The sequence below is a fragment of the Citrus sinensis genome, chromosome 5 (assembly GCF_022201045.2).
Source record: "Citrus sinensis cultivar Valencia sweet orange chromosome 5, DVS_A1.0, whole genome shotgun sequence".
NCBI lineage: Eukaryota > Viridiplantae > Streptophyta > Magnoliopsida > Sapindales > Rutaceae > Citrus > Citrus sinensis.
This window is the reverse complement of record NC_068560.1, coordinates 27993740-28065726: the sequence shown is the minus strand read 5'-3', so window position 1 is coordinate 28065726 and position 71987 is coordinate 27993740. Positions and strand designations below refer to the sequence as shown.

Genomic DNA, 71987 nt, shown 5'->3' with positions numbered 1-71987 from the left:
TTGAAGGAACCGATCAAGATATATGTATGCAACAATAAAGCAAGAAGGACTGCACCTGGAGTACTTGAATACGCGTTCAATATATTGTCTAATGCTCAAACTTGGTGCTTTTGAACAATGAAATATTGTGACAACTTCCTTCTTTTTTGATGCCTTCGATGAAGATTCATTTTTCTGGATTGATCTCTCAAGAACTGATGAAAGAATCGACAAGACTCGAGGAGTTGATGAACTTTTTTAACCTGGAGAATCAACTAAACCTAGTGATGAATAAGTTTCTGATTCAACTAGTTTGCCATTGAGTACCATAGCAGGGGAAAAAAATTTAAAAATGGGGAAAATAAAAAAAAGATCAAGAACTGTGCAATCTGTTTGCTGAGAATATTGTTGGGTTTGAACTCTATTCCTGGTGGGCCAGCTGGGCACAATCGTTCAAGCTTATAGGAGATAAGAGCAGGCTGAGCAGCAAATTAAAGACAAGTATTAGTATGTACCGAGGTATATATGCTGTAGCACGAGAAATTAATAGATAATATACAAATGAATTGATCATTAGTGCAGAGTGAGAGGCACACCATATTCTATTTATAATTTCTTTTATCCATTTATACTTTCTTTTTTGTTGTGTATCACATGACATATCCGAAACGTGGAGCCAAAAGGAAGTAGTTTAGGAGGAACTAGTTCCAAGCCTTCGCGAAATGGCGGATATTCTTTCAAGCATGGTGGGGTCTTTGCAAATATTATAACCTGTTGGGCATAATAAAGTTGGAATCTTGAATAGTGGCCATATTCTTTCCACATTGGTTGGGTCAGAAAGCGATTGCTCAATTGATGAAGGTGAGGTAAAATACCAACTAGGGTAGCGATGTAATGAAAAATACGTTAAAGAAAGGAAGAGAGAAAGAGCTCGCAAAATAGAAACAGTATAAAGATTTCAGGCAAACATATATATAATTAAACGACTGGCTTTACGGAAGCTCCAATGATATTTCATTTATTAGATTCTTTTCAGCTTAATGATGAAGTCGAAGGAAAAGAGGAAAAAGCAATAGAAGGTATATATTCCTTTCAAGCTCTTATCAACTCAAAACTTGTAGATTGTTTTCTAAAACAAAAGAAAAAGAATTGGAAATTAGGGGAAATTACATTTTTTAAATTTTATTTTAAAACTAATATTTTGTAAGATTGGTGACAAATTCAACTTTCATGGAGGTTCCAAGAGGTGAGGATCCGTGGTAATGAACTAATGATGCTGAAGTGAGAGGCTAGCTAAAGTGGCATATATAAGAGAGTTGGTCGGGTATTACAAATTTAATTATGCGATATGTCATCTGCAACATGCGGTCCCATGAGAAAACTTAGTAAAGTAGGATGTGTTACTAATGAGGTTGCCGGTAGAATTTGTCAAGCCAATTAGGTGTTTTCTTGAATAACAAGAAAGCTATTTCTTTTAAATTCAAATAATAATAGGATTGGATTTTATTTCTACTTTCAAAAAGATATAAACATACTCAGAAGAAATCAAGATTTGTTTTTTTTTGGGAAAAAAAAACTTAGAATAAATGAAGATAAGAAGATTTAAGGGTGAACTATTTGTTCTCAATTCCGCTAATGGGGTTTCTTGAAAGGGAACAGACAAAAAAAGAAAGTTAAACAAAGGCTATTACTGCCAATTACAGTGAGTTTTCTTAGACATAACATAACCTTTGAAAATTTTGAATCGGGGTTCTCTTAGTAAAATGGTTCATCAAATTAACAACGGCCTGCCAATAGCGCCACTCTTCAACTATTCAACATGGATGGTATACAGAAATTTAAGCCCATGGGCCGTAACTGTTGAACGCTTCATCTAAACTCCCAGCTTGGTGCCCGATCTTCTCAAGTCTCAAATAGTAATGACTTAAATTTTCACGCCCCACGTTTCTAATAAGTTATTTATTTTAAATACATGAAAGTATCATTTTTTTAAGTATTTTTCATAAAATATTTAAAAATAATAATGTGGCTATTAGAATTTAAATCAAGACTTTAAAAGTATCAAATAACACTCTTAAACTATAAGTTTTTTTGTTATATGAACAATGTATCTAATTTTTTTATTTAATTTTTTAAAAGAGGCTTAGGGTATAATTAAAATAAAAATTAATGGCCCAAAAAGGGCTTAGCTGGGTCTGACCCATGCGAGCAGACTGGCCTAGCATCTTAATTCATAACTTTCAAGGGATCAAGAAAGAGTCTTTCAGGATTTCTCATGCGGCTCCATATACCATCACCCCAAGGCAATTTGTTCTACTGTTCAGTTTTAGTTAGTTTTTCAAGCTTGACAGTGGAAACTGGGCATTTGGTTTGGGTTCGTCTGCTATAATACTTTTGGTAATCTCAGTATAAGAAGAGCTGGAATCTAACTAAGAAGTAGAAAAAAGTTTTATGTAATTGTCAGGAGTTTTGATATCTTGAATTTACAGATTAGATATCAAATTACTTTACTTTTCAGAGTAGAAATTACTAAAAAACTTTGATACGTATGTTAAATTTGCTGCAAAATTCTTATATAATTCTAGCTCATTAAACAATTTTATTTAATTTTTTATATTTTTACTTATATCTTTCAATTTCAGTTCTTCAGCTTTGGCTTCTTCCGCAAGTTAGATACCAAGAAATAAAAAGCTTGTGAATGAAACTAAGAAGTAGAATTTACAGATTAGATATCTAATTACTTCAAGCATTACATATTAAATTAGAATTGCTAATTATTTGATAAATGTATTACTAAGTTTGCTACAAAATACTTATCTACGATATCATCTGCTATGATGGTCATGAGTGTGTTACTTATTCTCTTCATTTCTTGATGTTCAATTACAATGTCATAAAACCACTTTGAATTTTCCTGTTCGAATGTCTATTAACTGAGATTGATTTTTTGGGCATGCAACCGAGATTTTTTAAACAATAATCTTTTAGCAGAGGAATTACGTGATGGCAGAGCAGAGCATAAATGTTGGGAAATCTTATCAGTTGAAATCAAAAGTTTGGAGTGGGTGGAGGCAGAGGTGGAGGTAGCAAAGTATGTAGCTTTGAGTCTCTTAAAAAGCTTAACCTCCTTCGAGAATGTCGTATGGACGTGCCTAGTGATGCGACAGATACGGTTTAGGCTTATAAAATGAAAATTCTCTTTAATTTGCAACTTCATTTTGAAGAAGGGAGAAGGGAGAATCATGAAGAGGATGATTGCGGATATATGAACACAGAGGCAGGAGGAACGTTGTCCCCAAAAATTGGATCATGTCATTGGGCAATTTAATGAAAGAGCTCATAATCTAAGAGTATGCCTGAACTGGAAGAGTGGGATTACGGGACTGCAATAATGGGAGAAATCATAATCACGCCATGTCTCTCTTCCTTGGAAATTGATATGTGCCCTAAATTAAAAACGATGCCCAATCACCATCTTCAGAAGACAGCACTGCAGGAGTTGAAGATTGGGAGCTGTCCTATTTTAAAAGAACGTTATGGACAGGAGACAGGAGTGGACTGGCCTAAGATACGTGAAATATGAACAAGGTATGTTAGCGTACATTATAGTATTAACATTCCACGCCTTTGAATTGTTGCTGATTATTACGACACAATGTGACAGGTTCCAGGGTCAGTGTCAAAATTAATCTCAGCGGATGCAGTGTGCCAGGCTTGCTCATTGCACTACTGTAAAAGTGCTAGTCGTGAAGTGGCCAAAGCTTCGATCAAGGATTGATTGCTGTTTGCTGAAGGTTTTAACATGTCTACAAATCCACACGCCTCGGATTGACCTTAACAGTTACGATAGGTGTTTGAGTCGCTTATTGTGAATTGGGTAATCTTATTAATTGAAATTAAGAGGTGACTCATATCAATAGCGGGGGCAAGATGGGAGATGTCCTATTTTAGAAGAGCATAAGGAGGAGACAGGAGAGGATTGGCCGAAGATATCCCACATTCCCAACGTCAAGATTACTGGGAAGTATGTCAAAGGAGGCCCTTGAGGAATTCTCAACAAGTCTGTAATTAATTTCTTCTGCTGCTCCGTTTTACACGGTTGTTATTAGTAATCCAATTAAGAAGTAGAAACAACATTTATATTGGTTTAACCATATAACCATTTTGCAGACACAAGCACAGGTTTATGTGATTGTGCATTGAATGTTGGTCTTGATCACTCTATAGAGTGTGTGTCAGTGGGTACTAAGCATGTACGGACCCATTAAATTGAACGTTGTAGAATTTTTTTACGCCCGGCCCATTTTTGAATCTACTTGATATACTCGAGCATTAGCTGGATATGATAATATAGATTTTCAAGGCATGTCAAAAAATTTTTTTGGGACTGGGTTAGTAAGAGAGGCTGCTTCAAAAGATCAAATTTTTGGCCTTCAATAGGACCGGCCGCAGTAATTGTTCTGGAGCAAGGTTTGAATGCTAAAGGTGTGAAGATTGGTAACATCATGTTACTAACATGTGTACAAGTGTATATGGCTTGGATTAATCCTAACAGATACGATAAGTTTGTGTTGCTTACTTTGTAGTCATTCAGGTGGGAGCAGCTGGTGCAGAGGAATCAAATTGGTTAGTTAATTACGTTTTCCCATTGTTCTCTAAACCTCGTATTCGGATGTTCAATTACAAAGTCAATGGAATTACGCTCAAAATAACCAAGGGCATACTAGTCAAACAATTTGAATGATCTGCTTACGTGCTGAAAATAATTGGGAATAAAAATCATAAATTGAAAAATTAAAAGGCTTTTTAACCAAAACATATTAGTAAGAAGGGAACCCAAAAAAAATAAAAATAAAAAATCCCGATCTGGTTAATAACCCATCCTATTTCCTTTCTGCCGTCTTCTTCCTTCATAATCAGATTTGCTGCATTTTGACAATTGAATCCAATGACGGACAAGATTTTTATTATTTTGAATAACACATTAGCAAAATTTTTATTCTTTTGAATAGTAAAATGTATTTGTATATATAAATGTTATTCTATATGTTTAATTTTACGAATGAAGTGAACTTATATTACAAATGGATTTGATTTTACTATAAATTTTCAATTAAATCTTACAAATGGATTTGATTTTACATTATATTTGTTAAACTGATCAAGTTTATAACAACTATATCCAAAGCCACGCGGTAAAGATATTGTACTCTGAAAAGCAACAAAATCACTAAAAATTCAACATTAATAAATATATACATTCAAATTGATTAATTTCATATAGTAAATGAATCGATTATGCATAGAAGGAAACATGACAAGACAGGACTGTGCGAGAGATCAGAGGATTAATGGAACGGTGCTAGAGACTAGAGATTTAATAATCATATTGGTTAGTTTAATAATGTTCAATTACATCAAAGTCATTATACCAAAATTACTGTGCAGGTCGATCTTTTTTTTCTTAAAAAAAGAAAATATGGCATGCCAAACTGATTTGTTGGGCTTGGGCTTGTAGTTATTGAGATTTTTAAAACAATATTTTTTTCAAGCAGGGAATTACCTAAGGGCAATGCAGAGCTTCTCAATTCTAAGTCCAAAACAATTACTTGATAAGATTATTAGTTAATTAAGGGTTTGGCTATGTTGGAGTTGCTCTAAGGTGGAGCATCCCTTCATAAGTACATGATCAAAATTATAATGAGTTTTTTACTATTTATCATTTTGCGTATGTGACTGAGATTCGTGCTCTACCGTATATCTGCTCCAACACAGCCATAGTCGTTAATTAATTGCCACTGAATACTTACATCAATCATATCATCTGGAATGATGGGCATAAGTGTGTTCCTTTTTCTCTTCATTTCCTGATGTATCAATTACAAAGTCATTAAACCAATGTGTGATTTTTTTTTGTGTGTTTTAAATATGTCGAACAAAGACTACTGATTTGTTAATTGGGCATGCAGCTGAGATTTTTAAAACAATAATTAGAAGATATTGGCAGTTCTAAGTATCTTCTAAGAAAACTACAAAGTTACAATAAATGAAAGAGGTTTTTGTTGGGTGGGTTATGGGGAAAAAAATATTGGTGGATTTTCGAATATGGAAGCAAATAACAGTAAGAGAATTTGATAGGATTTGAGAGGGGTTTGCACACTTTCTTTTAAGGTTGTATTTGCCCTCACCAATCTTGGTTTGCTATAGAGTTTTAATGGCAAATTACCCCCAAGATATAACAAATTCTGAATACAATCTCTATCAAATAAGATTGTATTCCAAGAACACAAAAGAAATCTATAAAAATAACCTAATTTTAATCTAATGTATGTGTCTATTTTACTGAAGAAGATGTTTATTTGAAAGAATACAACCATTAGAAATGATACTTCTTCAAATACACTCTTTTGGTTTGAAATTTGCATCCATTCACAATAGAAATTTTCAAGCCTGCTAACCGTTTTTCCAGTTGACGCAAAAACACGCTCTCTGGAAGAAAACAGTTAGCGGTTTTCTCAATAACGGCGAGCCGTTTTATTCCAAAATGTCAAAATAAGTTATTTTTTGGAAATAAACGGTTAGTTTTTTTCTCCAAACGGTTAGCCGTTTTCTGTAGAATAGAAAACATGCTCTCTGAACGAAAACAGTTAGCCGCTTTCTCAGAAATCGACAAGCCGCTTTTTTTTTTTAGAATCCAAAACCTACTCTCTGGACGAAAACGACTAGCCGTTTTATCTAAAACGGTTAACCGTTTTCTTTTTAAATTTCAAACCACAAAATATTACAATCTCACTTACAAAAAATCATGAAGATCCATCTTTTAATGAGTATGTTCTAAGTTTGAAAATGTCTAAGTTTGAAAAATGATCGTTGGTTTTGTCCAAAAGAAAATTATTAATTTGAACTGCAGGCTACTTCCAGGAATCTTCATGCAGTGTTGCAATACCTTAAGTTATTATTGCTCTTTGTCAAAAAGAAAATAAAGTGTTCACATGTTGCAATTGTAAGGTAGTTTCGCAATAAAGTGTTCACGCGTTCAACCCGTCATTCTCGTATCATTTATGGAAGAAGCTTCCCTCTTGGGCTATAAATTCCATTACCTGTAACAACATATTTGTTTGCCGTGTTAAAAAAAAAAAGGTTTTGTCTTTTTTCTGCATTATAATTTTGACTTTTTATTTTTATTTTTTTATATGTATGAAACTTTATTACAAATTGATTTTTTTTTTAAAGTTTATATGAAATTTCGAAATGATTAGAAATAGAAGAATATGTAAACATCCAGCTCTAGATTGATCAATTTATACATAATAAGAAATAATTAATAATGATTTGTTGTTTATTATTGTTGCAAAATTAATACTAAAGATTATTTAATTTTTAACACTTCACAGTCAAACACTGTTTAACGTAATTGTAATTTCAGTAAGCAAGTTATCTGCAACCGATTAATGATGAAGGGTGAAAAGAATCTTGTTACCAAATTGAATCTGAGCAGAGAGTTGTCAAATCATTAAATTTTTACACATGGCGCACTCTTGATTAATTTATTTGTCACGTCATGGACTGTTACAGACATACACTGTAACACGTCATGGACTGTTTCAGACATAACTGTAACATAGCAAAGCCCATATATACAACAACTTTGTCAAGTCCATATACCGCGTGAATCGCGGACGGAGGACCTAACAATATTTCCAGTCCACACTGGTTAAAAAAACAAAAATAAAAAAAGAAAAGAAAGATAATAACAATAGGCATAACTTCTTTTGAAATGAAATATTTCTAAATTGGAATTTTGCGTGCAGTATAAGTATTTGAAGAATACGACAGCATTTTCACCACGTTATTAGCTCCTTCATTTCCTTCAGCATTAATTGCTTTTGCAAAATAGTAATTAGAAAAAGCACCCATCAAAAAAAAAAAAAAATTAGAAAAAGCACATGTGTCGAGATTTACTCGGTGGAGTAGTAGTCTTCATCCCTTAATTGGCCACCGTTGTCTGCCACTGCACATGAATAGTGAAAAGGCATGGCAATGATAAGGCTTTAACTTGGAAAAGGCCGCGGCCTGGTACGTGCGGTCTAGCACCATCATTTTAAAATATAGTTCCTTAATTGATTGTTTATGTTAGAATTATGAGAAAGTAGAAAACTAAATAATAAAATAACAAGTAATTTTTCTATTCTCCACTTTTCTTCTGTTGAAAAATTAGATCAAATCATTCTCTATTAGAATTAAATACTATTTAAAAACAAGTTATCCAAACAAATTTTAGATTGCTTCATTATTAAAAAACAAAAAACACCAAAACAAAAACAATACCAAACGTACCTTAAGATTCCAATATTATTATGTAACAATATATAAAATATTTTTGTATGTTTACTGTTGAGTTGTGTCTCATATTGGCTAGTAAAGGGGAGATGCTTGAGTTTATAAGGTGGTAGGTCACTCGAACTAAAAGGCTTGTCTTTTGGGTTGGATACGTAAAAATCTTATGTTAAATTCCCCCAACAAGTGGTATCAGAGCTTGGTCTTCAAACCAAATACGAGTATGGCTTCAACCAAGATCGATCTGGAGAAGTTTACTGGCAAAAATGATTTTAACATGTGGAAGGTCAAGATGGAAGCTTTACTGATAACACATGGATTAGGAGATGCAATTGAACCTGTCACCAAGAAGGAAGGGAAAGAAGTATCATCCTCAAAGACACCTGAAGTGGCTACCGAGATAGACAATAAGGCTAGAAGCACCATTATATTGAGCCTTGGTGACTCAGTGATAAGGGAGGTTGCCAAGGAGAAGACAGTTGTTGATCTATGGGCCAAACTCGAAAAGATTTATATGACAGTATCTGGCTAATAGATTGTATATCAAAAGGAGGATGTTCACTTTGAAAATGGTTGAGGGGTCCTCTCTTGATAATCATATCAATGAATTCAATCAAGTTTGTGACACTCTTGAAACCATTGATGAGGGGCTGGATGATAAAGGAAAGGCCTTGCTTCTGGTGAGTTCTCTACCCCAGTCTTATTCAAATTTTGTTGATGCCCTTATGTATGGAAGACAAACTTTATCCTTAGATGAGGTTAAGGCTGCTTTGAATACAAGAGGGCTACAAGAAAAATCTGGGAATATGATGAATGCTGAAGGGTTATCAGTTAAGGGAAAAATTAACAAGAATGATGGAAAGAAGAAAAAACAAAAGAAAGATAAGTCTAAATCTCAAAACTTGAAGTGCTTTCAATGTCACAAAGAAGGTTATCTCAAGAAAGATTGCCCAAAACTGAAGAACAAGAAAAATGAAAGAAATGGTGATGCAGTTACTATGGAAGAAGAAGGTTATGAATCTGTTGGTGTATGTGTGGCTACAGAGGATCTCTAGAGAGGCAAATTGATACTAGATTCTAGTTGCACCTTTCATATGTGCCCATTTAAAAGTTACTTCTCCGATTACCATAATTTAGATGAGGGAAAAGTAATTATGGGTAACAATGATGTATGTAAAGTCATAGGCATGGGGAATATAAGTCTTAGGCTTCATAATGGGACAATTTAGGAGCTTAGAGAGGTCAGATATGTTCCTGATTTAAAGAGTAACTTGATCTCACTAGGTTTGATTGATCAAAATGGGTTTAGTATTAAGCTTGAATCTGGTAGATTATTAATTGTGAAGGCACTAAGATAGTGATGAAAGGTTCTAAAAGGAATGGTGTATATGTCCTAGATGGTGAGGCAATTACAGGTATGACTGATGTGATTGTTGGCACTGGTGGGGAAAGCACTAGGCTGTGGCACCTGAGATTGGGGCATATGAGTGTTAAGGGATTAAAAGAGCTTGAAAAACAAGGAGTTCTGGGAAAAGATAAGATAGAAGAGTTAAATTTTTGTGAAGATTGTGTCTTTAGGAAGTCCACAAGAAACAATTTCAAAAATTCAACAAGCAAATCTATTAGCATCGTAGACTACATACACTCTGATCTCTAGGGACCTGTACAGACCAGTTCATTAGGTGGAAATAACTATTTTTTGTTAGTGATTGATGATTATTCGAGGAAGGTTTGGGTCTATGTACTGAAACACAAAGATCAAGTCTTTAGCAAATTTAAAGAATGGAAAACCATAGTTGAAAATCAAACTGGAAAAAAGGTAAAGAAATTGAGAACAGATAATAGACTTGAGTTCTGCAATCAGAAATTTGACAGCTACTGTGCAAATGAAAGGATAGCAAGGCACAAAACAGTGAGGTTAACACCTCAGCAAAATGGATTGACAGAAAGAATGAACAGAACCTTAATGGATAAGGTGAGGTGTATGCGGATGCAAGCACAACTTCTAAAAAGTCTCTGGTGAATTTGAATCCCTCTGCTGCTCTGGACTTTAATACTCCATTTGAAATGTGGCATGGGAAACCAGCAAGCTATGCCAATCTCAAAGTGTTTGGATGCCCTGCTTATGCACATGTTAATCAAGGGAAGCTAGCACCAAGGGCTCTTAAAGGTCAATTCCTAGGCTATCCTGATAGAGTTAAAGGATATAAACTATGGTGTACTGATCTAGAACCTCCAAGATGCGTAATAAGCATAAATGTGGTGTTTAATGAGAAAGTTGTTTTGGAGATTAGAAAGGATACTGGGGTTAAAACTCAGAGACCTCAAAAACAAGATAAAATCCAATTTGAGGTGGAGCATTCTGGTTCAAAGAAATCTAAGAAAGATGAAAATTCATATCAAGATAGTGAAGATCATGATGAATGTAATGACCTTCAACCACAATCTCAAAGGCAGACTCAAGTACAAGGTTATTAGCTAACAAAAGACAGAGAAATGAGACAAACCAGACCACCACAGAGATATGGATATGCTGATCTGATAGCATATGCACTAGCTACTTCCCATGACATTGATGCAGATGAACCCAAGAGTTATGCTTAAACAATTCAAAGCTCAAACAAATCAGAATGGCAGAAAGTTATGAATGAAGAGATAGCCTCTCTTAAGAAGAATAACACTTGGAAATTAGTTGAGAAGCCTGGTAACAGAAGGACAGTGGGTTGCAAGTGGATTTTCATAATCAAAGAAGGCCTAACAGCTAGTGAACCTAGGAGGTATAAGGCTAGGCTTGTGGCTAAGGGGTATACTCAAATGGAAGAAGATGACTTTAAAAAGGTGTTCTCCCCTATGGTCAGACATGCTTCCATAAGGGTGCTATTAGCATTGACTGCAGTCCATGACTTAGAGCTTGATCAACTCGATGTCAAGACTGCATTCTTATATGGAAGACTACATAAAGAAATTCTTATGACTCAACCTGAGGGCTATGTGGATTCTGAAAACCAAACCATGTTTGCTTGTTAAAAAGATCATTCTATGGGCTAAAGCAATCTCCAAGGTAATGGTATTTCAGGTTTGATAAGTTCATGTTGTCATATGGATACCTGAGATGTAGTTTTGATTGCTGTATATATTACAAGCTAATAAATTCAAGTCTCTACATATACATGTTACTATATGTAGATAACATGTTGGTTGCCTGTAAATCAAGAGAGAAAATTGAAGCTTTGAAGAATTTGTTGAGTTCTGAACTTGATATGAAAGATTTGGGGTCAGCAAAGAAGATTCTGGGTATGGAAATCAAGAGGAACAGAAGCAAAGGCATTATGTTCCTTTCTAAGGAAAAATATATGAGAAGGGTACTGAAAACCTTTGGAATGACCTCATGTAAACTTGTGATGACTCTATTTGGCAGCACATTTTAAGCTCTCCTGTCAACAATGTCCAAAAACAGAAGAAGAGAAGTTAGAAATGGCTAAAATCCCCTATGCTAATGCAATTGGTTGCATGATGTATGCTATGGTCCTAACTAGACCAGATATCTCATATGCTCTAAGTGTAGCAAGCAGATATATGGTGTCTCCTGGAAAAGAACATTGAAGGGCTATAAAATGGGTGATGAAATACCTAAGTGGAACCCTGAACCATGGGCTGGTTTATGGAAGATCAAAGAGCAAGTCTAATGGGATATGTGGATTTGTTGATTCTGACTTTGCAGGGGACTTAGATAGAATAAGGTCTCTCACAGGGTATTTGTACATGCTGGATGACTGCTTGATTAACTAAAAGGCACGTCTTCAACATGTTGTTGCATTATCAACAACAAAAGCTGAGTATACAGCAACTACTGAAGCAGTAAAGGAAGCCTTGTGGTTGAAAGGCTTGATATCTGAACTATGAGTGAATCAGAAGATTGTAGATGTATTTTGTGATAGCTCAAGTGCCATTTACTTGAGTAAAAACCCAGCTCACCATGAGAAAACAAAGCACATTGACATCAAGCTGCACTTAATAAGAAATGTAGTTTACTTGGGTGTGGTCAGAATGGTAAAGATACATACAGATAGAAACCCTGCTGACATGTTAACTAAAGTAGTCACTATAGCTAAGTTCAAGGTTTGCTTGGACATAGCTGGTCTTGGCTGCTATTAATTCATTATAGAATGGAGGGGATAATTAGGGGTGATTTGTTTCAAGGTGGAGAATTGTTGTTTGTGAAAGCAAATTCAGAAAAATAAAACAGCAGAAGACCTTGCGTTTAGAGCTGAAATCACTTAAAGCTCAACGATAGGAATACATGCGTTTTGAGGAGCAAAACAAACACTCTTCTGAACGACATATGAGCTTGCCATTTAACCTTAAGTGAAGCATGCGCGTATCACGTGCTTGGATCCAGCTCACAAGGTTCGTTAAAAGCTGTTAACACATGAGGAACTCACGTGAGTTACTGGGGAATTTCTGGGTTCGTTATGAGGCTGTTATCAAGTAGCTGATGTGGAAACAACAGATTGGAGTAGAGAGAGAGCTGTAGAGAGAGAGAGATGACTGGTATAAATAAGCAATCCAGATCTTTTGTGTAAACTAACAACATTACTCTGTAAATCATCTTGATAATCAAAATATATGATATTTGCCCTCCCATGGATGTAAGCTAGAGAAATCTAGCTGAACCACGTAAAATCTCTCTTGTTCTTTGTTTGTTCTACATCTTTTGGTTTCTTAAATTCAATTGGTTAATAGTATTAGTCTAGTTCCATTGATTCATCTTAGTCAAAGTTCTTCAGTCGTCAATCTTGGAGCATCTTGATTGTTTGGTTGGTGATCTTGGGCAGGATCTAAGGTTGCTTAATCTGTTTATAGCACATTAGGTCCAACAAATGGTATCAGAGCTAGACCCTAGCAGCCGGAATATGGTGGTGGAACAACTCAGGTGTGTCGGACGAAAGGACCGGAGTCCGGCGGTGGTTTCGTCCGGGGGAGGATTGTTGAGTTGTGTCACACATTGGCTAGTAAATGGGAGATATTTGGGTTTATATGGTGGTAGGTTACTTCACCTAAAATGCTAGTCTTTTGGGTTGAATACCTAGAAATCTTATGTTAAGTCCCCCAACATTTACAAACTTTATTTTTAAATTTTAGTGAATTTACTTCTCTCCATGAGAATAATTGAATAGTATCATATGTTACGTTATATTTGTTAAACTGGCCAAGTTTATAACAGCTATGTCCAAAGCCACGAGCTAAAGATATCATATTCTGGAAAGGAAACAAAATTACTAAAAATTCGACATTAATAAATATATATTAAAATTGATTAATTTCATGTAGTAAATGAATCAACTATGCATAGATTGTGTGATCGATCGGAGGATAACTGGAATGGTGCAAGAGAGACTAGAGAGTTATTAATCAAATTGTTTGGTTTAATTACGCTTTCTCACTGCTAGTGCTATCTACTCGTAATCAATTTCCTAATAATGTTTCAATTACAACAAAGTCGTTATGAAAAAAATTACTGTGTTGCTCGATCCTTTTTTGTTTTTTAAATGCGTCATGTCAAACTGATTTGTTGGGCATGTTGTTATTGAGATTTTTAAAACAATATTATTTTTTGAACAGGGGAATTACCGAAGGGCAGAGCAGAGCTTTTGAATTCGAGTCTAAAACAACTACTTGATAACAAGAATGTCAATTAATTGGTAATAAATACTGACATCTGTTATGTCATCCGCAATGATCGTCATTTCCTGATGTTCAATTACAAAGTCATCAAACGACTATGTATTCCTTATTATTTATTTTATAAACAATTACTGATTTGTTTTTTTTTTTTTTTTGTCTTATCCACGAGGTATCCTGGGGAGGGCCCCAACTGTGGGAGGCACCTTTAAGCCCGTACCACAACCCAGACTAGAAGTCCCCGCTCGAACCGGGAGGCACAGGTTCTCCCAACAAAGGCGACTTCCCTGCGACTCGAACTGGGGAGCAAACCCAGTCAAGCCACTTAAGGGGACTCCATTGCCAGTGGAGCCAACACTTTGTTGGTAATTACTGATTTGTTAATTGGGCATGCAGTTATTAGATTTTTAAAACAATAATTAGAAGATATCAGCAGTTTTAAGTATCTTCTAAGAAAAATTACAAAGTTACAGTATGGGGGAAAACAAAAATCTTCTAAGTTTGAAAATTATTGACGGTTTTCGTCTGCAAGCAACTTTCAGGAATCTTCAAGTTGTTATTGTGCTCCATCAAAAAGAAAATTAAGCGCTGATCGTTCAAACGTTCAAATCACTTGAAAATGAATTTGAGAATCACACGTTAAACTTTAGCCTTCTACGCGGAATAATTAGAAATATAGCTGTATGGGTCCATGAATTATTATATCTTTGATAATATTCACGTGTTGCAATTATATGGTAGTTCACAATGACAATCAACCCATCGTTCTCATATTTAGATGCCATGAATAGAACAAACAAAAGGTTTTGTCTTTTTTCTGCATTACAATTTTTACTTTTTATTTTCGTTTTGTAATATTTATGTCACTTTATTACAAATTGATTTTTTTAAAAAGTTTATATTAAATTTTGAAATGATTAGAAATAGAAAATTATGTGAATATTCAGCTCTAGATTGATCATTTTATACTTAATGAGAAATAACTGATGATGAATTGTCGTCTATTATTGTTGAAAAACTAGTAGAAAAGATTATTTGATTTTTCACACTTCACAATCAAAGTTAGAGATTAAACTCTAAACTCCCACTATCAGAAATCTGCTAAAATGACAAAATCTAAATAAAGTGGTTCGATATGAATCTTAGAATATTATGTGGCAGCGTTTTCATAGTTTAATTGTATGTTCATTCTCTCCTTCCAACTAATTATGCAAAACGAGTCAAATTTTGATGAAAAAAAAAAGAAGAAAATAAGAAAGAGATGGTCAAGGTATTTCTAAGCTAATAATACACGTATAATTATCTAACAACTTGTTCAATTATTTAAAAAGAAATCATAGAAAACTTTGTCAAGTTCATATACTGCGTGAATCGCCGATGTAGGACCTAACAAGATATTATTTCGTGTCCACAACTGTACGTCATTTTCACTCTTTGCTGGTATTTAAAAAAAAAAATTATATGTTCATTCTTTCCTTTCAAATTTAGAAAAAAAGTTTGCCGATGTAGGACCTAACAATATATAATTTCCTGCCCACAACTGTACGTCATTTTCACTCTTTGCTGGTAATTTTCACAAATCTAAATAAAGCGGTTCGATAAGAATCTTAGAATATTATGTGGCAGCGTTTTCATAGTTTAATTATATGTTCATTCTTTCCTTTCAACTAATTATGCAAATGAGTCAAATTTCAAAAAAAAAAAAAAAGAAAATCAGAAAGAGATGGTCAGGGTATTTCTAAGCTAATAAAACACGTATAATTCAGATCAAACAATCTAAAAATTATCAAGTTCATGGGTGATTGTGAAGCAAATGCTTCCAAATCTCAATATGACGACACGATCACAAATATTATCTAACAATTTTGTCAAGTTCACAAATATTACTATTAAAAAAAAAAATAGTAATAATAATAACAGTAGCTTCTTTCACAAGGGCTGAAATGAAATATTTCTAAATTGGAATTTTGCTTGCAGTACTATAAGAATTGAAAGAATACGGCTGCATTTTCACCACATTATCAGCTCCTTCATTTCTTTCAGCATTAGCTACTTACTTTTGCAACAATTCACCATCAATTTCTTCTCTCTCTCTTTTTTCTTTTTCACCATGGTTGATGCGATCCTTTCCCCTATCTTGGAGCAGCTGACTTCAATGGCTGTCGATGAGGCAAAGGAACAAGTGAGGCTGGAAACGGGCGTCGGAAAGGAAGCGGAGAAGCTGACCCGCAAACTCCGAACCATTCAAACTGTGCTCCATGATGCTGAAAAAAGGCAAATAAAGGAGGAAACAGTCAGACTCTGGCTCAATCAACTCAGAGACGCATGTTACGACATGGAAGATGTGTTGGGTGAGTGGAACACTGCAAGGCACAAACTGCAGATCGATGGAGTGGATGATCATGAGAATGATGCTCTCGTTCCTAAGAAGAAGGTATGTTCCTTCTTTCCTGCTGCCTCTTGCTTTGGCTGCAAACCTATTTTTTTACGTCGTCGCGTTGCTCTCAAGATGAAAGACATCAATGAAACTCTTGATGATATTGCCAAACAAAAAGCCGAGTTTGGTTTTGCTGTGAATGTTATTAACAGTAATGAGAGAGCGGATCAACGAGTACCAAGTATCTCCTTAATTGATGAGTCCGAGATATTTGGTAGAGAAACACAGAAGAACGATCTGGTTAATAAGCTGTTATGTGAGAGTAGTGAAGAGCAGAAAGGCCCCTGTGTCATCTCACTTGTTGGGATGGGAGGCATAGGCAAAACTACTCTTGCTCAATTAGCCTACAACAACGATGATGTTAAAAATCATTTTGAGAAAAGAATATGGGTCTGTGTGTCAGACCCGTTTGATGTGTTCAGAATCGCCAGAGCAATCATTGAGGCTCTAACAGGTTCTGCCCCTAACTTTGGTGAGTTTCAATCTCTCATGCAACATGTTCAAGGATGTGTTGAAGGCAAGAAATTTCTTCTTGTCTTAGACGACGTGTGGAATAAAGATGACTCTAAATGGGAACCATTCTACAATTGTTTAAAAATCGGTTTCCACGGAAGTAAAATTTTAATTACTACACGTGATGAAACAACTGCCCATATTATGAAATCAACTGACATTATCCCAATTGCTGTTTTGTTTGAAAAGGAATGCTGGTCAATATTTGAGTCAATAGCATTTTTCGGCAAGTCCATGGAGGGATGTGAGAATTTAAAAAAAATTGGTCGAGAAATTGTAGGAAAATGCAAGGGCTTACCTTTAGCTGTAAAGACCATCGGTAGTCTTTTAAGGTCTAAAAACACTGAAGAAGAATGGCAAAATATTTTAAAGAGTGAGATATGGGATCACGAAGTGGTTGAGAGAGGTCTATTGGCCCCTCTGTTGTTGAGTTACAATGAATTGCCCTCTAAGGTAAAACATTGTTTCTCATATTGTGCTGTTTTTCCGAAAGACCTTGAAATATGGAAGTATGAGTTAATTAAACTATGGATGGCTCAAGGTTACCTTAATGAGAAAGGAAACAAAGAGATGGAGGACATAGGTGAAGAGTATTTCAACATTTTAGCTAGTAGTTCATTTTTTCAAGAGTTCGAAACAGATGTTGATGGTAAAGTCTATAAGTGCAAAATGCACGATTTAGTGCACGACCTTGCCCAATTTATATGCAGGAATGCATGTTTAACAGTGAAAATTCCTGGTGGTGAAGAGTCAATTATGAGTTCCTTTGAGCAGAAAAAAGTTGTTCATTTAAGGTTAACTATAGACGAGGGGACTTCAGTCCCGATAGCCATTTGGAATAATGTTAAGAGAATGAGACGATTGCGTAGCCTCTTGGTTGAAGGTGGTGATTATTCATGGTCTAGCAAAGTTTTACCTCAATTATTTGATAAATTAACTTGTTTAAGGGTATTAACATTAGGGGCGCATATATGGGGTCATAATTTCATCAAAAAAATTCCAAAAAATATAGAAAAATTGTTACATCTGAAATACCTTAGTTTGTGCGGTCAAAGGGAGATAGAAAAATTACCCGAGACGTTGTGTGAGTTGTATAATTTAGAACGTTTAGATGTTAATAATTGTCGAAATCTTAGAGAATTACCTAGAGGGATTGGGAGGTTAAGAAAGCTGATGTATTTACACAATGCGCGGACTGCATCTTTAAGATACTTGCCGGTAGGGATTGGGGAATTAATCAGGCTTCGGGAAGTGAGAGAGTTTGTTGTGGGCGGACGGTATGACAGAGCATGTAGCCTTGGGTCTCTTAAAAAGCTTAACCTCCTTCGACAACAATGTAGTATACGTGGGCTGGGTGGTGTGTCAGATGCGGGGGAGGCTAGAAGGGCTGAACTTGAGAAAAAGAAATATCTCGTTGAGTTGGAACTTCAATTTGATCAAGCTGGGAGGAGGAAGAATGAGGAGGATGAAGATGAACGGCTTCTTGAAGCCTTGGGACCACCTCCTAATTTAAAGAGGTTAGAGATATATCAATACAGAGGGAGGAGGAATGTTGTTCCCATAAATTGGTTCATGTCGTTAACCAACTTAAGGGATTTATATCTCTGCAATTGCAGAAATTGTGAGCATTTGCCTCCTTTGGGAAAATTGAAATCCCTTGAATCTCTTCTTATTTTTGGAATGAAAAGTGTGAAAAGAGTGGGTAATGAATTTCTGGGAGTAGAAAGTGATACGGATGGCTCCTCAGTTATTGCCTTTCCCAAATTGAAAAAGCTTATGTTTAAAGTTATGAGCGAACTGGAAGAGTGGGATTTCGGGACTGCAATAAAGGGAGAAATCATAATCATGCCACGTCTTTCTTTCTTGGAAATTGGTTGTTGCCGTAAATTAAAAGCACTGCCCGATCACCTTCTTCAGAAGTCAACGCTCCAGAGATTGGAGATTTGGGGGGAATGTCCTGTTTTAAAAGACCGTTGCAGAAAGGAGACAGGAGAGGACTGGCCTAAGATACGCCACATTCCCGAAATCTCCATTGGCTGAAAGCGCGCGGCTGCAATTACAAATTACAATCACCCCCGGCCACGGGTAACTTCTTTCTTTCTAGATCTTCTATTTTACTTAAAAAAAATTAATTAGTTGTTATTTTTTTTAATCCAATTTAGAAATTAATTATTATAAGTGTGTCGTCAATTCCTTTGCTCTCTGCTTAATGAAATATTAAAGAAACTTTTCATTTTCAGCCAATTAATTAACAAAATATTAATTAAGAGCGGATCGAAAACAGACAGACGTGAGAGTGCATGAGATGAAATTAACTCTGGTTAGTAATTGCATATGCTTTCCTTCTCATTTGCTCTCTACTCTTCTTCATTAATTTGCTGATGCATGTCCAGTTATTTATATATATATATAAAATTATGATTAGATATAATTACGTCACCAAACCATTATAATTAGATATATTTGTCTAACTGATTAATTTGTTTTGTTGGGGAAAACAATATTTTCAGCCAAAAAAGGAATTACGTAAATGGCGTAGCAGAGAAGGAATTGGGGGACGGGCGCGGCGCGTGCTTTTTTAATCTGCTATGTATGTTTTCAGTATTCAGCAATTTGTTTGTTTTGTTTTGTTTTGTTTTTTGTGAGCCTCGTGTTTGTAAAGAGAATGAATAAGGAAAAGCACATGACAGAAAGAGCTCTTCTGGGGGTTGATTGGTTTAGAGTGTTAAGATTGGTGTTTCTTTTCGTTTTATTTGCATCTGAGAGCTTATTACTATTTGTACAATTTTTCATTACATAGTGGATTATCGGTATTACTACCCGTGGATGTAGGCATATTAATTAATATGTCGAACCACGTAAATTTTTTTGCCTTGTATGTGTTTATCACATTATTTAATTATCATAACCAAACTCTATAAAAAATGGTGAAATTAAAAATTTTAATTTTGCATGGGATCATAATTTAAAAATAACATACCTACAATGATCATAACATAAAATTTATATAAAAATAAGTCAAGTTTAGTTATTAGTTTGTTCGATAGCAAAATTTTTATCCAAAACAAAATAAATAAATACCCACAAACTATTAAACATACCAGTAAATGTAACATTCATTTAATAAAACAAATTTCAAATTACCTTGGCAAAACTTTTTTAAAATGATGTCATGAAGCTTAGAATATACATGCATCATGATAAGGTTCTGAGGACCGTACCTCGTATTGAAAAAATCACTGAAGTAAAGCTCTGGTGGCTGATCAAATTATGTTGATCAAATTATTATTATTATTATTATTATTTATAAAATGACTGACGGCATAATTCCAAAACTAGGGTGCATGTTCTACCAAACTTTCCCTGCTCTATTCCTTTCTCCATTAAAAACTTTTATTTATTTTTTTCAAAATTGTTTCCAATGCAAAATTTTTATTATTTTGAATAGTAGTATGCATTTGTATAAGTAACATTTATAAATTTTTTTCTATACGTTTATTTTATGAATGAAGCGAACTTATATTACAAATGGATTTGATTTTACTTTGAATTTTCTATTAAATATCAAATACCAAAAATACGTATTTATATGTTAACAAAAAAAAAAAAAGACACTCAATTTTTTTCTCATGTTTGATTTCCGGTACTTATAACAAAACAATAAATAGAATCTCATTCCTCTCTCTAATTATTCCATTTGTTTCTCCTTTTATTTCTCTATTCCTGTCCAATTTTCCAACCAAATATCATCTGAAAGGGTAGATGCTTACTCATGATCATATCACGGGGATCATTTAGCAAGATACCGTATATATATATATTGCAAATGGGCATCACATAAGAAAATAATTAATGATTTTCAGTCCTCAAAAAAAAAAAAAAAAGGCAAAATTATCTTGACACTTTATAAGTGGGGAAATTATGCACATTTTTAGAGAAGTAAAGAATTTATTTTAACCATGAACAGAATCAATTATTGACAAAACTAGAAGGAATGAAACTAAATTGTTATTTGGAACCGCTACAAAATTGGGTTTTTTGACAGAATAATTTTGTCACAGATCATGTTATTGACATAATTTTATTCCGTCCAAAAAGTCCTTGTAAGAATATAGATTAATGACAAAATATTTCTGTCAAGGAATTGTGTTACAACTCTTTATTTACATGGAATCTGACGTGGCAAATGACATGGCATCTCAATTTGTAAACATGGCATTTGAGATGGCAAATAAGTTTTATGCTTACATGACATTTTATGCTGAGTCATTTTTTTGAGCTTAATTTATGTCAAAAATTTAGGTAATATTATTATTATTATTATTAATCTTAAAATAATTAATTTGTTCTTTTCAATTACCAACAACCCTTATTTTTGTAGTTCCCTTACGATTATAAAATCATTTTTATCCATTAAATATTTTTAAAAACCACAATGCAATTTAAAAATATTTCAACTATTCTGTTATTAAATATTTGCTGATATCATAAAAAATTACATACATTTTGTCGCAAGTTAACGTAAAGAAAATTTCTTTTTGCCAGAACCATAAATCATTGGAGATTACAATCCTCTCCCGACGCCAATTACATCGCTTTAAAAGGAACAATTACATTTGCTCAAATTGAATCTAAAGACATGCTCAATACTAAAATCTCAACAGCTCACATAATCAGCAACAATGCTTGAACCTGAAGGCATAACCAAAATCTTAGCAAGTTGAATCCGCAGGCATGACAGAAAATTGCATCAACACTTCTCCAATATCTTAGCAAGTTGAATCTAATGCCATACGTCTTTTAAAAGTAAATATTACATAGTATTTAGGTTTAGGCCAATTAACCTATTCTAATTTCATCATGAGAATTAGATTTAATGAATGTTATAAAACATTGTCAAGCCTATACTACATGTTAAAAAAAAATCTATTGAAAATAACACATGGCATTATAACAAACACCTGGTGTACAAATTTTAAATTGTTATTTAAATTTTAACATTCATTAAATCTTGTAAAAATTGCAATCGCGACTCATTAAACAATCACAATAAGAAAGATTGCAACCAAAAAAAATAATCTTGTAAATACAGTCAATATCGAAGACAATTATGCAAACAAGCGAATATTATTATTCATATATCATAATTTTTAATAAAAGTAAACAGAGACCGTAAATTATAATGTAGAAAGCGTGATTAAATTTATAATAAACAAAGAACAAAGTAAAGTAAACGGCTTATTTCTGAGGACTAGATCAAGAAAAATAAATTTTTTACGTCACTTTGAGAGAGAGAGAGAGAGAGAGAGAGAGAGAGAGCCGAAGAGCCAAAGAGGAAGGCGAAATGCGAGAAAGAGAAGGCGAGAGGTGTGAGATTCCTTCCAGGCTTTCAATTTCAGAATGTTTTTGTGTTAATTTTCTTTCAGCGGCACATAAAATAAAAAGGGGAACGAAGAGAGGAATTTTGAATTATTTTGATTTGGCGCACTTTTTGGGCGCCCATTCTGCCACTATTTGATATTTTAATTGTAAAACGTCAGGTTTATACTTTAATTTTTTAAAACCTTTTTCATTATATTTTATAAATTTATAATTTATAAGCTTTCTTATTAGATTACATATTGAAAGTTAATTAAAATTTAAAACTCTAAATATATGTTCTGGATAGGTTAAACAAATATTAAATGTGTATTTCAATTTAAAATAAAATATATATTCTCTTTTTTTTTTAGCACTTATTGGGTTTTTTTCACTGAGCTTAGGCTGAGTCCAACCTGAAACACTCAATCTCAAACTCGAGCCAAGATTTTCGAAAGACCCACCGAACATTTTAGATGACAAATTCTTATTGGTTGAGCATGCCTTCTTAATATGATGAGGTGGCAAACTTGGCAATCTAAGATAATTAAAATTGTAAATTTTGTTTGATAGAATTTTATCATTGTAAATTTTGTTTGATAGAATTTTATCATTGACTTTTTAAAGACATATTCACATCAGTTAAGTCATTGAAATCTTTTAAAATTATGTCATTTTCCAATGCCTACGTGGAATTACAAATTTAAAAAGAAAGTTCATTGATAAAATTATGTCAAACAAAATTAAAATATTTAAAACACATTTTTGTAAAATATTAAAAAGTGAGATTTTACTTAAACCTTTTGATAGTATTCTGTCAAAAATCACTGAACTTACTATTTGTGACAGAATTTTGCAACTATTCTCTTATAGAAAGGCCTCTAAGGTTATGAAACGATTGTGTTTGCCACATCAGCAAAATAATATATTTGTCACAAAACTCTGACACATACATGACCACGTGAAAAAGCATTCTGTTAAAGAAATTCCGTTTTGTAGTAGGGAGATTAATCTTCGGCGCAATACATAATGTTGGAATATTTATCGGTCGTCATTTATTTCTTTCTATATTAATTTTGTTGGATTAGAAAGCAACCAATCAACTAATCTATATTAATTTTCAACTATCTATTAGTGTCTAAATTATACTCTCAATGACTTAGTTAAATAATTTTCCAGTACTTTTATTTAGTTAGCTAATAGATTTTGAATTTTAGGGGAGGTATGAGCTAAAAAAAATCGATTTAAATTTAATCTACTCTCCAATCTTTTAAAAAATGAACTTAAAGAAATACCTAGACTGTATATATCTATATATATATATAGAGAGAGAGAGAGAGAGAGAGAGACTAGAATATAAAAGAAACTTTTTATGTAGTGTTTAGCTTAAATAAGTATATTTTATTTACTTGTACTTTTTGTTATTATTTCAAAACCCTTATTCCTATGTAGTGTAAATTTTTGTGTAGTGTAAAATATTTTATTTATAATTTGACGGGTTTTGTTATCTTGCATAATAAGATAACAAATATAAAGTAAATAATTATTGTTTAATAAAAATCTAATGGCCGTGGAAATTTGTGAGAGAGTTGGAAATGGGTGACAAGTGTACCTTGTTATATAAGATTACAAGAGCATAATTTGACAACTTAGAAGTACATTTTAATCTTAATTAAAAAAAATGAAGTGCATTTAATAAATCTTGATGCGCGTGAAAATAAAATACCTACACATAAGAAAACAATTTGACAACGCTCAACGTGCTGCCATGCAATCTTAAAACAAAATGTCGACTCAAAACAAATCTTTCAACTTTCAACAAAGACGTGAAGCAAAATTCAATCAAATGGCTGCAGCTTCATCGTCATCTTCACCATCTGCGTCCAACAAACCCACAAATTTCAGTCAAAAGCTCTTCATGATCTCTCTTCTTCTCCTCTCCTTCTCGCTTTTCCTTGTCGCTTTGTCATTCAAACCTAAACAACAACCACATTTGGCTTACGAGCCAAATAATAAATATAATACTAACCACTTATTACACAGACCCAAATGGCTCGATATTATCGAAAAACACATCAAGGATCACAAAATTAAAGTTGGTTTAAAAAATTGAGGTACATTAATATTTATAAACGAGATTGTGGTTTCATCTCGTTTTGCTTATCACATAAATTTTTCTAATCCTAGCAAATAATCATTCAACGAGGTTTTTATTTTTTTTAATAAAATGACTAACGGTATAATTCCACAACTAGTGTGTGCATCTTCTACCAAACTTTCCCTGCTCAATTCCATTCTCCATTTATCACTTTTAGTCCTTAAAAAAAACAGATATGCAAAAGAATTTGTTCATATTACTATTTATTATGCACATTTTGAGAGAAGCAAAAGAATTTGTTCCGACCAAATGGCCAGATAAGTGTACACTTAACGAATGCACTGCAATCGCATTACGTTACAAGCACAAGTTATGTGATAATTATTCGGATATAATGTTACAGGTTTTCAAGGCATTTCAAAAAAATTTTTTGCAGCTAGGTAGGTGAGTGAGGTTGCTTCAAAGATCAAATTTTTGGCCTGCAGCACCGGACCACAGCAGTTGTCCTTGAGCTAAAGGTTTGAATGCTAAAGGTGTTAAAGATTGGTAACATCATGTTGCTAACATGTCTAACGATGTGTATGGCTTGGATTAAATCCTAACGGTTATGTTAAGTTTATGTTGATTTTTCATTTGGTAGTCATTCGGCTGATCAAATTATGTTTATGTTAGCTGTGGTACATTAGCATCTTCGTCGACTCTATTTACTGGCTTTGAGTGGCGATTCATGCTAGTTTCTTTAAAACCAATTACACCAATCACAAGACTACATTCATTTGGCTTTTAAGCTAGGTGATGAATTTTCAGGGCTCGCTCACTCAATCGGGAAGACCAATTTTGCCTTGGATTTGGTAGTTGGCCGTGGGTGTCTTTCTTTCCATTTGTCAAAACATTATCTTTTAAAGAGAAGAGTTGACACCTAGTAACTAGCCTTCTCAATACACATAAAATAGATACATAAAACCAAGGAAGGTTGAACAACAGAGTAGAGTAAAAGGTGTATGGAAATACACGAAGATCTAAGCAAGCAGATAGCAGGAGATTTATTGGCCTTTATAGACAGAAACTTCTAAGGTGGGCTTCAACCTTGCTTTCACACGTTAATTGTATTATTTGGATTTAAAATTCTTTGGTTAGTTAATTAGTTTTTCCCATTGCTCTGTACTCTTCATGTTCTGATGTTCAATTACAAATTCATGAAACCACTGATTTGCTGATTTCCTGTGTGGTTGATAATTTCACATGTCTAACTGATTGGTGGGCATGCATGCATATGCTACCGAGATTCTAAGGCGATATTTCTTAGCAGAGGAATTACGTATATACATGAGGGCAGTGTGGAGCAGGAATTGGTTTATTTTCATTTGTGCTTGTATTCTAGAGGGTTATTGTGAGGAGACCGGTGGTGTTCTTTATATATATACACTTGTTGGGGGAAAGCAATATTTTCAGGCGTATCAGAGCAGGAATTGAGATAGCCGCAAGCATGCATTGCGAATTTTAATCTGTATTCGTTTTTTGTTTTGTTCTTTTTTCTCTTTCAAATTCTTTTTGAGTCTTTGCAAAAATTGCCATCCCTTGAATATCTCTATATTTACAGACTGGAAAGTGCGAAAAGGGTGGACAATGAATGTTTGGGAACAGAGAGAGTGATGCTGATGATTCCATTGGCTCCTCAGCCTTTCCCAAATTGAAAGAGCTCATATTTGCAATGTACTGGAAGAGTGGAATTGCGAGACTGCAGTAAAGGGAGAAATCATGCCACATATTAGTGAAATGTGGACAAGGTATATATCTGTTAAAAGCACTGCTCCCTCACCTTTCTTCAGAAGACAAACACTGTGGAAATTTTGAATATTAGTGACTTTTCTCTTCTAGAAGAATGTTAAAGAAAGGAGACAGAAGAGAACTGGCCCAAAATATGCCACACTCCCACTCTCCCTGCATCAACACCGTGTAATTTATTTATCCTGCCCCCTTTTACTTTGTTGTTATATATTTTTAATCCAATTGAGAAATCGAAAAAACTAATATTTGTTGGCAATCCCTATCTTACATGCATGTAACATATTTGTTTAGCCATTTATGCAGGCCACAATTACAAGTTTATGCATTGAATGTTACTACTGTACAAGTACTAGATCATGATGAGGCCTAAGCATTGTAGGAGCCTAAGCTTTGTTATTGATTGCTGGACGTGTTGAATGAAAAAAGGGTAAAAAAAAAAAAACCAAGAGAAAAATGTATATATTGCATTGGATAGCTAGTCTGATATATTTATGTGGTGACAGAGACAGACACTGGTGCGCTTTACTGGGAACTCTAGTTAACTCTCTATTTCCTAATGATGGATTTTTAATGTTTAGAGCTAGAATTACAAAAGGAAAAGATTTCAACATTTTGGTTTAATCTTTGTTCGACCATTTTGGTTAACAGAGGATCAAGCTTTTACCTTAATTAACTCCAAAGAGAACCACGCTGAGTGGCTCCATATCAGGACCTGGGTAGGTCTGGTTATTTCTGCTACGGTGCTTTTGGTGAGCTAACTCAGAAATTGAGTAAATTGTGGATCAAATTTTATGTTATGTTAATTTCAGGAGTATGCAACTTTTTAATTTGTAATATCTCGAGTACTGATTAAATATCTAATTCCTGCAGCTTTATACACAAGTACGTTGATTAATTTTGCTACAAGATAGGTATCCACGACATCATCTACTATATATACATGATGGTCATAAGTGGGTTAATTCCTCTGATTTCTGCACTGGATGGAACCTTCCATTTTTGGCAAACTAATTCTCACTTGGAATGTCTAATTTCAAGCCAAGAACAGTATGTTTCTAGCTGGTGAAGTGTCTTGTGATATGGAAGACAGGAAGGGGCATGCAGTACTGAGATGAAACCAGAGGACAGGGTTCAGGAATGGTGCCAAAAAGGAAATCGAATTGGTTAGTTATGCTTTCTCATTGCTCGCTCCTAATCTTCTATTATAGATAATCATCAGTCCATTGTGTGGATGATTATTTTTGTAATGCGTCCAACTGAGACTGATTTATTGAGCACATTCAATTACTGAGATTTTTAAAGCAATATCTTTGAGCAGAGGAATTACGTTTCGGTAAGGGCATAGCAGAGCAGTAATTCAATTGAAATTAAGGGGTGACTCAAGACATTGGCAGGGGCAAGATTGGAGATGCCCTATTTTAGAAGAGCATTACAAGAAGGATACAGAGCCTTCAGGAATGCTAATGGGAAATAAACATGAGCAACTGGTAACTTCTTCTGCTGCTCCGTTTTACTCGTTTGTTATTTTGTAATCCAACTAAAGAGTAAATTTTTTTTTTACTTAATTAGTTTAACCATTTTGTAGGCACAAGCACATGAGTATACATTGAATGTTGGTCTTGATTACTTTATAGATTAATATGAACAAGCTAAGTGTCTGTGGGTACAAAACATGGATCCATTGAATATAGCGCTGTAGATTTTTTCTTTTTTTCTTTTTCCTAATTCCGGGCCCATTTCTGAATACTTGATAATTATTTGGATATAATGTTACAGATATTCAAGCCATGTCAAGAAATTTATTCGGAGCTAGTTGGTGAGAAAGGCTGCCTCAAAGATCGAATGTTTGAATGCTAAAGGTGTGAAGATTGGTAACATCACGTTACTTACATGTATACAAATAGATAACCCTCTGAAGTTATTAAATCTTGAATTTAAAGATTAGATATCTAATTACTTTACCTTTTAAAGTAGAAATTATTAATTACTTGATAAGTATGTTAAGTCTGCCAGAGATTACTTATATATGATACCATCTGCTGTGATGGAAATGAGTGTGTTAATTTCTCTTATTTCTGCACTGGAAGCGATTTTTTATTTTGAGCATACTGATAGTTTCTTCTGATGTATAAATTCAAGCCAAGATTGTCTTGCGGAATAAAAAACGTACGGGAAGAGAAAGAGTCCTGAGATGAAAGCGATCAGAAGAATCGAATTGGTTAGTTAATTACATTTTCCCATTGCTTTCCGCTCTTCATTTTTTGATAAATTTCAAAGTAGTGCAGGTATTTTTGGTAATTTCCCTATTTTAAAACTAACATCTTTTATGATTGGCTGTTACAAATTCAGCTTTCTTGGAGGTTCCAAGATATAAGCTTCTGTGATGACACAGGGCAAGCAAGCTGACGTGACAGGGTATCATAAGGGGCATCACAAATTGGCTTTGCCATTTGTCACGTGGAGCATATGATTCCAATCAGGTGCTTTCTTGAACAGCAAGAAAGCAGAGTTCTAAAAGAAGCTTGAAAGGCTTGTGCGACTCGAAGTAGACCTGGATGAGGAATAGTGTGAGAGCTCTCGTAACCCCTAGCAAAGAGAGTTTCCTCGTGAATTCCTTGGTCGATTAATAAAGCATGCACATAGCTAAGGCCTAAAGTGTTTGTCTCCTTGGATGTAGGCACTAGGCTTAGAGAAGCTAAACCATGTGAAATAATAGTGTTAATTATTTCTCCTCTTTTGTGTGTTCTTGACTTGTTTGCTCTGTGCGTTATTCTTCGTTAGTGTTCTTCGGCCATGTTCGGCTATAGGAAAAATTTCAAGTGCTCAAATGAGTTAAGCTAAATGTTAATAAACTATAACATCTATGCATGATTTAAATTCTTCCACTAAGAAAAGTTTGATCCATGTTTCTCTATCCTCATTGTTAGGAAATTGGTGGGTGAACCAGGACCGCAGCTAAAATAAAATTGGAAGAAATAAAGAATAAGCACAAAAGAAAATACCAGAAATTACGTGGTTCGGCTTTTAGCCTACGTCCACGGGCGAAGACAAAAAGAAATATTATACTAGTGAAAAGGAGTTACAAGTATTGTAGTATTTTAGCTCACTACCCAAAACCCCAATACACCCAAACTCTCAAATCACTAAGCACAATTCTTTGCTCTTGCAAGAATCACTTCTCACAACTCTCAACTCTCTCTACAAAATTGGATGCAAATGAATTAGGGAGCTCTCCTTTTTATAGCCAAAAATTGGTTATTAAAATAATTTTTTTTTTCATTTTTCTTTCATTTGGTATACCAACCACCATCTCCATTTTTTTCTTTCTCTCTTTTGTTTATTTCTTTGGGCGGCTGCCAAAACCATATTTATTTTTTTGGGCGGCTGCCAAAGCCAATTTGATTTTGGCTAGGCCACCACCGGCTTTGACATTTCTCCCACTTGGAGATTGGATTGAAAATCAATCAATCTCCACACCATCCTTTCTGCTTCGCCATAATCATGTTGCCTACGTTTCTGCTAGGCCACAAGAGGATCTACTCCAGATAAACTTGTCAGCATTGATTGACTTGGTTAAAACATCTGCTAGGTTCTCCTTCGTATGGATTTTCTGTAAATCCACACTTTCGTCTTCCACTACTTCTCGAACGAAGTGACACTGAACTCCTATGTGCTTTGTCTTGGAATGAAAGGCTAGATTCCTTGCAATGTGCAAGGCACTCTGATTGTCACAAAACACATAAATTTTCTCTTGTTTGTGCCCGAGCTCTTCCAATAACCTTTGCATCCAAATAGCTTCCTTGCAAGCTTGTGTAGCTGCCATGTACTCTGCTTCTGTTGTAGATAAAGCCACAACGGTCTGTAGTTTCGAAACCCAGCTTACAACTGCTCCCGCAAGTGTAAACACATAACCAGTAGTGGATTTTCTTTTATCAAGATCTCCTGCAAAATCTGAATCCACATATCCTCTTATAGTAAACTCTGATCCTCTATAACATAATACAACATCTGAGGTTCCTCTGATGTATCTCAGAATCCTCTTCACAGCTATCCAATGCTCTCCACCAGGATTCGCCATGTATCGACTGACTGCTCCCACTGCTTGTGCAATGTCCGGTCTAGTACATATCATAGTGAACATCAAACTTCCCACTGCTGATGCATACGGTACTCGAGACATCTCCTTCCTCTCTGCTTCATTTCTAGGACACATACTTGAGGATAATTTGAAATTAACAGGAAGTGGGGCAGAAATTGACTTACAATCTTGCATGTTGAAGCGCCGCAAGATTTTCTTCAAGTAGTTTTTCTGAGAAAGCCAAATCTTCCTGTTATTTCTGTCTCGGTGAATTTGCATCCCTAGAATCTTGTTTGCTGGTCCTAAGTCCTTCATTTCAAACTCCCTAGCCAACTGTGCCTTCAATTCTTGGACTCGATCTTTGTTGGGACCTGCTACCAACATGTCATCCACATATAACAGCAAAATGATGAAATCATTATCTTTAAACCTCTTGTAATATGCACAATGGTCTGAATTGAGTCTGTTGTATCCAAGGCTCATAATGAAGGAATCAAATCTCTTATACCAATGCCTTGGCGCCTGTTTGAGACCGTATAGAGATTTGTTCAACTTGCAAACCAAGTTCTCTTTTTCTGTTTATGCAAAACCTTCTGGTTGGAGCATATATATTTCTTCTTCAAGATCTCCATGAAGAAATGCAGTTTTCACATCTAACTGCTCTAGATGTAGGTCAAATGTGGTACACATTACCAAGACTATTTTGACTGTTGTGAGTCAAACCACTGGCGAAAATATCTCGTTGAAGTTAATACATTCTTTATGAGCATATCCTTTCACCACCAATCTCGCACGATACCTCTCCACTTGGTCATTGCCATCACGTTTGATCTTGAAGACCCATTTGTTTCCAATGGCTTTTCTTTCGTGTGGTAGTGGTACAAGTTCCCATGTCTTGTTCTTGTGTAAAGCTTCAATTTCTTCCTGCATTGCTGTCATCCACAAAGTAACATCTGATTTTTCTAAAGCTTCATGGAAAGTTGATGGCTCTTCATCCTCTGTTAGAAGACAGTATGCAACGTTGATCTTTGTGACATACTCCAAGTGCCACGTTGGTGGTCGTCTCTCACGAGTTGACCAACAAACTTCTGGAGTCTCGGACTCGACTGGTTCTTGTTCCTTGTGCTCTGGTGCTGCTTCAGAAGAATCTGAATCTTCTGGATTATTTTCGACATATACCGGCACAGTCTCTGACTTTTCTTTTTTAGTGCCATCATCCTCATCTCTCATTTGCAGTTGATCTTCTACAAAGATAACATCTCTGCTGATGACGATCTTGTGGGCAGTAGGGTCCCACAGACGATACCCTTTTACTCCATCAGCATACCCCAAGAAGATACATCTTCTAGATTTTGGATCCAGCTTTGTTCTTTCTTGGGCATTGTACATCACGTACACAGGACATCCAAATGCATGTAGGTAGGAATAATCAGCTGGCTTTACAGTCCACATCTCCATCGCTGTCTTCAGCCTAATAGCTGTATATGGCGATCGATTTCTATATAACAGGCAATTTTGGCTGCTTCTGCCCAAAATGAATTGGGTAGATCAGTAGTCCTCAACATAGCTCTTATTCTTTCTGTAAGAGTTCTGTTCATCCGCTCTGCCACTCCGTTTTGTTGAGGAGTGTATGCCACCGTGAACTGCCTCTGAATACCTTCTTGCTTACAGAAAGCAAGAAACTCGCCGTCTGTATACTCTCCACCATTATCTGTCCTCAAGCACTTGATCTTTTTACCAGATTCAAGTTCCACCCGCGCTTTGTATTCTTTAAACACTAGAAATACATCTGACTTTTTCTTAATTGGATACACCCAACATCTTTTGGAATAATCATCAATGAAAGTCACCATGTACTTTACACCTCCCATAGATATATCCGGTGATTCCCAAACATCAGAATGAATCAAGTCTAGAATGCATTTACTTCTAGCAATAGATCTACTGAATTTTAATCTATGCTGCTTACTTGTAACACAATGCTCACAAAATGGTAAACTTACTGATTTGAGCCCTGGAAGCAATTTTCGCTCAGAGAGAATCTTCAAACCTTGTTCTGACATGTAGCCAAGTTTGAGATGCCACATCATCGTTGACTCTTCTCCATTTGATGCGACACACGCATCAGCCTCCTGTAGTGTTTCTCCTTAAAGCATGAATAAATTAGCACCGATCTTTTCTGCCTTCATCAATACAAGCGCTCCTTTAACAATCTTCATAATTCCATTCTCCACATGAATTTTATACCCATGACTATCTATTTGTCCCAAAGACAATAGATATTTCTTCAGGCCATTGGCATGTCGTACCTCCCCAATTGTGCGAATTGTACCATCAAACATTTTTATTTTGATAGTACCAATACCAGCAATCTCCAAGGAATGATCATCTCCCATATATACAGATCCTCCTGAAATAGGTTCATATGTGTGGAACTATTCTCTCCGAGAGGTCATGTGCCAGGTAGCTCCTGAGTCTATAAGCCAGACATCAGATAGTCATTTTCTGCCTTCTGAAACAGTTGTTGCTTCGCTGTAGAGAATTTCACCATCATTTGAGTACTTGCTACACACCTCTGAGCATTTGATGACTCAGGTTCTTTACTCTCTCTTATCTTCTGATTACTCCAACACTTTTTTTTGACGTGCCCTTTCTTGCCACAGTTGTAACATTTAACATTCTTCTTACTTCTGGATTTTGATCTACCATGATTTTGACTCCCACTGGGGCCACGTTCCGTTGATCTCCCTCTCTTCACCGATAGCGTCTCCGCTTGCTGCGAACTTGCTTGTCTGTTTTCCTTATTTTTCTGCCTGGCTCTCCTCATTTAATACAGAGGCTGCAACATCGTCGAAAACTAGACTGTCCACTGGATTGTTGTTTGTCAGGTTGATGATGAGTTGATCATATGAATCTGGTAGACTTTAAAGTAGAAGTTCTGCACGTTCATTTTCCTCTATATTATGACCCAACGTTGTGAGTTGTGAAAATAGAGTCTTCAAGGTGTTGATGTGGTCAGTCACCATTGTAGATTCCGCCATTCAAAGAGTATAGAGTTTTCTCTTCAAGAAGATTTTGTTGTGTAGTGACTTGGCCTCGTATAATTTTATGAGAGTATCCCATATTTCCTTCGCTGTATTTTTCTCTACCACACTGGATAATACTCTATCTGCAAGTGCCAAGTGTAGATTAGAAATGCCTTTGCTTTCTATCTCGTTCCACTTGTCATCAGTTATCTCCATGGGCCTTTCTCCAATTGCTGCCAAGCAATTATTTTTCCTTAATACAGCTTTCATCTTCATTTTCCACAACGAAAAATTATTTCCCTTAAACTTCTCAATTTCATACTTTGCCGCCATTTTGTTGATAAATACCGCACACAAGTTAGTGTACCACCTTAAATAGTTGTGAGTATGTGTGAGAATGCACACCAGGAAAGTTCCCAAGAAAGACTAGAGGGGTCACAATGGTCCCACTTAAAACCCACACTCCTTAATCTCTTATCGCCTTTGTGACAGAACTTTCCTATACATGTACAAAAAACCACATAGTTGTTTTACTCACACCACTATTCCCTACTTTGCACCGCAGAATTCTTGGATCGCTCCCACCGTTTCACGTGAATAGTACCGTTTACGTGAATAGTACCGTATACGCGAACAGTGACGTATACATGAATAGTACCCCTTATGTGAATAGTACTTGACTCCAAAAAATACAACCAATAGCTTTGATACCACTTGTTAGGAAATTGGTGGGTGAAGCAGGACCGCAGCTAAAATAAAATTGGAAGAAATAAAGAATAAGCACAAAAGAAAATACCAGAAATTACGTGGTTCGGCTTTTAGCCTACATCCACTGGTGAAGACAGAAAGAAATATTATACTAGTGAAAAGGAGTTACAAGTATTGTAGTATTTTAACTCACTGCCCAAAACCCCAATACACCCAAACTCTCAAATCACTAAGCACACAAAATTCTTTGCTCTTGCAAGAATCACTTCTCACAACTCTCAACTCTCTCTACAAAATTGGATGCAAATGAATTAGGGAGCTCTCCTTTTTTTAGCCAAAAAATGGTTATTAAAATAATATATATTTTTTCATTTTTCTTTCATTTGATATACCAACCACCATCTCCATTTTTTTCTTTCTCTCTTTTGTTTATTTCTTTGGGCGGCTGCCAAAACCATATTTATTTCTTTAGGCGGCTGCCAAAGCCAATTTGATTTTGGCTAAGCCACCACTGGCTTTGACACTCATAACAAAGAGTGTAAAAACATTAAGTGTTGCACTATCACGAGCAATCTGAGTGGAGGCTTTAAGTTGTTCCATTGTTGTAAGACCACTTATCTTTTTCAATTCTTCACTCAATCCTACTTGTTTTTCATTGATTTCTAGTCCCATAGCTCAACTTACGACATTAGAAGAGTCTTTCATTTGTGCTATGATAAGAGTTGCTAGCTCTTTAAGTTTTCCAAAGTCTTTTGAATCTTCATTTCTTCTCCTTCTTCTCGATGGGCTTTTGATGTTTTTAGATGCTTCCGTGAAGCAAGTGAGAATGACACACAATGATCAACCTCACCTCTCACATTCTCAACATTCAAATTCTCTCATTGAGCTTTCTGTCCTCTCAAGTTCCTCTGCCACATCTGCAGGAGCTTCTGCATTTTTTCTAGTTGCATGGTCTTTACTATAAATCATACATAGGTCCTCAAAATGTGGGAATGCTTTATTCTTGAAGTTTGTTGCCTCTTTATGACTTTATAACAATAGATAAAATAGTAGAAAACAATAATAATAAACATCAGAACCAGCAAGTATAACAGAGCAACCAATGAGTAAAAAGTAAAAAAGAGCAAGTACAACAATAATAGCAAAAGCAACCAGTAAGTAAAATAGTAGTAATCAGTAAGTATAATAACAGTTTAATTATAGACTTGCAATATTAAGATAATAGCAGTTTAATTATAGACTTGCAATATTAAGCAAGCTTAATTGTATTCAATTAAGTAAAATAGCTGTAAAAACAACAAGAACCACAAGTAAAACAGTAAAAACAATAGTAACTAGCAAGCAAAAGAGCAAGTACAACAACGGTAAACAGCAAAAACAGCAAAAAAGGCAAAAAAAAGTACTAACTAGCAAGTATAACCGTAAAGATATCAAGTAAAACAACAAAAAAGGTAGTAACCAGCAAGTATGAGGTAAAAACAATAAAACAACAAAACACAAAAAAAAAAAAAGTTGTAACTAGCAAGTATAACAGTAAAAACAACAAAAAAAAAAAAAACGTAGTATTAAGCAAGTATAACAACAAAAAGAATAGTAAGCAACAAGTATAATATGGGCAAATAGCAAGTAAACGACAAGCAAAATAGCAAAAACAATAAAAAATATAGTAACCAACAAATATAACAACAAAAATAAAAAGTAAAACGACAGCAACCAGCAAGTATAACAGTAGCAAACAACAAGTAAATTGCAAAATAGCAAGTGAAACAATGGCTGAAAATAGCAATGATCTATAACAAACAAAAAAAAAAAAGCAAATAAAACAATAACATCTCACATACTAGAATATAAACATCCCACACAGCTTTATCTGCAGTTATAATTTTCTTTTTTGGATCCCAACCAAAGCCACTGCAATCCAGTCCAGTTAACATCTCATGTATAGTTCAGAATTGCAATTTTAAAGTCTTTATACGGATTCAATGCGTGGTTTTGCTTGTATACCACATCCAGGTAGTTTTGCTTTCGAAGTGGTCTCAAGAGCCCTTAAGTAGTCACTTTTAAAGTTATTGTCTGCATAAAATTTCCCATCATGATACAAGTCTAAAAGAGACTCCACGAGCTTAATATCTTCTTCTAAGGTCCAAAATCTTGATTTTAGAGGCTGTAATGCCATTTACCTGTTAAAACAAAACAAAACAGTAAAAATATAGTCAATTAGGTGTAAAACAATAGCAAACAAAATTTTTAATTTGCACAACCAGGGCATTAAGTAACCAACTTATTCACATGCATAGACATATAAAACTCAATGCATATACATAAAAATTGCACCAACATTAGACAAATTAAACCTAGATTAAGTTACAGGTGGTAATAAAATAAATCCTACACGTCACATTCAAAATAATATTGTCAATATAGTTTCAAAAGTCTCAATAGATACTAAAATACAACAAAAATTTCAGAAAAATAAAAATAAGTATTACATCCATTTTCCATGTCATCTATCTTGTTCTCCACTAATTATAAATCTGTTGAACAAAGTTTGCCTTCCATACATTCCACTCTTCCGAAGTTTCGATACTCGATATTGTTGCTCTCTACACTTTATTAATTGTCTAATAATGTTCAATTACATCAAAGTCATTATAACAAAATTACTGTGCGGGTCGATCCTTTTTTATTTTTAAAAGAAAATATGGCGTGTCAAACTGATTTGCTGGGCTTAGGCTTGTAGTTATTGAGATTTTTAAAACAATATTTTTTAAGCGGGGGAATTACCTAAGGGCAGAGCAGAGCTTCTTAATTCGGATCTAAAACAATTATTCCATAAGACTAGTAGTTAATTAATTGCCACTAAATACTTACATCTATTATATCATCTACAATGATGGTCATAAGTGTGTTCCTTTTTCTCTTCATTTCCTGATGTATCAATTACAATGTCATCAAACCAATGTGTGCTTTTTTTTTTTATGTTTTAAATATGTCGAACAAAAACTGCTGATTTGTTAAATGGGCAACTGAGATTTTTAAAACAATAATTAGAAGATATTGGCAGTTCTAAGTATCTTCTAAGAAAACTACGAAGATCTATCTTTTAATGAGTATCTTCCAGGTTTGAAAATTATTGTTGGTTGGTTTTGTCCAAAAGAAAAATATTAATTTGAACTGCAGGCTACTCCCAGGAATCTTCATGCAATATTGCAGTACCTGTAACTTATTATTGTGCTTTGTCAAAAAGAAAATAAAGTGTTCAAATGTTGCAATTGTAAGGTAATTTCGCAATAAAAGTGTTCACATGTTCAACCCGTCGTTCTCCTATCATTTATGGAAGAATCTTCCCTTTGGGGCTATGAATTCCATTACCTGTAACAACATATTTATATGCCGAGGAAAAAAAAAAATAAAAGTTTTGGTCTTTTTTGGGTATTACAATTTTGACTCTCCATTTTCATTTTTTTTATATTTATAACACTTTTATTGCAACTTGATTTTTTTTTAAAAATTTATATTAAATTTCGAAATGATTAGAAATAGAAGAATATGTAAATATCCAGCTCTAGATGGATCAATTTATACATAATAAGAAATAATTTATAAAAGTGTTCACATGTTCAGCTCTTGTCAAATGTCCTACTCAAAATGCCAAAAGTTTGAAAATTTTTTAGTTATTATTAATAATGAAGCTTTGAAAATAATGAGGCACCGCTGATTTTGAATTTGAATTGATACATTGTTGGGTGTTTATTTGGCGATGTGTTAATAAAGGAGGGAAAACAACGTTTTGGAGGCTTGTAGCACCTTATGACGGCCTCGATAGTTTTGTATCTATTAGCACCCATTTAAACTCCACATGAACCGAAAGTCTCCTATTAAAATTTTAAAAAGTAAATAAATCACACAACTTCTTACAACACCCATTTAATTCCACAAATAACCCTGTATGTAGGTAGGTGTGTACGTATGTATGGGTGTGTATGTATTCAAGAAACCGTATATAAACAAAAGTCTTCTTTTGCAAAACTGTTTCACAAATTTAATCCGAAGCTCTTGATCGGTATTGAAATCAATTTTCAATTTAGAATTCCTTCTACGTCTTTTTACTTTCAAGTGACTATATACATAGATATTGTCTTTCTCTCCCGTAGTTACTCTTTTTTTATGCGAAAATACAATTAAGTCATATGATTTAATGAATTATATATGTATATAGTATTGACTTAGTTTAGGATTTTAGAGTTTATTAAAGTTCGTAAAAGTTATTAAGTCATATACTTTAATATTATAATGCTATTACACTATTAGATCATATGACCTAATAACTTTTTCAAACTGTAATAAATTCAGAATTCTACATTTGGAACATTTATAAATTTAGATAGATGGATAGATAATAGAATGAATTCATAATGTTATTTGTTAACTCACGTGTATATATATATATAGCAAGTTACGTTAGCAAGTTAGCAAGTTACGTGTTATATGTTTCCTAGTTTGATAGGATTTCCTTTCCTTGTGAACTAGGGTTATGTACATATAAATATTGATCAATAAAGAGCAGACGCATGACCATGCAAGCGACTGCAGTTTTTGCATCGTAAATTTCTACATGGTATCAGAGCAAGTTGGAAGACCAAACTCAAACAAAAACAAAAGATAAAGAGGCTAGCGGAAGTGGATTGGGCAAGACAATGATGTCTCCTTACTTCCTCTCGGCCAATGATAACCCTGGAACTATCATTACTCAAGTGCAACTTCGAGGAACCAAGAAGAAATTCTATTTTGTTGATGGAACCGTGAAACAGCCTGCTGATGACTCCGCTGATTTGGAGGATTGGTGGATGGTGAATTCAATGTTGGTCTCCTGGATACAGAATACAATCGAACCAAACCTGCGATCAACTGTGACTTATACAGAAGTTGCTAAGTTGCTGTGGGATGATATCAAGGAAAGGTTCTCTGTTGGGAATGGACCACGTGTGCAGCAACTCAAATCTGAGTTAGCGAATTGCAAGCAGCGAGGTATGACTATTTTGAATTATTATGGCAAACTCAAGATGTGGGAAGAATTGAGTAACTACGAGCAATCGCCTACTTGTCTATGCGGCAATTGTACGTGTAATCTAGGTGCGGAATGGGATAAGAAACGAGATGAAGAAAAGTTGCATCAATTCTTGATGGGTCTTGATGAAGCCGTGTACGGTGGTGTGCGGTCTCATATTCTAAGCACCGAGCCGCTGCCAAAGTTGAACCGTGCCTATGCCATAGTCATTCAGGAGGAGCAGGTTCAGTCAATGACACGTGCTAAAGAAGAACGAAGTGAACCTATAGCATTTGCCGTTCAAGCCGCGCAAGGATCACATGAAAACCGTGATAAGACTTCTGTACTTTGTACCCATTGCAACAAGACTAGACATGAAGCATCTTCCTGTTTCCAGCTTATTGGGTATCCCGAATGGTGGGGTGAACGACCGAAAGCCACGAGGAATGCAGGTCGTGGTCGCAGCAATTCACGACAGAATGGTGGAAACAATGGGCGTGGTCGTGGAGGTCCTGCTCGAACCAACGCTGGTCAAGTCGCAACAGGGTCTAACAATCCGTCTGGAGAACTCACGGAATCAGCAGCAAGCGGTCTCAACAGTTTGAGCAGTGAGCAGTGGAACACATTGCTTAATCTTTTAAACAGTCAAAAAGATAGTAACTCACGGATCAGTGGTAAGCGTAATTCAATGGAGTGGATTCTTGATACTGGGGCCTCACATCACATGACGGGAAACAGAAAAATCTTATGCGACATTGTATCTGTTATTCCCTGCTCTATTCGGCTGCCTGATGGAAATGTGACAATAACAAATACAGAAGGAACAGTTGTGCTTGCGAGCCACCTGCGACTAAATAATGTTTTATTTGTGCCAAGTTTAACTTGCAATTTAATTTCTGTATCGCAACTGATTCGAGATGTCAATTGTTTTATCCAATTTTCTAATCAATTATGTGTGATACAGGACCGCATTACGAGGATGCTGATTGGAGCGGGTGAGCAGCGAGAGGGACTCTATTATTTTCGGGACATTGGTTCGGCCGTCGCTCTATCTAGTGTTGCCAACCGAGCTTGTGATTTATGGCATCGAAGGTTGGGGCATCCTTCCTCTAAAGTTGTTCAGCTGCTTCCATTTATTGATTCGGCTTCTTGTCTGTCTAGTTTTCAGAATTGTGATGTATGCTTTCGAGCAAAACAGTGTCGTGACAAATTTGTTTTAAGCAATAACAAAGCTTCAGATATTTTTGAATTGATTCATTGTGACTTGTGGGGACCTTATCGCACAGCTAGTTCTTGTGGTGCTCATTATTTCTTGACTATTGTTGATGATTTTTCTCGCGGTGTTTGGACATATCTACTAATCGCGAAGAATGAGGTTGGGCGTGTATTACGCAATTTTTTGAGTATGGTCTCTAGACAATTCCATAAACTTATTAAAATTATACGGACAGACAATGGGACAGAATTTATGCATTTATCTGATTTCTTTGCTAAGCATGGCATTCATCATCAAACATCCTGTGTGGGTACTTCTCAACAGAATGGTCGAGTTGAACGCAAGCATCGACACATTCTCAATGTTGCTCGCGCTCTGCGCTTTCAGGCTTTCTTACCCATTGAATTCTGGGGTGAATGTGTCTTAACTGCTTGCTACTTGATCAATCGAACACCTTCTGTTCTTCTTGACGGACGGACTCCTTATGAACGACTATTTGGCAAGGCACCATCTTATACAAATATTCGATCATTTGGTTGCCTCGCTTATGCCTACAACCGTGGTCATCGCGGTGATAAATTTGCTAGTCGAAGTCGTCGTTGTATATTCATGGGTTATCCCTTTGGTAAAAAGGGATGGTATTTATATGATTTGGAGAGTGCATCATTCTTTACTTCCCGGGATGTAACGTTCGTTGAGCATGACTTTCCCTACAAGGCTCTAACCAAACCAGCTGCTACTGTCATGCCTGCTCCTGAGCGTGATGAACCGGTTTTAGCTGAGGATTTATCACATGATATAAGCGCTCCTATTGTCTCACCAGATTCACAGGATACAGGGGATGTTCTTAAGACCATTAATACTCCATCACCAGTACCCGCCTCTTCTACTTTTGATGAGCATGCTTCCGATGACAGGGGGGGCATTGAAGCTATTGAGACATCATTGCAACAACAACCGGCGTTGGGGCGTCATCTTAGACAGCGGCAACAATCGATTAAGTTAAAAGATTACGTCTTACATACTATTCAGCATTTGAGTCCCTCTTCGCGGCCTTCTTCATGCTCACACGCTCAATCATTTCCTGCAGGTAGTCCTTATCCCATACTTGATTATATGAATTGTAATAATTTTTCTATTCGACATTGTGCTTTTCTAGCAGCGATTACTGCAGGAGTTGAGCCTGCCTCTTTTGCTGAAGCCGTGAGAGATCCTAAATGGCGTGAGGCCATGAAATCTGAATTACAGGCACTGGAAAATAATAACACATGGACTGTTGTGTCTCTACCACCTGGAAAGCTTGCTATAGGCTGTAAGTGGGTATACCGGATTAAGTACAATGCCGACGGTACAATTGAAAGATACAAAGCTCGCTTGGTGATCCTTGGGAACAAGCAAGTTGAAGGAATTGATTACACAGAGACATTTGCTCCTGTCGCAAAACTTGTTACAGTTCAAACTTTTTTGGCTGTTGCTGCGGCTAGGAATTGGGAGCTTCATCAGATGGATGTTCACAATGCTTTCTTACACGGTGAGCTTAATAAAGAAGTTTACATGCGCTTACCGCCTGGCTTCACCTCAAACGAATCTGGAATGGTTTGTCGTCTAAGAAAGTCATTATATGGATTAAAGCAAGCTCCTCATTGTTGGTTTGCAAAGTTGGCAGTAGCTTTGAAGACTTACGGCTTTGCTCAATCAAGCTCGGATTATTCCCTTTTTACCTTGCGTAGAGATAACATACATCTACTTGTGCTTGTGTATGTTGACGATATAATTGTTTCGGGAAACAACAACGAAGCTATTCGGGTATTCAAAATGTATTTGAGTGGTTGTTTTTATATGAAAGATCTGGGTCCATTGAAATATTTTTTGGGTATTGAAGTTGCAAGAAATCCGACAGGAATCTTCCTGTCTCAGCGGAAGTATGTGTTAGATATTATCTCTGAGGCTGGATTACTTGGTGCAAAACCAGCCCCATTTCCCTTGGAACCGAATCATCAGCTAGCTTTGGCCGAAGGCCTATATTTTTCTGATCCTGCAAAATATAGACGACTCGTCGGCAGATTAATTTATCTTTCCGCTACAAGGCCAGAGTTGTCTTATTCGGTTCATATGCTTTCTCAATTTATGCAGCAGCCACGGGAGCGACATTGGGACGCAGCTTTGCGGGTCATTCGCTATCTGAAAGGTAACCCTGGTCAAGGTGTGTTTTTAAGCTCAGATTGTGATTTGCAACTCTATGGGTGGTGTGATTCTGATTGGGCAAGCTGCCCCCTATCTCGGCGTTCTTTATCTGGGTGGTTTGTCATGCTTGGATCCTCTCCTATATCCTGGAAATCTAAGAAACAACACTGTTGCGCGATCCTCTCCTGAAGCTGAATATCGTGCCATGGCAACAGTTACATGTGAGCTCAAGTGGCTCAAAGGATTGTTGATGTCTCTCGGCGTTGATCACTCACGACCCATGCACCTGTATTGTGACAGCCAGGCTGCTCATCTAGCTGCCAATCCCGTGTTTCATGAGCGGACCAAGCACATCGAAGTTGACTGTCATTTTGTCCGCGATGAAATTCAACGAAGAAACATATGGCCTGCCTATGTGTCTACTCATATTCAGCTAGCTGATATCTTCACAAAGGCACTTGGCAGCAAAGAGTTCGAGTTTCTTCTTCGCAAGTTGGGCATTCGTGACTCCATGCTCCAACTTGAGGGGGGGTGTTAACTCACGTGTATATATATATATAGCAAGTTACGTTAGCAAGTTACGTGTTATATGTTTCCTAGTTTGATAGGATTTCATTTCCTTGTGAACTAGGGGTATGTACATATAAATATTGATCAATAAAGAGCAGACGCATGACCATGCAAGCGACTGCAGTTTTTGCATCGTAAATTTCTACATTATTTTATCTTTTCATAAAAATAGGTGACAAAATTTAAACTCTAAACTCCCACTATCAGACATCTGCTAAAATGACAAAATCTAAATAAAGTGGTTCGATATGAATCTTAAAATATTATTGTTTTCCTAGTTTATTAGTATGTTCATTCTTTCCTTTCAACTAATTATGCAAACGAGTCAAATTTTTAAAAAATATAAAATTACAATGAAGTGTTAAGAAAATAATTTTTGTGTTCACACGTTCAACCCCACTTTCTTCTATCATTTATAATACCAAACACGTCCTAAGATTATAATATTATTACGTAATAAAATATAAAATATTTTTATCTTTACGGACTCTTTTTAAATTTCAGTGAATTTACGTCTCTCCAAGAGAATAATTGAATATTTATATAATATCATAGGCTACATTGTATTTGTTAAACTAACCAAATTTATAACAGCTATGTCCAAAGCCGCGCGCTAAAAATATCATACTCTGGAAAGCAAATAAAATTATTAAAAAATTGACATTAATAAATATATATATTCAAATCGATTAATTAAATGAATAGATTATGCATTAGATTGTGTGATCGATCCGAGGACTAGTGGAATGTTGCAAGAGAGACTAGAGAGTTAATAATCAAATTGTTTAGCTTAATTAAGCTTTCTCATTGCTCTCTACTCTTCATTAATTTCCCAATTATATTTCAATTACAACAAAGTCGTTATAAAATGTGTTACTTTTTCTCTTCATATCCTGATGTTCAATTGCAAAATCATCAAACATTTTTTTTTAAATAAATATGTCGAACTGAGACTACTGATTTGTTAATTGGGCATGTAGTTATTGAGATTTTTCAAACAATAATTAGAAGATACAATCAAAGTAACTTGATTTTTCACACTTCACAATCAAAGTTAGAGATTAAACTTTGAACTCCCACGATCAAAATCTGCTAAAATGACAAAATCTAAGTAAAGTGGTTCGATATGAATCTTAGAATATTATGTGGCAGCGTTTTCATAGTTTAATTTTAAGTTCATTCTTTCCTTTCAACTAATTATGCAAACGAGTCAAATTTTGAAAAAAAATAAAAAAAGAAAGAGATGGTCAAGGTGTTTCTAAGCTAATAAAACACTTATAATTCAGATCAAACAATCTAAACATTATCGAGTTCACGGGTGATTGTAAAGCAAATGCTTCCAAATCTCAATATGACGACACGATCATACATATTATCTAACAACTTGTTCAATTATTTAAAAAGAGATCATAGAAAACTTTGTCTGTTTCTTCATATACCGCGTGAATCGCCGATGTAGGACCTAACAATTTATTATTTCCTGTCCACAACTGTACGTCATTTTCACTCTTTGCTGGTATTTAAAAAAAAGTAATAATAATAACAGTAGCTTCTTTCACAAGGGGCTGAAATGAAATATTTCTAAATTAGAATTTTGCTTGCAGTACTAAAAGAATTGAAAGAATACGGCAACATTTTCACCACATTATCAGCTCCTTCATTTCTTTCAGCATTAGCTACTTACTATTGCAACAACTCGCCATCAATTTCTTCTCTCTCTCATGTTTCTTTTTCACCATGGTTGATGCGATCATTTCCCCTATCTTGGAGCAGCTGACTTCAATGGCTGTTGAAGAGGCGAAGGAACAAGTGAGGCTAGTAACGGGTGTCGGAAAGGAAGTGAAGAAGCTGACCAGCAGTCTCCGCGTCATTGAAGCTGTGCTCCATGATGCAGAGAAAAGGCAAGTGAAGGAGGAACCTGTCAGACTCTGGCTCGATCAACTCAGAGACGCATGTTACGACATGGAAGACGTGTTGGGTGAGTGGAACACTGCAAGGCTCAAACTGCAAATCGACGGAGTGGATGATCACGAGAATGATGCTCTCGTTCCTAAGAAGAAGGTATGTTCCTTCTTTCCTACTGCATCTTGCTTTGCCTGCAAACCACTTGTCTTACGTCGTGACATTGCTCTGAAGATAAAAGAAATCAACGAAACTCTTGATGATATTGCCAAACAGAAAGACATGTTTGGTTTTGTTGTGAATGTTACTAATGAGAGAGCGGATCAACGAGTGCCAAGTATCTCCTCAATTGATGAGTCCGAGATATTTGGTAGAGAAGAAGAGAAGAACGAACTCGTTAATAGCTTGTTATGTGAGAGTAGTAAAGAACAGAAAGGCCTGTTGATATATAATTAGTAATCTAGTAAATTGAGCAAGAAGTTTGAAGGGTTATTTGGTTTGTTTTTCAACGTGAAGTAATGGGTAGAATTGATGTTTGCAATGTGGCTTTGGAAATGTAAAGCATGATTAATGTAATCTCCAGAGTTTTCTATAATGCATATAAATATAGAACTCTGGTTGTATGAAAAGTAAGAGAGAAACGGAAAAATGAATTAAGCAATAAAGTTTTAGAAATTTCCACCAAAATACTCTGTTCTTAAATAAAAATTTTTCTGCACTTCCGCTTGCACCCAACAAATTTGGTATCAGAGCTTTTCCAAAACACCCTCAAAATGACATCAAATACCCTACCCACATTATTTTCATATGCTCCCAGTCAAGTTCCAATATTTGAAGGGGTACATTATGAATATTGGAGTAATCAAATGGAAACCTTTTTCCTCTCTCAAAATTTATGGGATGTTGTTGAAGATGGATATGCTGAACCACCAGAATCTGCAAGTTCTTCAGAGTGGACTCCAGCACATCAACAGCAGTACAAAGAAAACATACAGAGAAATGCCACGGCACTTCGATATATCCAGCAAGGTGTTAGTAAGTCAATTTTCCCCAGAATATTTGGTGTCAAAAAGGCCAAAAATGCTTGGGAAATCCTAAAACAAGAATTTCAAGGTTCCGAAAAGGCAGTCACCATCAAGTTACAAACTTTGTGGAAAGAGTTCGATAATTTATCAATGAAAGACAGTGAAGGAGTTCAAGATTTTTGCAGTAGAGTTACTGAGATTGTGAACCAGATTAAAGGTTGCGGGGACTCCATTGAAGACAAGAAGGTGAATGAAAAGGTGCTGACATGTCTTCCTTCAAAGTTTGATCATGTAGCAGCAGCCACTGAAGAATCAAGGGATTTGTCCAGGATGACTTTTTTAGATTTGTCAGGATCATTACGGTCTCATGAGCAAAGAATCAATCGACCTTCAAGTCAACCTACAGATCAAGCTTTTCAGTCAAAGATTAATAATTCAGATCAGAATAAAAGCAGCAAGAAAGACCAGAAGAACGGAGGCTCGTCTCAAAGAAACGGACAGCGTGGCAAAGGGCAAAGAGAACAGAACGACAACCGCAACAAGTGGAAAAATGACAGAGGGAATTCACAGAAAAATTCATATTCTCAGTGCATCATTTGTAATCGGTCTAATCATGAATCAAAAGATTGTCATTATAAATGCACAAGGTGTCGCATTCCTAACCATTCTCAAAGGGATTGCTGGTATCAAAATAAGAAAGGCAAAAATGAGGCAAATTTTACAAAAGAAGGTGATGGAGATTACTTGTTTTATTCAAGTAAAGGTGCTGAACGTGAATCATAATTTGTGGTATTTGGATAGCGGCTGCAGCAACCACATGACTGGAGAACGTGACATTTTCATCAGCCTTGACCAAAGTTTTAATTCGCAAGTGAAGCTTGGAGATGGAAAGATGCAGAAAGCTGTGGGAAAAGGCACTATTGCTGTCCATACAAAGGGAGGTACAAAAAGCTCATTTCTGACGTTCTTTATGTTCCAAATTTAACTCAAAACCTCTTGAGTGTGGGGCAGCTAATTCAAAAGGGTTTTTCAATTTATTTTGATGATGAAAAATGTAAAATTATTGATAAAACTAATAATCACACAGTGGCCGTTGTTGAAATGTCAAAAAACAAAGTTTTTCCTCTTGTTATGCCACTTGATGAGAATGTTGCTCTACACTCAAGAGGTTTTGAGTTAAATTTGGAACATAAAGAACGTCAGAAATGAGCTTTTTGTTATTACACAGACCCAAACAAACTTTTTGTTATCTCTCTTCTTCTCCTCTCCTTCTCGCTTTTCCTCGTCGTTTTGTCATTCAAACCTAAACAACAACCCCATTTGGCTTACGAGCCAAATAATAAAATATAATACTAACTACTTATTACACAGACCCAAATGGCTCGATATTATCGGAAAACACATCATGGATCAAAAAACTAAAGTTGGTTTAGTAAACATAAACGATGATAATGATGATTATAATAGCGTACGTGGCGACATGCATGTTGAAACTGTTCACGTACGTTTCGACCATGTGGGGGAGGATAAAAAGTGGGAAGACTTTTTCCCGGAGTGGATTGATGAAGATCACAAGTGGGGCCCACCGGCGTGCTCGGAAATACCCATGCCGGTGCAGGATTATCGGTATCTCGACGTGATAGTGGCTAGGGTTCCCTGCCGAGGAGACGGAGATGGAGGTGGAGGGATGAGGGATGTGTTTAGGTTGCAAGTGAATCTCGTGGTGGCGAATCTAGCGGTGGAGAGTGGGTGGGTGAAACCTGATGTTGATCGGGCGGTGTACGTTGTCTTTGTGGGTTCTTGTGGGGCCACGGTGGAGATGTTCAGGTGTGATGATCTTGTCTGCTTAGTATTTTTAGTATAGTTACCATGCTTGTCATATTTCTTAATTATTTACGAAGTAGTATTTAAGCTCTTATTGTTATTTTTTTTTCCTACTTTAATGGTCGCTTACATAGGCGAATTTATGGTGAGAACGAAAATATTATGATTTTTATCGATATGTTTTGGAGTTTATTCTAGAGGATAGAGTCTTAAATTTTAATGAAAGCTTGTTGCATATAAAAAAATATAAAATGTTCACTAGAAATGGAAACAGGAGATTTTATTTAAGTTTTCTTCGGAAATTTGAGGTGTTCCGAAGGAAAAAAAAAAAGGCTAGTGGGTGATTTATCTGGTCATGGTGGGTCATTAATTTACTGCTTTCTTTAGTTTCAAGTTTTAGTAAATTATTCGTTCAGCATTAATAAATGAGACAAATCCAAATTAATGAAGATTTGATAATCGCTGATGGTGATTGAGCCATCATTGTGCAAGTTTGAAGATTTGATGTTGAAATCCTTTAAGGTTTCGTCGTACAATGGGGGCGACCAGGGGTTTCTTAATGAAGTGTTCACATGGTGGCATAGGTTGCCTAAGAGAATAAACCATTTGAAGGTGTTTTCAAAGCAAGACGATAAGGAACATCAAGTGGGTGATGGTCTTTATGCAATTCATTGTCTGGGGTTAAAGCCATGGATGTGTTACAAGGACTATGATTGCAATTGGGACATGGTGAGTCGCCATATATTTGCCAGTGATTCAGCTCATAAGAAATGGTGGCAAGTTTATGACGCAATGCCTAAGAAATTGCAACAGTACTATGCATTAACAAAGCATATGGATAAAAGGGTTAAGAAATGGAGAAGAATTGTTGAGAATGCAAGTCTGGCTAATGGGCACTGGAAGATTAAGCCGAAAGATCCTAGGCAATATCATATTGTTGATAACAAATGAAGGGCGATCGAAATTTTTAAATTTTTTTAATATAGCAGCATTTATTTATGTTGTTTGTTCTGATCAAGAAAACTGGAAGCAAAGAAATACAACAATACAAGATTGAGTAGCAAATTTCATAATTGTCTGGTTTGGTAACTTGAAAAGTTCAGGACACGGACAACAAAATCAGGCTATCAAATTTCTTGCAAAATGCGTTACACATTAATTTGAGGACCAGTTTCATATTTGTTTCCACTAACAAATATTTGATTTCCCACTACTTCTGCAATTGGTTTCTCGGGATTTAATAGATGAACTAAACTAAGGTACTGTTTGTTTTTTTTATCTGAAATCTGAATTTAACTTCTTTTTTTTTCAGACAATTGTTTATTTTAGGTTTTTTTTTAACTTATCACTTATTTTCAGACAATTTTATCTGAATTTAAAAAGTAAAAAAAGTTCACTTTTATTTGAAGTAATAAGTTTAAATGAAAAATTTTAATTTCAAATCTCAAAAATACCCTTAACAATTCATTTATTTCCAATTTTATGTATAAACCTAATATTTTTGTATTATTTATGAAGTTATTTTTTTAATTGCTTTAAATTTTTATTCACATGATAACCATAACATTAGATAAACTGAAATCTTGAACAAATCATATTATGTTCATTGTGATGAATCAGAAATAAAATAACAATGTTGACTTTGTAATAAAATTTGATGTTATAATTACATTTTTTAATAAAAAATTAAATTAAGATCAACAATAATATATTTTTTTAATGCTACCAAACTAATCAACCTGTGAAAATTATAAATTGTGAAGAACATATATATACACCACTTAAAAGAATATTTATGTCAAACTACTAGCTTTTAAATTTTTCTCTTCAGATGTTGAAAGAAAAAACAAACAAACATGTCATTCAGAATTTTTTATTCAGACCTATTTAGACTTTAGTTAAATTAAGATCTATTCAGATCTCAAATTAAAAAAAAAAAAAAAAAGAATCGCAACCTAAGCCTTGGATTTCTTCCCTTTGGCTTCAGGAGCTGGCTTGGCCTTGAAAGGCCTGAAAGTCTTTCCACCATGAAAGATTGTCCTCCCCTAAGAGTTCTCCCAGGAAATCTTTTCCTCTTGCACTTCGACACCATCTTCCTTCTGGTAGTCTTCGAGGATATAGCAACAAGTGAACGTATTATTTTGTCTGCTCATTGCCCTGCAGCATTCCAAAATACAGAAGACAAATCATGAGTTTGACACATACATACATATAATTATGTCATCAAACCATTATAATAATTAAATATATTTGTCTAACTGATTATGTTGTTGGGAAAGCAATGTTTTCAGCCAAAAAGGAATTACGTAAATGGCTTAGCAGAGCAGGAATTAGGATAGGCACATGCTTTTTTAATCTGTTATCTATATTTTCATTATCTTGTGATTAGGTATTGGGTCATTTTTATTATCATTATTATTATTTTTTGCGAGTCTTGTATTTGTAAAGAGAATGAATGGGGGAAAGCACAAGTTTGAGAGAGCTCTTGTGAGACTAAACTCTTGGGGGTTGATTGATTTTGAGGGTTGAGATTGTGGTTTCATCTCGTTTTGCTTATCACATAAATTTTTCTAATCCTAGCAAATAATCATTCAACGAGGTTTTTATTTTTAATTTATTTTTTTAATAAAATGACTAACGGTATAATTCCACAACTAGTGTGTGCATCTTCTACCAAACTTTCCCTGCTCAATTCCATTCTCCATTTAACAGTTTTATTTTTTTTCCAAATTTTTTTTGCAGTAAAAATTTTTATAATTTTGAATAGTAATATGTATTTGTATTTGAAACATCTATAAATTTTAATCTATATGTGAAATTTTATGAATAAAATGAACTTGTATTACAAATGAATTTGATTTTACTTTGAATTTTCCGTTAAATATCAAATTGATTTTTTTTTTCAAGCCAAAGTGTATTTTGTCATCAAAAAAAGAAGAAAGAAATCAGTTCCTTTTTCATGTTTGATTTCCAGTTGTAACCAAACAACGGAATCTCATTCCTCTCCTTAATTATTCCATTTGTTTCTCCTTCTATTTCTTTTTTCTTTGATACAGCCTCCAAAGTTGTGTCATACTTATGTAGCTTTTTATATGAGAAATAAAGTCTCATTTGAAAAGTCTTATAGTTATGCTTTAATAATAATCTGTTTTCTGAACCAAACAGCATCCGTAGATGTTATTCATGATCATACCTCAACGATCATGGTAGCAAGATACATACATACATACATACATACATACATACATACATACATACATACATACATACATACATATATATATATATATATATATGTATGTATGTAATGTTACAGGTTTTCAAGGCATTTCAAAAAAAATTTTTGCAGCTAGGTAGGTGAGTGAAGTTGCTTCAAAGATCAAATTTTTGGCCTGCAGCACCGGACCACAGCAGTTGTCCTTGAGCAAGGTTTGAGTGCTAAAGGTGTCAAAGATTGGTAACATCATGTTGCTAACATGTCTACCGATATGTATGGCTTGGATTAAATCCTAACGGTTATGTTAAGTTTATGTTGGTTTTTCATTTGGTAGTCATTCGGCTGATCAAATTATGTTTATGTTAGCTGTGGTACATTAGCATCTTCTTCGACTCTATTTACTCGCTGTGAGTGGCGATTCATGCTAGTTTCTTTAAAACCAATTACACCAATCACAAGACTACATTCATTTGGCTTTTAAGCTGGGTGATGAATTTTCCGGGCTCACTTACTCAATCGGGAAGACCAATTTTGCCTTGGATTTGGTAGTTGGCCGTGGGTGTCTTTCTTTCCATTTCTCAAAACTTTATCTTTTAAAGAGAAGAGTTGACACCTAGTAACTAGCCTTCTCAATACACATAAAATAGATACATAAAACCAAGGAAGGTTGAACAACTGAGTAGAGTAAAAGGTGTATGGAAATACATGAAGATCTAAGCAAGCAGATAGCAGGAGATTTATTGGCCTTTATAGACAGAAACTTCTAAGGTGGGCTTCAACCTTGCTTTCACACGTTAATTATATTATTTGGATTTAAAATTCTTTGGTTAGTTAATTATTTTTTCCCATTGCTCTGTACTCTTCATGTTCTGATGTTCAATTACAAATTCATGAAACCACTGATTTGCTGATTTCCTGTGTGGTTGATAATTTCATATGTCTAACTGATTTGCTGGTCATGCATGCATATGCTACCGATATTTTAAGGCAATATTTCTCAGCAGAGGAATTACGTACATGAGGGCAGAGCAGAGCAGGAATTGCCTCATTTTTATTTGTGCTTGTATTCTCGAGGGTTATTGTGAGGAGACAGGTGGTGTTCTTTATATATACGCACTTGTTTTCATCACGCGTATCGTGGATACCAGCATCACCACCTGTGGACATATCATGTAAATCTTTGTGCCTTGCGTGTGCTTTTTGTGTTGTTGATCCTTTCCTTATTGTTTGATTGATTGGATTAGCGGTTTAATTGGACATTGTTGCTTCTAGCTAGAAGTTATTGGGTTCACTTCAGCACACCAACTTTTTGATAAAACAATTAGCAGTGGATATTTAGCAGGAAGGAATAATATATCAAAGCTTGCATGAAGTGAGGTATTGAGTTATATTATTCACAGATAGTATCTGATTAAGAACACGAAAGCAATTAATTTTCAACCCGACAATTCCCACTGTGTGAAAACATAGAGATGGATTTCGGCCAACACTAATTCTAGCTCATTAATCATTTTACTTTAAATTTTTACTTTTTATTTTTTTAATTTCAGTTCTTCGGCTTTGGCTTCTTCTGCAAGTTAAAAACCAAGTAATGACAAGGTTGTGAATGAAACCTTCTCCTCACATGTCTCTTTTGTCTGCTCTTTTATTATTGGTAATCTGAGAAGAAGAACTAGAATCTCACTAAGAAGTGGAACAAGTGTTCTGTAATTATTAGGACTCAGTAGTTTGAATTTACAGAAAAGATATCTAATGACTTCAAAAATTACTTTTTAAAATACAATTTACTAATCACTTGATAAGTTTGTTAAGCTTGCGGCAAAATACTCATCTACTACATCATCTGCTTTGATGGTCATAAGTGTGTTACATTTTCTCTTCATTTCTTGATATTAAATTACAATGTCAGCACAGCACTCCGTGATTTTTTTTCTCTCTTTTTTGATATGATAAACTGAAACATATTTTTTGGGCCTGTAATACAAAATTTATGTTAGTTTAACCATATAAACATTTTGCAGCCACAAGCACAAGTTTATGTGATTCTGTGGAGTAATAAGAACAAGATAAAGTGTTAGTGGGTACTAAATTTGTACGGACCCATTGAATTTAACGTCACATAATTTTTTTACACCCGGCCCATTTTTGAATACTTGATATATACTTGATCATTATTTGGATAAAATATTACAGATTTTCAAGGCATGTCGAAAAATTTATTCGGAGCTAGGTTGGTAAAAGGAAGGCCGCTTCAAAGATCAAATTTATCGTCTGCAATAGGACCGGCCACAGTAATTGTTCTAGAGCGAGTTCTGAATGCTAAAGGTGTGAATATTGGTAACATCATGTTACTAAAATTTGTACAAATATAGATGCCTTGGATTAATATTAACAATTATGCTAGGTTTGTGTTGCTTATTTGGTACTCATTCAGGTGGTAGCAGCTGGTGCCGATCCCATTCTATTTACCAGGGGTGGTATTGAGGAGACCACTAAGGCTTTGGTCGCCGATCAAAATTAAGTTGATGTCGATTGAGGTTAATTAGCATATTCTTTTACTTACTTTGGCTTTGAGTGGGGATTGCTTACTATATTTTTTTAACCATTATACCAATCACAAGTCCAAACTCATTTGGCTTTTAAGCTGTTTGATGACTTTTCAAGGCTCACTTAGTGAAATTGACCAATTGTAAATGAAAGTTTACAGAAAGGGAGCAAGAGCAGACCTAACGTCTTGATTCATAACTTTCAAGGGATCAGGAGAAGTCTTTTAGGAGGCCTCAAATGGCTGCATATACCATCATCTCCAGGTAATCTGTTCTACTGTTCAGTTTTAGTTCCTTTTTCAACCATGTCTGATGGATGACCAAAAAGGCATTGTGTTCATAAGGGTGTAAATGGGCCAACTCAGACAGAAAGGCTAGCATAGCATAGGGCTGTTGCCTTTACTGATTGGGAAGCGAAGCACTAAACAGTGGCTCCATACTGGAAACTGGGCTGGCTTGGTTTCGTCTGCTATAATGCTTTTGGTAATCTCAGAACAAGAAGAACTGGAATCTACTTAAGAAGTACAAAAAGTTTTATGTCATTGTCAAGAGTTTTAATATCTTGCATTTATGGATTAGCTAGATATCTAATTTATTCACTTTTTAAATTAGAAATTACTGGATGCTTGATAAGTATGATAAGTTTGCTGCAAAATACTTGTCTAGGACACCCTCTGCTGTGATGGGCACATATGTGTTGCTTTCTCTGATTTCTGCCCTGGAAGAAGCTTTCCATTTTTGTTTTTTTTTTTTGGAACTACATGAGACTATTGATGCCTAAATTTTACCCTTTCAAATATTTAAGAGAGGAACATCTATCGAATTACATATATTTGAAAGAGTGATGTCTACTTCAGTCACATCTTGAAAAAGAAAAAATTATCTTCACTCAATTATTTTATATAATTGAGAAAGAAATTGATCCCCACAATACTTTTATGGGAAGGTTCGAACTGCTACCCTTACAAGCCTACCAAACAAACAATTTGAATGACCCGTTTATCTGCTGAAAATAATTAGGAATAAAAATCATAAATTGAAAAACTAGAAGGCTTTTTAACCAAAGCATGTTAGTGAGAATGGGAAAAAAAAAATCCCAATCTCGTTAATGATCCATCCTATTTCCTTTCTGCTGTCTTCTTCCTTTATAATCAGATTTGCTGCACTTTGACAATTGAATTCAATGACGGGAGAAGATCGGACTCAATTGCTAGAATTGAATAAATTCCACAATCCCAAGAAAATAGTCTTTCAATAATGGATTTGAACAGTGGGACACTGAATTGAATTATTGTGTTTGAACAATAAGAAAGAACTGAAATACTACGGTCACGGTCCCATAAGTTATTTTATTTAAGGCTATTTATGTTATTAATGGAGGTAATAATTTATATTATTTTAGTATTTTAATGGAATAAATAAAGAAAAGGAGTTTTAAGAGGTTTCTAGAGGGGTGCCCAGAGTATCACTCATTCTCAAAACGTCTACAATTACCATCAGTCCCAGCCCATTTTTGGATTACTTGATATATACTTGATCAGTTATTTAGATATAAGGTTACATACATATTTTCAAGGCATGTCAAAAAATGTGTACTTCTACTTTTGAAACTACAAATTATTAATTACTCATAATACTTACAAATGAAAGTTTATCCGATTCCCATAATTCTTTTTTTTAGTAGTTACTGTTGTTATTATACGATAGTTATAATTAAAAAGCCACATCTGACTATAAAATAGACCCTTAGTCTCATGCATCTATAATTAATTGAATCCCATTGCAATGTAGTAAGTAGCAGCTGTTCGATTCCTGCCAAATACTGTCTTATATTTATATAATAGCTCATTATATTAGATCAGCATAAGATAATCAAATAATCACAACCAAATGAAGCTACCATCCAACGTTTGAGAATTTCGGCAGCATTTGCACCTTCTAGATTTAGGCTTCGTTTTGAATTTTATTGCTGGTATTTTTAAGCTACAAAGTTGTGAAATTAAATAGATATAATTATTAAAAAAAGAATTGATAACATTCGATGGACATTACTTTTAAGTAATAATTTTAACAAAAATAATAAAATTGTGATAAAATTTTCATTAAACTATTGTACATGGAATAAATTAAAATCTCCTTAGTAACTTTTAAACCATAATTACAAACTATATCTCCCTAAGCCAACTAAAGGCTACAGCTAGAGCTGGCAAAACAGGTTATCGGGTCGTGTTAAATTTAGGTCAACCCAAACCCGACACAAAAAAATAATCGGGTTACCCAATAACCCACTTAAGATCTATATATTAATCAAAATTTATATCAAATATTTACACACTGTCATACATACAAAATTTATCGATATTATAAAATGTACATATCTACCAAAATATTACACATTTACACTATTGAAATTTTAATTATATATGTAAATAATATCATATATCGATATTATAAAATATACTTGTGCACTAATATTTTACACATTTACATTATTGAAGCTCTAAATGTACATAAAATTTTATAAATAAAATATTGTGTTTTTATTCATCTTTTCAAAAAAAAAAAAAAAAGAGAATCATCTTTAATATTTGAGTTTTGATAATAAAAACCTACAAATTATTTTAAAATAGAAAATATAATCGGGTCATTGATCGGTTAAATGAGTCAAAAACTTTAATCCTAACCTGACACGGAAAAAAATCGTGTCGACCTGGACCCAACCCATTTAATAATCGTGTTAAATTCGACTACCCATACTCATTTATTCGTGTTGTGTTCTTATCAGATAATTGAGTCGTGTCAAATTTTACCAGCTCTGTGCCTACAGCTTCCAAACCCCTCGTATGTTATATTTTCTGCAATGATGGTCATAAGGGTGTTCCTTTTTCTCTTCATATCCTGATGTATATCAATTACAAAGTCATCAAACCACTGTGTGATTTTTTTTTTTTTAATATGTCTAACTGGGGTTACTGATTTGTTAATTGGGCCCGCAACTGGGATTTTTATAACAATAATTAGAAGATATTGGCGGTTCTAAGAAAACTACAAATTAAAGTTGCACTAAATGAAAAAAAGTTTTTGGTGGGTGGGTTTTGTCCAAAAGAAAAGTAATTGAACTGCAGCTAAGGCTACTTCCTGGAATCTTCATGCAATATTGCAGTACATGTAAGTTATCATTATGCTTCGTCAAAAAGAAATTAAAGTGTTCACATGCTGCAATCGTAAGGCAGTTTCGCAATAAAATGTTCACATGTTTCACCCGACATTCTCATGTCATTTGTGGAAGAAAATTCTCTTTGTGGGGTATAAATTCCACTACCTGTGACATATTTGTATGCCGTGAAAAAGAAAAAAGAAAAAAAGGTTTTGTCTTTTTCGAGCATGACACGTTATTACAAATTGATTTTTTTAAAAAAAAATTTCTATTAAATTTCAAAATGATTAAAAATAGAAGAATATGTAAATATCCAGATCTGAATAGATCAATTTATACATAATAAATAAGAAATAAGTAACAATGATTTGTTGTTTATTATTATTGCAAAACTAATAGTAAAGATTATTTGATTTTTCACAACTTCACAGTCAAATACTGTTTAAGGTATTTGTAATTTCAGTAAGTCATCTGCAAGCGATTAATAACGGGTGAAAAGAATTCTGTTACCGAATTATTTATACAATCATTAAATTTTTACTTCTCTTAATAAATTATTTATCAGGTCATGGGCTATTACACACATAAAACTGTAACATAATAAGGCCCGTATATTATACAACAACTTGTTCAGTAGTATATAACAACATTGTCAAGTTCATATACTGCGTGAATCGCGGATGTAGGACCTGACAATATTTTCCAGTCCACACTGGTCAAAAAAATTAAAAAGAAACAAAGAAAGATAATAATAACAATAACTTATTTTGAAATGAAATATCTGTAAATTGGAGCTTTGCTTGCAGCATAAGAATTGGAAGAATGTAGCAGCACTTTCACGACACTATTAGCTCCTTCATTTCTTTCAGAATTAATTACTTCTGCGATAAAAGTAATTAGAAAAAGACAATAGAATAATTGGACATAAAAGCACACGCGTCAAGATTTACTTGGTGGAGTGGTCGTGTTCATCCCGTAATTGGCCACCGATGTCTGCCACTACATATATGAATAGTGAAAAGACATGGCAATGATAAAGCTTGAACTCTGAATTATGCATAGATTGTGTGATCGATCGGAGGATAACTGGAATGGTGCAAGAGAGACTAGAGAGTTAATAATCAAATTGTTTAGCTTAATTAAGCTTTCTAATTGCTCTCTACTCTTCATTAATTTCCCAATAATGTTTCAATTACAACAAAGTCGTTATAACAAAAGTTACGGTGTTGCTCGATCGTTTTTTTTTATAAATATGTTGGGCATGTTGTTATTGAGATTTTTAAAACAATATTATTTTTTGAACAGGGGAATTACCGAAGGGCAGAGCAGAGCAGAGCTTTTGAATTCGAGTCTAAAACAACTACTTGATAATAAGAATGTCAATTAATTGGTAATAAATACTGACATCTGTTATGTCATCTGCAATGATCGTCATAAAGTGTGTTATTTTTTCTCTTTATTTCCCGATGTTCAATTCCAGAGTCATCAAACAACTGTGTATTTCTTTTTTTTTTTTTAAAATAAATATGTCGAACTGAGACTACTGATCCGTTAATTGGGCATACAATTATTTAGATTTTTTAAAAAATAATTAGAAGATATTAGCAGTTTTAAGTATCATCTAAGAAAATTACAAAGTTACACTAAATGAAAAAGTTTTTGGTGGGTTATGGGAAAATTAAAAATATCTTCTAAGTTTTGAAATTATTGACGGTTTTCGTTCAAATGAAAAATATTTGAACTGCAGGCAACTTCCAGGAATCTTCAAGTTGTTATTGTGCTCCATCAAAAAGAAAATTAAGCGCTGATTGTTAAAACGTTCACATCACTTGACAATGAATTTGAAAATCACACGTTAAACCTTAGCCTTCTACGCGGAATAATTAGAAAAACAGAGGATGCATGGGTCCATAAATTATTATAACTTTGATAGTATTCACGCGTTGCAATTATATGGTAGTTCACAATGACAATCAACCCATCATTCTCATTTTTAGATGCCATGAATAGAACAAACAAAAGGTTTTGTCTTTTTTCAGCATTGCAATTTTTACTTTTTATTTTCGTTTTTTTTAATATTTATGTCACTTTATTACAGATTGATTTTTTTTTTTAAAGTTTATATTAAATTTTGAAATGATTAGAAATAGAAAAATATGTGAATATCTAGCTCTAGATTGATCATTTTATACGTAATGAGAAATAACTGATGATGAATTGTCATCTATTATTGTTGAAAAACTAGTAGAAAAGATTATTTGATTTTTCACACTTCACAATCAAAGTTAGAGATTAAACTCTAAACTCCCACTATTAGAAATGACAAATCTAAATAAAGCGGTTCGATATGAATCTTAGAATATTATGTGGCAGCGTTTTCATAGTTTAATTATATGTTCATTCTTTCCTTTCAACTAATTATGCAAACGAGTCAAATTTCGAAAAAAAAAAAAGAAAATCAGAAAGAGATGGTCAGGGTATTTCTAAGCTAATAAAACACGTATAATTCAGATCAAACAATCTAAAAATTATCAAGTTCATGGGTGATTGTAAAGCAAATGCTTCCAAATCTCAATATGACGACACGATCACAAATATTATCTAACAATTTTGTCAAGCTCACAAATATTACTATTAAAAAAAAATAGTAATAATAATAACAGTAGCTTCTTTCACAAGGGCTGAAATGAAATATTTCTAAATTGGAATTTTGCTTGCAGTACTATAAGAATTGAAAGAATACGGCTGCATTTTCACCACATTTTTAGCTCCTTCATTTCTTTCAGCATTAATTACTGTTGCTACAACTCTTCTCTCTCTTTTTCCTCTTTCACCATGGTTGATGCGATCATTTCCCATCTCTTGCAGCAGCTGACTACCATGGCTGCTGAAGAGACAAAGGAACAGGTGAGGCTGGTAACGGGTGTCGGAAAGGAAGTGAAGAAGCTGAGCAGGAATCTCCAAGCCATTCAAGCTGTGCTCCATGATGCAGAGAAAAGGCAAGTAAAGGAGGAAAGTGTCAGACTCTGGCTCGATCAACTCAGAGACGTATCTTACAACATGGAAGATGTGTTGGAGGAGTGGAGCACTGCAAGGCTCAAACTGAAAATCGATGGAGTGGATGATCATGAGAATGCTGCTCTCGATCCTAACAAGAAGGTATGTTCCTTCTTTCCTGCTGCCTCTTGCTTTGGTTGCAAACGACTTTTTCTACGTCGTGACATTACTCTCAAGCTCAAAGAAATCAATGAAAGTCTTGATGATATTGCCAAACAGAAAGACCAGTTTGGTTTTGCTGTGAATGTTATTAAGAGTAATGAGAGAGCATATGAGCGAATACCAAGTGTCTCCTCAATTGATGAGTCCGAGATATTTGGTAGAAAAGATGAGAAGAACGAACTGGTTGATAGGTTAATATGTGAGAATAGTATAGAACAAAAGGGGCCCCATATCATCTCACTTGTTGGGATGGGGGGCATAGGCAAAACAACTCTTGCTCAATTTGCCTACAACAACGGTGATGTTGAAAAGAATTTTGAAAAAAGAATATGGGTCTGCGTGTCAGATCCTTTTGATGAGTTCAGAATCGCTAGAGCAATCATTGAGGCTCTAACAGGTTGTGCCCCTAATTTTGTTGAGTTTCAATCTCTCATGCAACATATTCAAAAACATGTAGCCGGGAAGAAACTTCTTCTTGTTTTAGACGACGTGTGGAATGAAAATTTCCATAAATGGGAGCAATTCAACAACTGCTTAAAGAATTGTCTCCATGGAAGTAAAATTTTAATTACCACACGTAAAGAGGCAGTTGCCCGTATTATGGGATCAACTGACATCATATCTGTCAATGTGTTGTCTGAAATGGAATGCTGGTCGGTGTTTGAGTCGTTAGCATTTGCTGGTAAGTCCATGGAGGAACGTGAGAATTTAGAAAAAATTGGTCGAGAAATTACAAGAAAGTGCAAGGGCTTACCTTTAGCTACAAAGACAATTGCTAGTCTCTTGCGGTCTAAAAACACTGAAAAAGAATGGCAAAATATCTTAAAGAGTGAGATATGGGAGATAGAACAGGTTGAGAAAAATCTTTTAGCCCCTCTATTGTTGAGTTACAATGAATTACCCTCTAAGGTAAAACAATGTTTCACTTATTGTGCCGTCTTTCCAAAAGACGTTATACTAAAGAAAGATAAGTTAATTGAACTATGGATGGCTCAAGGTTTCCTTAACAATAAAAGAAACAAAGAGATGGAGGAAATTGGTGAAGAGTATTTCAATGTCTTAGCTAGCCGTTCATTCTTTCAGGAATTTGGAAGAGGATATGATGGTGAATTATTTCTATGCAAAATGCATGACATAGTGCACGACTTTGCCGAATACTTATGTAGTAATGAATGTTTAATAGTAGAATTCCATAGTGGTGAAGAGTTAGCTATGAGTTCTTTTGCGGAGAAAAAAATCCTTCATTTGATGTTAGCTATAGGCTGCGGTCCGATGCCCATTTACGACAATGTTGAAGCATTGCGAGGATTGCGTAGCCTCTTACTTGAAAGTACTAAACGTTCTAGCGTAATCCTACCTCAATTATTTGATAAATTAACTTGTTTGAGGGCATTAAAATTAGAGGTGCATAATGAGAGGTCGGCTGAGGATTTCATCGAAGAAGTTCCAACAAATATAGAAAAATTATTACATTTGAAATACCTTAGTTTGGCCAATCAAAGGGAGATAGAAACATTACCCGAGACGTTGTGTGAGTTGTATAATTTAGAACGTTTAGATGTTAGTTGTTGTGTAAAACTTAGAGAATTACCTCAAGGGATTGGGAGGTTAAGAAAGCTGATGTATTTAGACAATGACCGGACTGAATCTTTAAGGTACTTGCCGGTAGGGATTGGGGAATTAATCAGGCTTCGGAGAGTGACAAAGTTTGTTGTGGGTGGAGGATATGGCAGAGCATGTAGCCTTGGGTCTCTTAAAAAGCTTAACCTCCTTCGAGACTGCAGGATACGTGGGCTGGGTTATGTGTCAGATGCGGGGGAGGCTAGAAGGGCTGAACTTGAGAAAAAGAAAAATCTCTTTGATTTGGGACTTACTTTTGATCATTTAAGAGATGGAGATGAAGAACAAGCTGGGAGGAGGGAGAATGAGGAGGATGAAGATGAACGGCTTCTTGAAGCCTTGGGACCACCTCCTAATTTAAAGAATTTAGAGATACATGAATACAGAGGCAGGAGGAATGTTGTTCCCAAAAATTGGGTCATGTCATTAACCAACTTAAGGGATTTATATCTCTACAATTGCAGAAATTGTGAGCATTTGCCTCCTTTGGGAAAATTGCCATCCCTTCAATCTCTTTATATTGCAGGAATGAAAAGCGTGAAAAGAGTAGGTAATGAATTTTTGGGAGTAGAAAGTGATACGGATGGATCCTCAGTTATTGCCTTTCCCAAATTGAAACAGCTCATATTTCGTAATATGGAAGAACTGGAAGAGTGGGATTTCGGGACAGCAATAAAGGGAGAAATCATAATCATGCCACGTCTTTCTTCCTTGATTATTTGGAGTTGCCGTAAATTAAAAACACTGCCCGATCACCTTCTTCAGAAGACAACGCTCCAGAATTTGGAGATTTGGGGGGAATGTCCTATTTTAGAAGAACGTTGTAGAGAGGAGACAGGAGAGGACTGGCCTAAGATACGTCACATTCCCAACATCGAGATTTACTGAAAGCGCGCGGCTGCAATTACAAAATACAATCACCCACGGCCACCGCCACGGGTAATTTCTTTCTAGATCTCCTGCATGCATTGCGTGTCTCACTCTATTTTAATTAAAATTAATTAGTAGTTATTTTTTAATCCATTTTAGAAACGAATGGTGAACAGAGGAGGGGATTCAGCAGGGATATATATATGTAATGGTGCTAATAACTCTGGTTAGTAATTATAATTTGTATACGCTTTCCTTCTCGTTTGCTCTCTACTCCACTCTTCTTCATTAATTTAACAATGTCCATTATAATTAGATATATTTGTCTAACTGATTCATTTGTTTTGTTGGGGAAAGCGATATTAATTTTTCAGCCAAAAAGGAATTACGAAATGGCGTCGCAAAGCAGGAATTGGGGACGGGCGGGGCGCGTGCTTTTTTAATCTGCTATGTATGTTTTCAGTAATTTGTTTTTTTTTTTTGCGAGCCTTTGTATTTGTAAAGAGAATGAATGAGGGAAAGCACAACACAGAGAGAGCTCTTGTGAGGCCAAACCGCTGGGGATTGATTGATTTTGATTTTTGAGTGTTGATCTTGGTGTTCTTTTTTTTCTTTTTTGGCTCATCTGAGAGCTTATTATTATTTGTACACTTTTTCATTATATAGTGGCTTATTGGTATCACCACCCGTGGATGTAGGCATATTAATTAATATGTCGAACCACGTAAATTTTTTTGCCTTGTGTTTGTTTATTGTGTTTATTTGATTATCATAATCAATTCCTATAAAAGATGGTAAAATTTAAATTTTGGTTTCACATGGAGTCATAATTTAAAATATAACATGCCTACAATGATCATAACATTAAAAAATGGTGAATCGGTGGGTCTATAAAATTTACATAAAAATGAGTCAAATTCAGTTATTAGCTGTTAGATAGCAAAATTTTTAACCAAAACAAAATATTAAACATACCAGTAAATGTAACATTCATTGGATAAAACGAATTTCAAATTACCTTAGCAATACGTTTTTAATATGATGTCATGAAGCTTAGAATATACATGCATCACTGAAGTAAAGCTCTGGTGGCTGATCAAATTATTTCCATTTTTTTTTATAAAATTACTGACGCCTGACGGTATAATTCCAAAACTAGCTAGTGTGCATCTTCTATCAAACTTTCCCTCCACAATTCCTTTCTCCATTAAAAACTTTTATTTTTTTTTTCAAAATTGTTTCCAATGCAAAATTTTTATTATTTTGAATAGTAATATGTATTTGTATAAGTAACATTTATAATACGTATTTTTAGGTTAACAAAAAAACACTCAATTATTTTCTCCTGTTTGATTTCTAGTACTTATAACCAAACAATAAATTAGTATTAGTCCTTAAAAAAAAAGAAAGTCAAAAATATCTTGACACTTCTATAAGTGGGGAAATTATGCACATTTTTAGAGAAGTAAAGAACTTGTTTTAACCAGGAATAGAATCAATTATTGACAAAACGAGGAGGAAAGAAACTAAACCGTTATTTGGAACCACTACAAAATTGAGTTTTTTTTTTTACAGAATAATTTTTGTCACAGACCATGTTACTGACATAATTTTATTCTATCAAAAAAGTCCTTGTAAGAATATAGTGACAGAAAAGGAAACAATTACATTTGCTCAAATTGAATCTAAGCAGCCATGCTCAATACTAAAATCTCAACAGCTCACATAATCAGCAACAATGCTTGACATATGAGCCATGACTGAGTACAATAATGGCAATTATTTAATTAAATATTATATATAAAATAGAATAAATGATATTATTCTTAATTAGGTGACATTATAATCTTTAATAGACTTCTAAGCATTCCAATTAAAATAAAAAAAATTGTGGCGTGGCTACATGTTATATCTATTGATGAAGTCACAAAAGATTTGACCAAGACAACAGAGATAATTTGCCCTAATCTGATCTGGTTTCTTTTTTTTTTTAATACTGATTAGACATCAGATTACTGCATTACACAGATATTTACAACAACTGCTATTATAGCAGATATATTACTGTTAGAGTGCAATTTATGCACTAGTTTTGCATTATTTACTTCCCTTAATATCAATGTTTTGCACTTAATAATAGTGATTTACTTGTGTTTTACTTTTGTAGGTGCAATTCTATTGATTGATGATAAAATTGAGCTATAAGATGATGTTTAAGGATGATTGTTCTCTTGGAGAAATTATGAGCGTCAGAAGAACTTTGTTGATAAGGCGTGGGCGCGTGCTGTCAACTGCGGACCTGCAGTTTTTAGTTTAACGTGTTTTGTATTTTTGGTTATTTTTGTAATTACGAATTTAATATTTCAGATATTAGGATTTTATTTTAAATAGAATTCTAAAAGAGAAGAGAGAGAAAGTATTTAAGGGAGGAATTTATTGTGAAAAAGGGGGATTTTTGGGATTGGAGAAAAAGAAAGAAACCCTAGATCTAATTTTTCTCTTCTCTCTATGAAGAGCTAAACCTATTTTTCTGGTTGAAAGATAACGAAGCTTTGATTCATCACTACTGTGAGATCTTTCTTATGCTTTAATTGTTTTATTACTTTTTGGGTATTTGTTTATTCTCTGAATTAGTTTTATGATTATGTTTGTTAATTAGGTAATTGGCCACTATTTAATTATCAACTTAATCTATTGTCAATTAAAGGATTCATCGTATGAAGAATTTAATGTTTGTGACAAATAACATAGCAGAGAGTTGTGTTGTGAGAATAAACAATCTAATTTAAATAAATCATCATATGTGTTGATTAGGATTTGGGTCTCTCTGGTTTTTCAGGCTGTCAATTGATTAAATCCTATGATCGTATCTAGGGTTGTCTATTGATTAGGGAAATATCCAACGGTCGTACCTTGGTTATCAACTAATTAAGGAGAGATTGGCTATTAGAGGGTCTCAGTAGCTATAACCGGTCTATTCATAAGTAATAATAATATATATTTGAATCAATGATCAGTAGTCGAATCAAGCTGAGTTAATTCCTTCAACCAGAGCTTTCTCCAATTTGAATTACAACTTTAATTTGCATTCTTGTTATTTTAATTTGATTTTTATTATTGTCAACAATTCCCCCATTTTACGTTTTACGTTTCAAAAGGATTTAAATAATTACCGATCTCTGTGGACACGACCCTGCTCAATCACTATACACAATTTATTTAGAGTAGGAATTTATTTTTGTTGGCTTCGACACCCATCAAATTTTGGCGCCGTTGCCGGGGATTGGTGTCATTTATTTAATCCTTTTTACGTTTTACTTGGTGTATGGTTCGTTCTTCTCGTACAGGTACACTTTCGTTTGATCCTGAAATTGAGAAGACAGCTCGCCAGCTGAGACAGCAGACGAAGCGAGCTAAACAACGATCATCGTCGCCTTTGCTTTCTGAAATAGATACAGTACCTGATTTAGTTGAATCATCTAGCGATTCAGAAGAACAAGTGATGGATAGACCTGCACCTGTAGAAAGAACTCTTAGAGAGTTAGCTGAACCAGACTTGAATCAACAACCACTCTGCATTCAATATGTAGACTTGGAGGTAAATTTTGAATTAAAGTCTGGTCTTATTCATTTATTACCCAAGTTTCATGGTTTTGCAGGTGAAGATCCTCATAAACATCTTAAGGAGTTTCATGTTGTGTGTTCAAGTATGAGACCACAAGGTGTGACTGAAGAGCAGATTAAGCTGCGTGCTTTTCCGTTCTCTGTAGATGGGCTAGCTAAAGATTGGTTGTACTACTTGCCTCCTGGATCAATTACAACGTGGAATGGTTTGAAGAAGCAGTTCCTTGAGAAGTACTTTCCGGCTTCAAGAGCTGCCAACATCAGAAAAGATATTTGTGGGATCAGACAACTTCCTGGGGAGACTTTATATGAGTATTGGGAGCGATTCAAACAATTGTGTGCCAGCTGTCCTCAGCATCAAATTTCTGATCAACTTCTTATTCAATATTTTTACGAAGGACTGTCATTGATGGATAGGAGTATGATAGATGCTGCTAGTGGAGGCGTGTTGGTGAACAAGACCCCTACTCAAGCAAGGGAGTTGATATCAAATATGGCTGCCAATGCACAACAATTTAGCAGCAGGCAAGAGCTCACTTCAAGGAAGGTGAATGAGGTAAATATTTCTTCTGTTGAACAACGTTTAGATAAACTTACTTCTCTTGTGGAAAAGTTTGTTGTAGGTAATGTGCAGCAGGTGAAGACTTGTGGTATATGTTACAATATGGGTCATTCAACTGATATGTGTCCTACACTTCAAGAAGAACCCATTGAACAAGCCAATGCAGTTGGAGGATTTCCAGGCATGCCTCAGAGGAGGTATGATCCTTATGCACAAACATACAATCCGGGATGGAAGGATCATCCCAACTTCAGCTATGGAGTTAGGCCGTCAGGATTCCCACAACAGTATCCACCAAGACAACCAGCACCTCCACAGTCAAACTCCAAGTCAGGTATATCTCTTGAAGAAATTGTTAAATCACTTGCGACTAACACTCAACAATTTCAGCAGGCAACTACAGCAAGCATTCAGAACTTGGAGAACCAAATGAGTCAATTGGCGACTACAGTGAGCCGTCTGGAGTCTCAAGTATTAGAGAGATTGCCTTCACAATCTGAGGTGAATCCAAAGCAAAACGTTAGTGCTGTCATCCTTAGAAGTGGGACGGAGTTGCAAGAGCCTAGTAAGAAAGTGACAAAGCATGTAGAAGATGAGCTTGAGAAGAATGAATTAATGCCTCAATCTCAAGATGCACAACCCACCAAAGCGAAATCCCTACCTATTGTGATACCTCCTCCTTTTCCAAGCCGATTTGCAAAATCCAAGAAGGAGGAACAAGAGAAAGACATCCTTGAGACATTTCGCAAGGTTGAGGTAAATATTCCTTTATTAGATGCTATAAAACAAATACCTCGATATGCTAAAGTCCTTAAGGAACTGTGCACCTCCAAGAGAAAATTAAGAGGAGATGAAAAAGTTCACATGGGGGAGAATGTTTCAGCAGTTCTCCAAAAGAAACTACCTCCTAAGTGCAAGGATCCAGGTATGTTTACTATCCCTTGTAAAATTGGTAGTGTTAGAGTTGAAAAGGCTTTGTTAGATCTAGGAGCTTCTATTAATGTCATGCCTCGTTCCATTTATTCATCTTTGAATATTGGTCCATTAAAAGAAACTGGTGTGATAATTCAACTAGCTGACAGGTCTAATGCATATCCTGATGGGGTATTAGAAGATGTCTTAGTACAAGTTAATGAGTTGGTTTTTCCTGCTGATTTTTATGTACTTGATATGGAAGATGATAACTCCTCTAATTCTGTCCCAATTTTGCTAGGAAGACCTTTTCTTAAGACTGCTAGGACTAAAATGGATATACATAAAGGGACTCTCACTATGGAGTTTGATGGAGAGGTTATAGAATTCAATATGAATGATGCCATGAAATATCCTAGTGAGGAACATTCGGTATTTTCTGTGGATGTTATTAACCCTATAGCGCAGGAAATTTTTTACAAGGAAAAGACGAAGACATTTCATGATAGAATGATTTTGAGAAAGGAGTTCTCTGTTGGTCAAAAAGTTCTTCTTTTTCATTCTAAACTTAAACTTTTTCCGGGTAAATTACGTTCTTGTTGGGTTGGACCTTTTATTGTTACTAATGTTTTTCCTCATGGTGCAGTTGAGATTCGGAGCCCGACCTCTGACAGAGTTCTTAAGGTTAATGGTCATCGCTTAAAACCTTTTTATGAAGGTTTTTCGGTGAATATTGTGGAGGATGTGGCTCTCGAAAGTCCAAATTATGGAGATTGATGCATAAATGTGTCTAGCCAAAGACATAAAACAAAGGCGCTTTTTGGGAGGCAACCCAAGTGATTTATTTATTTTGGTTTTTGTTATATCTTCTTTTAATTTTGATTCAAATTTTTTTTTAAATAATGTGTTTGCTTATTTTGGTCAGAAGAAAATTTTTGATAAGGCGTGCCCACGTCTTAACTAATAAGTACTTCTGTAATTTTTAAAGTAAAATAGTTTTAAGGCGTGCCCACGTGCTTATTAGAAAAGTACTTCTGAAATTTTTAGTGTCTCAAAGTGATTCATCACTAAAAAAAAAAAAAAAAATTTAATTTTAATTGATTTTATTTCATTTTATTTTATTTATTTATTTCTTTTGTTCTTTCTTTTATATATATATTTTTAAAAAAAAATCAAAAAAAAATCATTGTTAAAAAAAAAAAAAATTTTTACTGTTCACAAAATCCCTAATTTTCCAGAAATTGTTTTCTTCTCCAGCCGTTTGCAGCACGCCAGCAGCAAACCAGCCAGCCGGAGAATGCAGCATCAGTCGCGCGCAACGCAAGCACCAGCAACGAGCACGCCCCGCAACGCAACTCAGAACCAGCTCTCGCGCGCAACAGTCCCGCAGCAACGCAGCCACGCAGACAGCATCCTGCACGCAACCAGCAGTGCGCAACCAGCCCCAAGCCGCGCAGCAAGCTCCAGCCGAGCACGCAACGCAACAAGCGTCACCAGCAATCCCCCAGCGCGCAGCAACAGCCGCAGCACGCAGATCCAGCGTCACCAGTTCGCAGCATCAGTCCCATCCGCGCGCAACTGAACCACCAGCCGTGTACCCGCAAGCTCCAGTCGAGCAGCAATAGTCCGCAACCAGCCTACGACCTGCATTCCAGCCGCGTGAATCGAAATCCGTGACAAGATGGAGCAGAATTTGGCCGCATACTTCAAGAGTGTGGGATTTATCCCACCATTCCCGCCAAGCCCATAGACGTTATGAGGATCAAAGCTCACAATTCAGGGAAGTTTTTGCCTTTAATCTTTTATCCTTACGCTTTAATTTTTATGTGAGCTTTGATTATCTTACATTGGGGACAATGTAAGTTATTGGTGTGGGGGAGGGATTTTTGCATTATTGATGCCTGGAATTATTATTTTCACTCTACTCATCTATTTTCATTCTACTCATCCTTAAATGATTTTGGAGTTAGTATGCTTCATATATTATTATTTTTCTTTTCTTTTCTTTCTCATTACTTTTTTCCCATCTATCTCAAATTATTTACATCTATTTTTATTCTATCATACTCTTTCATCACTCACATTTTATCTTTCACTTTTCATATTACTACATACATCTTTCTCACTTCTTATCATTTTTACCTTTCCTTCACTCATACCTTCTTCCCATTCTACACCACTATTGATGGTTGATTCATTTGAAGAGTGTACATGATTTGATGGCAAATTTACCAACTTTGTGAGGATTTGAGCCTATGAGCAACCACTTTGCTCTAATTATTTTTATTATGTGAAGATCAATCTTAGTTTGTTTATTCTAGAACTTGCTTTGTTATGCATGTTGAAGCCACATTACGGGATTTTTTGCATTAAAATGATAAGGGCAAACCATTTACCATTTTTCTATTCTTGCATTTTCTTTTTTTTTCTCTACCCGAAGACCTTGATTTACTATCTTTGTTTGAGCCTTAACCATTACCCATCTAATTCTCTCCGTCTACTTAACCATTTTTCTTCTTTTTGAGCCTCAATTTAAGGAGATTTTTGGACTCATTGTGTGGATATATTTTGTATATATTTTGTTGCTCTTTCTACCTTGTATTAAAGTTTCTCAATTAGATCAACAAGCATTATGCTTGAATTAAATTGTGCAAGGTTCATTTCTTTTGTTTGATTCAAAAAAAAAAAAAGGGAAAAAGAGAAAAAAAAATAGAAAAAGAAAAATCGAAAAAAAAAATCAAAAAAAAAAAAGAGAAAAAGAAGAAAAAAAAATGTTTACATTCGTGGTGACTTGAGTAGAAATAAGCATTTTGATATCATAAGTTCATTCAATGAGTTCATTCTTCTCATTTTGATCTCTTTTTCTTTCATAGACCTTTCTTTTTCATTTAACCTATTTAACCCCATTACAACCCTTTTAAGACCCTTAGATTTTTGCATTTTATTCATGTTTTGTGGATTGAGATGTGATATATGCGCAAGCTTATGGTAATAGCATTCTTTGATTTGATTTGAGTGCATAAATGATACCCTAAACACTTTGAGTGCATGGAGTGAAGTCATTGAGAGGGTTATTAAATCTTGTTGCACTTGAATTTTGAATGGATCTTCTTGGTGGTTGAATGTTCTTATTCTATCTTATGAGATTCTATGCTTTAAAAATCCTTGTCTCTCGAATGTTGATCGACTTAATTTCTTGAGGTATGCTTGCTTAAAATTGTTTTTGGATGAGTTGAGATGAGAATTTAGTGGAGATTTGAGATTAGTCTTGAGTTATATGCTTGAGGACAAGCATCATCTTGGTGTGGGGGAATTTGTTAGAGTGCAATTTATGCACTAGTTTTGCATTATTTACTTCCCTTAATATCAATGTTTTGCACTTAATAATAGTGATTTACTTGTGTTTTACTTTTGTAGGTGCAATTCTATTGATTGATGATAAAATTGAGCTATAAGATGATGTTTAAGGATGATTGTTCTCTTGGAGAAATTATGAGCGTCAGAAGAACTTTGTTGATAAGGCGTGGGCGCGTGCTGTCAACTGCGGACCTGCAGTTTTTAGTTTAACGTGTTTTGTATTTTTGGTTATTTTTGTAATTACGAATTTAATATTTCAGATATTAGGATTTTATTTTAAATAGAATTCTAAAAGAGAAGAGAGAGAAAGTATTTAAGGGAGGAATTTATTGTGAAAAAGGGGGATTTTTGGGATTGGAGAAAAAGAAAGAAACCCTAGATCTAATTTTTCTCTTCTCTCTATGAAGAGCTAAACCTATTTTTCTGGTTGAAAGATAACGAAGCTTTGATTCATCACTACTGTGAGATCTTTCTTATGCTTTAATTGTTTTATTACTTTTTGGGTATTTGTTTATTCTCTGAATTAGTTTTATGATTATGTTTGTTAATTAGGTAATTGGCCACTATTTAATTATCAACTTAATCTATTGTCAATTAAAGGATTCATCGTATGAAGAATTTAATGTTTGTGACAAATAACATAGCAGAGAGTTGTGTTGTGAGAATAAACAATCTAATTTAAATAAATCATCATATGTGTTGATTAGGATTTGGGTCTCTCTGGTTTTTCAGGCTGTCAATTGATTAAATCCTATGATCGTATCTAGGGTTGTCTATTGATTAGGGAAATATCCAACGGTCGTACCTTGGTTATCAACTAATTAAGGAGAGATTGGCTATTAGAGGGTCTCAGTAGCTATAACCGGTCTATTCATAAGTAATAATAATATATATTTGAATCAATGATCAGTAGTCGAATCAAGCTGAGTTAATTCCTTCAACCAGAGCTTTCTCCAATTTGAATTACAACTTTAATTTGCATTCTTGTTATTTTAATTTGATTTTTATTATTGTCAACAATTCCCCCATTTTACGTTTTACGTTTCAAAAGGATTTAAATAATTACCGATCTCTGTGGACACGACCCTGCTCAATCACTATACACAATTTATTTAGAGTAGGAATTTATTT

The 71987-nt window shown here is 34.8% G+C and overlaps 4 protein-coding genes and 1 long non-coding RNA gene across 7 annotated transcripts; all 5 read left to right on the top strand.

The window, feature by feature from the left end:
• The first annotated feature begins 15609 nt into the window (after nt 1-15609).
• Nucleotides 15610-19811, top strand: LOC127902145 (putative disease resistance protein RGA1). Of its 2 annotated transcripts, XR_008054680.1 has the most exons (3): nt 15611-19033; nt 19189-19268; nt 19459-19811. XR_008054680.1 is itself a non-coding variant. In XM_052440837.1 (2 exons), exon 1 carries the CDS (start codon nt 16109-16111, stop codon nt 18986-18988), a length of 2880 nt encoding a protein of 959 aa, XP_052296797.1. In that variant the 5' UTR covers nt 15610-16108; the 3' UTR covers nt 18989-19033; nt 19459-19811. The 2 variants fall into 2 exon arrangements, 1 of the variants encoding a protein (XP_052296797.1); XM_052440837.1 differs by lacking the exon at nt 19189-19268 and having other exon boundaries at nt 15610-19033.
• Nucleotides 19812-45789: 25978 nt separating this feature from the next.
• On the top strand, nt 45790-48825 carry LOC127902415 (uncharacterized). The gene is made up of 5 exons (XM_052441322.1): nt 45790-46631; nt 46750-46889; nt 47130-47811; nt 48160-48165; nt 48231-48825. The coding sequence occupies exons 1-5, from the start codon at nt 45790-45792 to the stop codon at nt 48721-48723; spliced, it is 2163 nt and encodes a 720-aa protein (XP_052297282.1). The 3' UTR covers nt 48724-48825.
• Nucleotides 48826-53090: 4265 nt separating this feature from the next.
• On the top strand, nt 53091-54401 carry LOC127902164 (uncharacterized). 2 transcript variants are annotated; one of them, XR_008054698.1, is made up of 4 exons: nt 53091-53314; nt 53424-53526; nt 53697-53799; nt 53880-54401. It is a non-coding gene; the product is annotated as an uncharacterized LOC127902164 (long non-coding RNA). The 2 variants fall into 2 exon arrangements; XR_008054699.1 differs by having other exon boundaries at nt 53690-53799.
• Nucleotides 54402-59133: 4732 nt separating this feature from the next.
• LOC127902143 (putative disease resistance protein RGA3) lies at nt 59134-63141 on the top strand. Its single transcript, XM_052440834.1, has 3 exons — nt 59134-62470; nt 62561-62627; nt 62759-63141. The coding sequence occupies exon 1, from the start codon at nt 59528-59530 to the stop codon at nt 62417-62419; it is 2892 nt and encodes a 963-aa protein (XP_052296794.1). The 5' UTR covers nt 59134-59527; the 3' UTR covers nt 62420-62470; nt 62561-62627; nt 62759-63141.
• A 2693-nt stretch (nt 63142-65834) lies between these two features.
• Nucleotides 65835-67955, top strand: LOC127902159 (uncharacterized; the record flags this gene model as incomplete). The annotated part of the gene is made up of 1 exon (XM_052440865.1): nt 65835-67955. A coding segment is annotated over exon 1 (2052 nt), but the record flags the coding sequence as incomplete, so codon positions are not given.
• Nucleotides 67956-71987: the final 4032 nt, after the last annotated feature.

Excerpts from the sequence above, each read along its gene's own strand:
- LOC127902145 (XM_052440837.1), top strand. The coding sequence starts at position 16,109 with ATGGTTGATGCGATCCTTTCCCCTATCTTGGAGCAGCTGACTTCAATG.
- LOC127902143 (XM_052440834.1), top strand. The coding sequence starts at position 59,528 with ATGGTTGATGCGATCATTTCCCATCTCTTGCAGCAGCTGACTACCATG.
- LOC127902415 (XM_052441322.1), top strand. The coding sequence starts at position 45,790 with ATGGAAACCTTTTTCCTCTCTCAAAATTTATGGGATGTTGTTGAAGAT. Across the intron at positions 46,632-46,749 it reads CATTCTCAAAGGGATTGCTG|CGGCTGCAGCAACCACATGA; the intron begins GTATCAAAATAA and ends GTATTTGGATAG. Across the intron at positions 46,890-47,129 it reads TGCTGTCCATACAAAGGGAG|TTTGGAACATAAAGAACGTC; the intron begins GTACAAAAAGCT and ends TTTTGAGTTAAA.